Source organism: Sceloporus occidentalis, unplaced genomic scaffold (genome assembly GCF_023333645.1).
Source record: "Sceloporus occidentalis isolate IW3139 unplaced genomic scaffold, rSceOcc1.0.p SCAF_29, whole genome shotgun sequence".
Classification (NCBI taxonomy): domain Eukaryota; kingdom Metazoa; phylum Chordata; class Lepidosauria; order Squamata; family Phrynosomatidae; genus Sceloporus; species Sceloporus occidentalis.
This window is the reverse complement of record NW_028317009.1, coordinates 7,737,149-7,808,427: the sequence shown is the minus strand read 5'-3', so window position 1 is coordinate 7,808,427 and position 71,279 is coordinate 7,737,149. Positions and strand designations below refer to the sequence as shown.

The window sequence follows — 71,279 nt, the reverse complement described above, 5'->3', positions numbered from 1 at the left end:
AAAGAAAGCATCAGCATGCCAGGGGCAAATACATATAGCTGATGGCACACAGACTGCCCCCCCCCCCCTCGGCTTGATCTCAGGGGCAAAAGTGGGATACTTGGGGGTATTTCCATGACCTTGGGGATCTCAGGGTTGTTACTAAGGGGGGTTCCAACACCCTTTAACCCCTTCCACACTGGAGGTCACATAAAAACGGGTGCCAAATAGACTTCAAGGAACACAGGCCCAGCCGGTGCCCTTCCAGATGGCGACATTTGAAAGGCTTAAGATGGACCTACCTAGAGTCCTCCTCTGCTTGAAGGTCTTCTCTGACGGCATCGTGTCTGTGGACCGCGTCAATTCGAAACCAAAACCTATTTTTCAGCCCCGGGATCTGCCTCCTCGAGTCCTCTTCTCGCTGTCCCTGATGCTGCGCTGTCTGCAGAGCCTTCCCCAGCCATCCAAAACAAAACACAGGGGCTATGACGTCAGCCCTCACGTCATGGGGGCGGCTCCCGGAGCCATGTTGTGTGTGGCAGGCTCATCTCAGGGACACGTGAGATGCCTGCTAATTAGCATTCCTTTTTTCATGCGAGCTGTTACATGCTATGGGTTCAGTAATGTGATGCATAACAATAGCTTTCCTGTGACTTATCAGCTGTCCTTAGTAATCACTTTAATGTATTTTGATGAACCAGATCCTCCATCTGTATTTACATAACATAGAAAAACTTTCTTTTTTTCACCTGGAACAACTATTGAAAAAGCAAACAGAGGAATTTCCTTTTAACCGCTAGAAAATGATTAAACACAATTCCCCCAAATATTTGTCTTAAATTATTTCATCATCAGTTCATGAAAAATGATGAATCAGTTTACAAATAATTCTTAAAAGGTAAACGGTAAAAGAATAAGTAAAGAGGGCAAGACCGCTATTATCTCCAGAGACAAATCCGTTAATCTTCTGGAATATGTGATCGAGGCGGATTTATGCTTCTGTTCGTGTAGGATCGTGTGAAAGTTATTAATATTTGAATAGTGTCCCTGTTTTTCCTCCCCAGATGCCCCCTCATCTCTTGATGCTCAGAATGTGTGATGGGCATGAGGGCATCACAGGGTTCTACAGCCTTAAAACCCCCCAAAATGTATATAGAAACGTCATAGCGCGTCTAGAAATTGTGTAAATTTGGGACGATCCACCAAGAACGGACTTCATCCACCAAGAAGCGTCCTCGCTTGGGAGCAGCTCAAGTTTTAGCTTTCTTGTGCCATTACAGAGATCCTGCCCCAAAATGTGGCGATTTTCCCCTGTACGGGGGAACCTCGTCTAGATGTCCGCTCTCCCTGCGTCTCTAACTCATAAAGCAGCTGATAGGCCCATAATAATTCTGGTTCAGAAATAACGAGTGGAGAGAAACGCAATCAGTCGAGTTCCTCTTCCTGCGCCGGCCCCCGCAGCACAGAAATAACCATATATTTGCATAATAAAGCATCTGGCATTTGCAGGACAGGGGCCAGCGGGCCGGGGCTTCTCTGGAATGGCCACCAAGGAGATACGCTCCTTTTAAGTGAGTTTGGGCAGGAATTGCTAATATGCTCATTGTCATCAATATTATGTTCCTAGCAAAACAAGACCTCGGCAGAACCCATTGTGATGCAAAACAACCCAAAACAGGGCAGTTTAGGTAAATTTAATAATGGGAAAAAAAACCACTATTTGCATTCTCTGCTATATTTATATGTAGAATAGAACATTTACACCCTGCGTCCTCGTTAGTGTTAGAGATAAGCCCCTTATTCCCATTATTATTATTATTACTTTATATAGCACCATCATATTCCGTAGCGTTTAATACCGATGTTGTCTCGTTGTGTTTTGCTGTTATTGGGGACGGCCCTCTTGGCCCCTGCCCAGCGTGAGAATAATGTTAATGTATCGTATATGAATTGTTTAGGGCCTGAGTAACGCCGTTAAGTGAATTATTCCATAATTGCTCGAGTCGAGAACAGCGAGTTCGTTAGCATGTGATAGACCTGGAAAGGGTTAGCGTGAATGGTGGTGTGAAGTCTTTGCCTATGAAAACAATCCAGAACCCGATTAACTGTTTAATGAAATTAAAACGAGGTCCTTCCTCATCAAAGTTCACTATACTATATCATACGCCCCTCCCGAATTAACCGATTTACTGTATTTATGTCCCCAAAGAAATGGCCACCAAGACGGATTGTTGGCTTAAAATGTTTAAAAGGAATGTTTTCATGCAAATTGTGATAAAGGGCGTGCCTAACGTATATTACATGTATTGTGATTAAATATTCATGCTAAACGTCATCCAAGCTCTAAAGATGGTGAGTATTATTATTATTATTCATTTTATTTATAAAATAAATTTGACTGTGATGTCAAGCGACCAGTTTTACAGACTCGGCGATGAACTTGATGGAGACTGAGTGCCGCTCACTGTGAGACTCGCCATGTCCCACTCAACAAAACCCACCATAGCTAGACTTGGCTTAGTTTGGTTCTGAATCGGGTAAGTTGAGTTACCTCTGTTAAGGGGACGGACAACCGTAATCTTAGTGAATAGACCTGTCCAGCTAAGGCCCGTTTCTGTATGCCCTGCTGTCTGCTTAATGGTTTGTATTTATTTCTTTATAGGACCCCACTCGTTTTAAGGAAGGTAAATGAGAACTTAACACCGTGCAAGGAGGTTCCACAGCAGGTAAGTCTTCCACGGGTGAAGTGGGTTGTATAGATTTTATATTTCGGAGGGCATTTGTTGAGATGCCTGCCTTCCACGTACTATACACTTGTAGACACGGCTTTCGGCAGAGCCTCGTTAGCGCAGTAGGTAGCGCGTCAGTCTCATAATCTGAAGGTCGTGAGTTCGATCCTCACACGGGGCACGTATTTCTTTTTTTTTATATTTTAATTATTTGTTAATTCTGTTTAATTCGCTTATTTATTTATTTTAATTTCTGCTATGTTTTACCCTCCGTGTCCGCATTTTTGGCGTTTTTTGTTTAGCTCCCAGCGTCACATATATATTTATTTACAGGATAAAACGGTGGTTAATACTGCGTGTATAGTAATGCTGTGTATCTGACTGCAACATGTTACAGGGTTATTTGGGAGTATCCCATATTATTTAACAGAGAGGTGGAGGCCTGTTATGGGGAGGATCCCCGGGCTGTAGTAGGAGGGTTCCTGTCCAACGCTTGTGTGGGGAGGATCTCCCGGCTGTCACTCGCCGCTGTTCTCCGGCTGGGCCTAGCATGGGGTGGGGCCTCGGCCTGTGGTAGGCGTGTCCCCGATTGACAGAGGGTGGCTCCCCGTGCTGTCAGTGACACTTCCCCCCGGCCTAGCGCAGGGTGGCTCCCCGGCCTGTCCTGCCCTGTGTCCCCAGGATGGCAGTGTGTGCCCGGCTGTGCGGGGTCGGCCAGCCCGGGGGGTGCAGGCGGAAGGGAGCCGGGGCAGGTGAGCTGGAGGACGGGGATGAGGACGAGGTGCGGATCGAGGCTGGGGGTGTGACTGGACACTGTGGCCCCCGGGGGCCCCGCACTCTGCTCTCGCTGCCCCCCGAGATTCTGGTGGAGATCTTCTCTTCCCTGCCCGGCACGGAGCTGCCCCGCCTGGCCCAGGTCTGCAAGAAATTCCGCCAGATCCTCACCACTGATACCATCTGGAGGAGGCGCTGCCAGCGGGGTGAGGCCCGGGCACCTGCCCCAGGATAGAGGGGGATAGACCGCGGGCATGTACTGCGGCGGGGGGTGCTGATGATGGGACCCCGGGAGGGGGGCAGTTGCTGCAGCCGCGGGTATTACTGCTCCAGGGCTGGGGACAGAAGGGGCAGATTCTACAGCCCCATGAGAAGGAAGGGGCAGAGAAGGGCAGCAGCTGTGGGGTTATTGGGTGGCTGCAGAAGGCTTTGTGATGGAAGAACATTGTCCAGGAGGCAGTTTCTGCGGCATGCTGGGGGCACGAGGGGCATAACTCTGCCGTGACGATGCCCAGTAGGGGCAGACTGACGTTCCGGCATCTATGGAGGGGCAATATGAGGTTAGGGGTGGCATTTGGCCTCTAGGACCAGGCGACGGGAAACCTGACCTTTAAGGACCATGGAGAGCGCTATGGAACCATTGGAGTCCCAACCATCACAAGGGGGGACCATCATCGGCCCTGTGAGGGGCTGGAGGTGTATTTGAGCCCCACTCGGGGGGGGGGGGTAGGTTTATTGATGATAATGTGGCTGTTATTGTGGTGTCGGCTGTTACGTGAGATTTACCCGCACGTAAAACACGTGTCGTTCCGTGGTGTGACTACAGTTCCCATCATGTCTGGAGCTGGTGGCTGAGCTGTGTGCCGTCTCCGGTGCATGCGCAGCTTGTGCTGTTATGGAGACAAGGTCATTGTGTTTATGGAGGAGACCGTTACCGTCGCTCGCAGAGCCTTAGTGCTGAGCGGAGAGCAGCGGACGTTGTGTTTCTAGTGGGGACTTGTCCGGTAAGCAGCGCATCTCCCAGGGTAATAAACGCTCGAGGGGCCGGCCTGTCCTGTAACGACACACGTTGTCCTCTCGATACAAGTTGGCGAGATGTCCTATTAGAGCGCGTCTTCTGTTTACTTTACACTCCGGGGTTGGTTGTTTCTGGCGATCAGATAATCACATTCATAGAGTAAAACAGATCGATGCTAACAGCGGCAGTGGCGCAGAATGCGAATTGATGTCAGCGATGCATTGTGATGATGTCATCAAGGGGAACGGAACACCAGAGGCCTCTCCCAACCAGAAGGTTATACGTTTCGGCGATAAGTGGCTTTTTTTTTTTTGTTGAAAACTCCATGCTTGGTGAATGAATGCAGCTCTGTACGTCTGTCATGTCACTAAGTCTGTCTGTCTGTCTGTCCCGGCAGAGTACGGCGTCCGTGAAAACCTGCGGAAGTTGGAGGTCACCGGCGTGTCCTGCCGAGACGTCTACGTTAAGCGTGAGTAGCCGGGGGATGTTGTTATTCGCGGATATCGGGTTTTTGGCGTCTGTCACACGTTTGTTTTACCCCTCCGTCTCTGAAAGAGTTAAAGGGGGCGCAGCGAGTGACCCCGTGGCAGTAACGCTGCTGTATCTGTTCAGGTATAAACCCGCGGGTGAAGTCGGGGCGGTTTATGAAAATCCTTCCCGACTACGAGCACATGGAGTACAGAGACGTGTACACCGGTTGTACGTATCCGACCGCCGCGGGGTTTTGTGTGCCGTGCGGGGGTGCTGCATGCAACCTCTTTAACCCTTTCACTACCGCTAGACTCGCTAGATCCTCTGGCAGAGAAAAGGTTAACCAAGCCCCCTAATTAACGAGCGCTGGCGGATCATTTTAGTTTACGATTCCGGACCCTAAGCTATAAAGCGCCGTCGGTTCCTGCGCACACCCTTTTAACCCTTCCTGCCCCACGACGGGTAAACTTTGCCAGCGCGTCGCACTCTCCTTCTTCCGTCTCACATCGCGTCCCCATCACGCTGCATTATTAATTGGCGAGTGATCTCACACCAGCCAACTGTCCCGGAGTTCCCGGAACAATACTCGGTTTGGGATTTCTGCAATACTCTCAGAAAGGTTTGTTCCCGGAATACGGCTTTCATTTGTATAGATTATTGCCCGACTTATCCCCCTCTCCTTCTGGAAGCGCTGTTAGTACAGGATATGTTTCTGAAAGTCCCCGGGCGAGTCGGCATTTCTTAATTGCCCTGGTGGGGGGGGGGGGGGTAGACGTCGCATGGAAGGCTTTGCATTATCAGTCATACAGAGTGGGGACGCGGGGGCATCCAACATTGTTAATAAAAAACAGACAGCCCTTAAATACGGGGAATTAGAGCTTTGCGTATGTTTTTCTCGTATTGTTGTTTTTCCGTCGATCTTTAAAAGAAAAAAACCTTTTTTTTTTTTTTAAATCAACCCTGGTTACGACGGGGTTATTCACTCGATCGGCTAATCAATCAAGGTGACAAAAACCACAAGTAGTGATGCGGTTTGAAAAGTGGTCTTGTTGCCTTAGCGACCAATAAAATGGTCACTTTCTGGTAATAATCCGCCCTGTGGATACGGGCCCCTTTTTTTTTTTTTGCGTAGGGTCCTTATCAGATGTGTAATAAATGTATATTTACAGCGTGTTCTCCCCCCCCCCAGTGTTACACCAGTACCGGCATATCTTGGGATTATGGCAGCCCGATATCGGCCCTTATGGAGGACTGCTTAATGTCGTGGTAAGTGCTACACGCCATTCAGAGAGGACGCTTCTGCGTGTTCCTTTGGCGCGGGTCATAGTGACATCATTTTTAATAACGCGCCCTTAGATCTCATCGTGTGAGGGGGTATTTACTGCCACCACCCCTGGCGGAGAGTGCTGTCCGATGCAGCGTGTAAGATCTTTAAGGGAATTTATCAGCGATCGTTATGTAAGCCGATGATGAAACTGCAGCTGCGTCCACAGACGAGGAGCCGTCGCCGCCAAAAGCATTTAGTGGCCGTCAAAGCAGGACCAAGGAAGCCGGATTATTTCCGCAGGGCGATATATTTTACTTGGTAAAAGAATACATTTACCCCGCTGCTTCAGTCACTCGGCTGCGTGCCGGCAAACTTTGGTGGCCATTTCAGATGGACGATGCTGAAAGTTGTCGTGTTTTGCCCCGCGCTTAGGGGCTGATCAAAGTCATAATTTAGGGTCGTAGAGTTGCGTCTGCCGGGTAAGCCTGAGGGATGACGACAGGTGCAATTCTTCCTCACGCAGGTGGATGGCTTGTTTATCATTGGCTGGATGTATTTGACCCCGCATGATCCCCATGTCGATGAACCAATGAGGTTGAAGCCTGTGTTTAGGATCCACTTAATGGAGAGGAACTCTGCCACGGTGGAGTGCATGTATGGGCATAAAGGACCTCACAATGGCCAGATCCAGGTAGGATCTCAGTATCTCATACATTGTGCATGAGATGTCTCACTGATGTCCGTCGGCCATCGTTACCCTTCCGAGGACTGCGTGATGTCACTTTAGTTTAACCTCTCGGTAATGAATACAGGACGGCCTTTCAAACGCCTGCTCTTAACGTCCTTCCAGATCGTGAAGAAGGATGAGTTCTCCACAAAGTGCTTGCAGACCGATTACCATCGAATGTCTGGAGGGAGGCAGGAGGTAAGGAGCGCCGTGCGTTCCGGCGCGGACTCTTGTTGAGTACGGTACTGACGCGCGCGCTTCTGTTACGGCAGGAATTCCGGACGTGGCTGCGAGAGGATCTGGGCAGGACGCTGGAGGACATTTTCCATGAGCACATGCAGGAGCTGATCCTGATGAAGTTCATTTACATCTGCCAATACGAGTAAGTGAAGGTAACAGGAACACATTTCCATTGGAGAGTAATGATAATACATGGGAAGCAGTAGAACATATTATCTCTTGACTATGTGTGAAGGACACAGACTTTGAGAGCTCCAACGGTTCTAGACGCCTCCTGACCCCGGGGCGTTTATACCCGTTATCTCACTATACATCCTACCAAACATGACGTTGTTGCGCTTTTCTTCCTACTAGCAACTGCCTTACGTACAGACGGATATACCACCCGCCCAGCCGGCCTGATGACCTGTTGCGTCCGGGGTTCTTCAAAGGGACCTACGGAAGCCACGGACTGGAGATCGTCATGCTGAGCTTTCACGGGAAAATGGCCAAAGTAACAAAAATAACCGTGAGTCTTCCCAGCCTTCTTCATAAGAATGCGTGACCTCCATAAACACCATAGTCCGGGTGTTGAAAGAGCGTTGATGTTTTCTAATGTGTGTTAAAGAACCCGGCTTCGTTTTGTGTTCAGGGAGATCCAAACGTTCCTGCCGGCCAGCAGACCTTTGAAGTTGATCTGGCGCGACCGGTTCAGCTCCCCGATGTTGAGCATCTCCGGAATTTTGACGAGATGTCCCGCCTTATCTTGGATGTCCAAGCTCAGATACAAAGAGAGCAGCGGCTCACGGACAACGAGGAAGACGATGGGAGGGAGCCTGAACCTGCCCGGGCCCAACCATTGCCCGCGGTAATGCCGGAAGAGAGAGACGCAGACCACGGAAGTGCCGAAAAGAACAGGCAAGCACCCGCGGCCCAGTCCTTTGTGCTTCCAGACGGGGTAATGGCGCGGAATGAGGAATACCCTCGCAGCTGTAAAATCTGGTAAGGGGTCTCTTCTGTGTCTTGTTCAAAATGTCACCTATTTGAGAAAAAAGAAAGCAAAATGAGTAGCTGGTTGCGTTATATAGTTCTGCGATATTTGTGCTGGGAGCAGCCATGTTGCTCCTTCCATCAGCCTCGTAAGAGGTATCGCTTTTGATGTCGCGCGGTCGTTGGGTGGTCATCTGTGTTTTAAAGACTTTAACGGAAGGCGACGAGATTCTTATTTCATGTTTAGAAATGGAATAAAAAGAGCAAAATATATTCTTTAATTTTCAGATGCGTTACTATGTTATACAAAGTCTTATAGAGTCACACGCAGCCGGAGCACTGAATACACTCAATATAGAGGAGAGATGAGCCACATTACCGGCTGCTAGCCCTCACCATCCAGTGTAATGCCGTGTCTAGCATGTCCTACACACACATGTAATATATACCGCAGCCAAACAGGTCCACGGACCGAGCAGACGACAACCTGAAAGCTGTCGGGCGGCTCGAGTTCACCAGGTTGGAGTAAACAGCCACGTGTTATGGGTTTATAAATAGGCTAACAGCTGACCGAGTCACGCTGCTGACCGTAGATACCTTAAACGCGTCGGGAGGCCGGTCATTTCCCGGAGACGGAGTTCCCTGTTTGTCGTGGGTAAAGGGAGTGTTGTTAGTTCCCTCTAGAGGGTGGTAGATAAGCGGAACATCCTCCCAGCAGAGGTAGAGGGTAATACAGTGAGGGATTTAAACATGCATGGGATAGACACACGGCTCCTGAATCCAAGAGTCTTTACAGCAGGAATAAATCTTAATAAGTGTTTTATTGTTTTTATTCTAAATGTGTACTTGGTAAAAAATGTCTTCTCTTAATAAAATGCAGACAATTTGTGTTCACTTGCAATATAAGATTTAGGTTAACCGTTTGAGGGTTTGCGACATGCTGTCTGTCCGTTAACCCTTTCGCGTCTGAAGCCGTGTGTGCCGCCTCTGTACGTTGTTGGTCCGCTCTATCAGATAAAGGATTCACCTCTTCTTTTTTTTCTTTTTTTTTTTTCACCCCTTAAAAAAAAAAAAAAAAAAAAAAGCTTTTTTGGTACAGGTCTCATCGCTGGACACGGATTCAGCAATCCGGAACGGACTCCAGGCCTGTTCATTCTCTTCGACGAGGACCGCTTTGGGTTTATATGGCTGGAGCTGAAATCCTTCAGTCTGTACAGCCGGATCAGAGACGGCTTCCAGAATGGCGCAGCCCCGTCTCCAGAAGCCTTCGACGAAATGCTCCACAATATGCAATCATGGACAACATAGAGGGGACGAGAGCCGCCCGTAAGATCGGTCCACGGTCACGGAAAGATTATTCCAACCTCGGTACCTCGAAGATCAATGCATGCTCTTTCCATATGGCCCTTTGGAGCTCCCCGTTTACTGGCGAGGGGAGCTGGAAAGCAACAAAGGGGTTAAATGGGGGGTTGCTGCAGAAATCAGAAAATGCTCAGCCTAAAATGTATATACCAAGCCTCCCTTAATGTAATAATATATAAATATAACTGTATGGCTTCCTGACGATTCCAAGGTCCTGTTTTTGTAAAGCTCTTGAGCGAGTAGATGGCTGGCGATGTCCGCGGAGTCGGGATGATGGAAACGGGCCGGGCCGCGAGGTGGCGAGGTAGTCCGAGAAGGAGCGACCTATTATCACGCCGGAAAAAGGCATCACTACCCGCGAAGACCTTAAAAAGAGAGAAGGGGGGGGTCTTTGCGTTTGCTGTAAGTGCCCCCACAACACATAACGCCCCTTGGCAACCGAGTTGCCGGGTGCTTCACCTCCTTGCCCTCTTAGTCCCAGGGATAAGAAACCTTCAGGGAATTTTTATTTCATATATCGAGTGCCGCGTTTATGATCTTCTCTAGAGCGTCTCCGACGAGGCCTGTTTTCGCATCATCCAATGCTTTGAGAATTGTGAGGAAGTGTATAGTCCAAGAGTCAGACAGCTTCTAAATATGATGTTGATTTGGGGTGGTGGGTTTACTCTAAGTTCCGCCCTGTGCGGCACCATATGCAAATGTTCTGCTATCATGGGAAATTAATTTGCATATGGGTGCCACACGGTGATGTCACAAGGATTGCAGAACCAACAATTTATAGATATATATTATATGCGTACTATTAAGGTGCCAAATATGGTTCAAATGACATAAGAAATGCCCCAAGGTGGTAACAAATTGCTGGAGGGGGGGTGCACCTTTTTATTACCCATAATTCAGCCTCTCTTGGTAGGCGTAACATTTAATTTTGTCCTCCGGCAAGCCAATGAATATTCACCTAGAGCCTCAAATGTTTGCTTTCGTTAACACAGACAGATGAATGATATCACGATTTAGATGACGTTTTCCTAAAAAGCTAAAGAGAATGAGCTTTATTTATTATGAGGATTTCATGGCTCGGTGATATCCGGTCCGCCGAACCCCAGAACCGCCGCGCTGCCTCTTACTCCGCAGACCACCTGAAATACCTGCGGCCTGCTCTATCGCGTTTAAAAGGGTCCCGTAAAAAATTGGAAAATGTATCGCAACAGGTCAGGAGTTCTTAAGGTATTTTAGTTACCTGCCGTGGTGATGAGAGCGGTGAAGGCTCTCATCACACCCGTTCCTCTCTCCTGATTCCTGCACCAGTCCTGAAGGATTTATTAAATAACACAAGGTCAGATGCATGATGGGAATTGCAGCCTGGGCACGTATATTGGGAAGCATTGATTATAGATTATATAGATTATAAAATATTATAAAATGTTCCCGTGGTCACCGTACCAGTGGACTATAAATAAAATTAATGTATATTTTTGGAAGTAAGGATTGTGGAGGTAAACGCTTCTCCGAGCCGGCTTTGGCTCCATTATATATATATATATGTATATATATATATATATATATATAGAGAGAGAGAGAGAGAGAGAGAGATATTTAATGAATATTAAAACTGTCCTTTTAAATAAGGCATTTAAAAGTATTTTTTAATGAGCCCTTTAGGCTTGTATTTTTTTTTCTTCTGAGAGACAGATATTTTTTTCCCTTTTTTTTATTAATACGTATCAAATGACCCCTTTAAATGTCAACAGATATCGCAGCTCATGCATCTGACCTTTGGGGTGCAGAAATCGGAGTATTGGGGGGGATCTTTGGTTACGTTATGATCCGTGGAGTGCTCACAGTGCCCAAGACCTCACGCCGTTAATTTATTTCCTTTTAATTATTATTATTTATTATTATTATGACAATTACCTTCAAAACTGCCATGATCTGTGGATGCATTTTAACCGTTTTTGGTGCTGTATCAATATTGTGTGTTCTATGAGATAACCGGTTCTGTCTTTTTAAGAGTTCCGAAATATTAGAATATTTCCCATATTTAACACAAATTAAAAAAAAATTGGAAATATTTGAACGGAAACGACGATCTGCCTTAAACCCTCCGGCTTTTGGCTGAACGAATTGATCTTTGAAGCTTCTGTAGTTGTCCGTTTTTTGGGGTTTTTTTAAAATAAAATGTTTGTGTTTAAGGTTTGCGCATGGTTTATGCTACCGTTTCTCGTTACGGCTTCGGAGTGATTCCTAAAAGTCGTGGTAAGAATGGAAAAGTCGCCGCGTGGCGTCCCCGTTTATATGCGTCCCGGATAAAATGCTAACATAGCTTCTTTTAGATGATGCTCGCCATCCCCCTGACCCGTCGTTAAAGTGAGACCCTTTTAATGATCAGGAAATAAGGTCTCTGCAGAGTAAGCTGCGTTTAGCGGTCCTGTTCTCTGACTGCAACTCCCGCAATCCCTGCTTGTTCATCTGGCTTTGTAGGCTGGCTGAGCGTGATTAGACTTGAAGTCCGGTACCGGCGCCGGTATTAAACCATCACTGGAAAGTGCATTATTCTATCGTTTTGACTGCACTGTTTTTGTTACGTTATTGTTTGTTTTCACTGCTACTGTTTTTATGTATTTGTAACTTTTTATTTGTGTTTTTCCTGGTACGTATGCTGTAAGGGTAGTGAATGTATGTGGAGGTCTCCCTCGGGCCCCGGCCTGCGTGCCGTGATATTTGGTAAGGGTTCTCCGAGTACCGGGAGTAGGGGCCGCAGAGAGAACATTGAGGTCCCGTTGATCTATTCCGCAGAATTCTAACCGATGTGAACCTTGTTACCCTTCAGGGAAAGACGTTTTTCTGTTGATTAAATGTCTCCTGAAATTCAGGTCTCGTCTGCTTCCTTTACGTTTGTTGATCCCGACCGCTCGGGGTAATCGGCGTCGCAGGCCGCTAGAATAAAATCGTGCGGCATACAAGGAGTTAAACTGCAAATCAACGGAGTTTAAGGTCATGGCGTGAAGTAACGGTGTCTCGCCTTCTCTTATCTTTAGACGTGAGGTTCACCCGTGTCGGGCCCCCCCCCGTCCCCAAACACAATGCTTAAAGATGCTGTTCCACTTTCTTTGCTAAATGCAACATTAGAAACCTCATTCCTGATACCGGAAAGATCTGCCCTAGACCGGAAATGATAGAAATCCCCCTTTAGTACCACCCAGAGTTAATCATAATGATATAACTAATATCGTAATTGGCCATACGTGCCCCCGTGCAAATCAATACCAAAGTACCGGCGCAGACGCTTCACGAGGATGCTGGAAAGGTTATAAGGAGCTGCGTCATTTAAACTCCTGCCGCAGCGTGCAAACCACCCCGCTGAGTACCGTCAACAGGATTTTACATGGTAAACATGATTTGTTGATGCGACGCGGTGCCTACAGCAGTCCCCGATGTGCGTTCGTCCTTTCGGCGCGGAGGTCGCGGCTCACCAGCAGGTGGCGGTATTGGACACGGCAAACATCATTCACAGACCCCTGTAGGTTTGTAAAAGGGTTACCCCAAAACTTCCTAGCAACGGCATAAAAATGACACGTGGAATATATTATTTATATACATATCTGCGTATTTTCCTAGTAGCAAAATAATCTATAATATTGTATTTGGACCATTTAATGTGTAATAAATGTAATCGGATCCCAGCTTGCTAACTGAACCCGCTAAGTATTGCAGTAAATAAAGAATGGATGACTGCTTTAGTTTTAATCTTCAATCTGACCAATTTAGGGTAAAAGGGAACGCGTCTTGCTCTGTTGGGGAGAGCAATAACCTATCAAGGGCATGATACCCAAGAAGGTCTAAAATTAAAATGTTTAATAAACATTTTTACTGTGTCTGCCGTAAAGCAATCTCCTCTGCGTGCTTAGTGATGGGCGGTGGTACCCAGATCTCCCATGATCCTCCACAATGGAGAGCTGCAGGCCAGCAAAATAATTCTAATTAAATAAGGACCAATCTCACATTTGCTCAGTCCGGAGTAATATTTTTTTTTATATCGTGTGCTGTCTAACCTTCAAGAAATATTGGGGGGTTTTGCAAATGGCCTGATGTTTTATTATTAACTATTATTAAACTATGATAAAATGTAAATATTTTTCCACAATTGTCACTTAAAGAGAGAGTTATTTGTTTTATTTATCATTTAAAAAAACAGTGTTGTAAGACATTGGGTAAATGCAAAGATTGCAGATATAACATCCAGGAGACTCAGCAATGCCCAGGACTACACTTCCCAGAATCCTTTGCAACAAAACAATACACGTTGACACTGGGTGGAGCAAGATGGCGCAGGCGAGCTTCGGGTCCTGAGCGTGCAGCGGGGAAGCGAGTGCGCATGCGCGTGTGGTTGACAGCTGCTGGCAGTGTGTGAGTGTGAGTGGGCAGGGCGCAGAGCAGTCGGTGCAGGCTGGAGATCATTCACTGAGAGCGGGGATCGGAGCATGACCAGGGAGCAGTGCCGGAGTCTGTGATCAGCAGGTAAGGGGGTGCTGTGGGGCAGGAAGGTGATGCCACTTTGCCCTGGATGGGGCACGTTTGCCTCCAGATCCCGCTGGTAGATCAGAGAGGGCATGCAAACAGCTGTTACATGGCTGAGTGCTTTGCTAGTCCCTTTAAACCCCTCATTGTGGGCACAGGCATTGGCAAAATACCTGAACAGCTCTTACTGATAATAGCTTCCTCTAGTAGAGCCACCCCATAAGATCTAGGGGTATCTGTGTCTGCGTCACCCAGCAGCAGGAAGTGTGTGCATTATATGTTCTCATATGTGTGTTTACATACGGCATGGATGGGGTCTGATTGGATGTCACTTACCTGCCCTCAGGTGAACTTTTTTATATAGATTTCATTGAATAACCTCCTATTTAATTCATTCAGCACCGGAGCGAAAATAAATGACATCGCCGACCCGCCATATCTATAGTAAAATGATACATTTCCCTAAAAAAAGCTCGGAGTAGTTAGAAACCTAACTTTGATGTATATTATAACGTATAAAAATGAACACGTCCGTATTTAGAGGAATGTGGACTATATCAGGTATTATATCCCAATAAATAAAAATCTATATTTCTATATCTTCCATTAACGTTCACAAACGGTAATAAAAATCCATGATTGCGTATAACGAGAACAGGCAGATGTTCCAGGCACCGCGTATGATGTTACTGAGTATGTGTCACGCTGACATTTTGGGCACCAGATAGGTGGGTGTCTCGTCTCGCACTGGTGTGTTTATAGATTGTAAGCTCCTTTGCTAAGCAGAGTATACCCATTCTGATCTGTACTCCGTGTTTCTGTTATATCACGGGGATTGTAAGCTCCTTTGCTAAGGAGAGTATACCCATTCTTTCCTTACCTTTGTAAAGTCCAAATTGTTATGTTGTGCTCTACTTGTCCTGTGTACCCATTGAGCACCGCTGTGGAATATGCCGGCGCTATATAAATCCAGTTTGTAAAATCCGAATATTAAAGAGTTAATTGTGATTGTAATTCAGATTTCTTGGTTATTAAGAGAGTAAAATGAAGAGCCTAGAGTGGTAATGGTTGTAGCGCGTGGCACTGAAGGGGTTAATGGGCTCAGGGGTACCCTCGCCGAGGGTTGGGGTGCCTGCAGTGCGCGTTTGTTGTGTAAACGCAAGGAATTTGTTTTCGCTTTGATTTTTTTGTTACTTTGGGAAGTCAGCATCTGCAACAAGAAACATCAATAGGCCTTTAACCCTTTGGCTGGTTGGCTAGTGTTGATTGGATGCGTTTTAACCCTTTGAGAGAAGAGAAGAGGGTGTCAGACTTGGTGAAAGGGTTAAAACAGAGCCACATTTTATTTTATATTCATAACATTCATTTTTTTTATGTAATTTTTTTTTTACATTTCTTTGGGAGGGGAGGCATAGACTTCCATTTGGCTTTTTTCTTTTTCTTTTTTTTTTAACCAAATTTTGATGCATTCCACCCATTAATGAGATTTTTTTTTTCTCCTTCTCGGCAGCGTCTGTGCTTTAACCCTCTTTCTGCCGTGATCACGCTGTGAGGCTTGAGGCAAGCACCGCATGTGCAGCTGGGCATCGGCTAGCGTGACCTATTTATGTTGCATTACATTTTTCTTACGAATAGAAAATAGTTTAATAAAAAAAACCCCAATAAAATAAAAATAATGATAAAAAAAAAAAAGGGATTACGACCGATCACTGCGGGTAGGAGACGTCAGGCTTATATTCTAATGTTCTTTTGAGAATGTTAATCCCCTTTTTAATGTCTTTTAATCTTAAATGTCTTAGGGTATTGGAATAATATTCCGAGCAATGCAGAATAGAAAAAAGGAATGTATGTATGTATATATATATATATATGTTTATATATATAGAGAGAGGATATGTGTGTGTGTATATATATATATATATATATATATATATGTTTATATATATAGAGAGAGGATATGTGTATATATATATATATATATATATATATATATATGTTTATATATATAGAGAGAGGATATGTGTGTGTGTATATATATATATATATATATATATATGTTTATATATATAGAGAGAGGATATGTGTGTATATATATATATATATATGTTTATATATATAGAGAGAGGATATGTGTGTATATATATATATATATATATATATATGTTTATATATATATAGAGAGAGGATATGTGTGTATATATATATGTTTATATATATAGAGAGGATATGTATGTATATATAAATATATATATAATGTGTGTGTGTCTATACATATATATATATATATTTATATATAGTGTATCTGTGAATGGATAATAAGACGTTTGTTGTCATCTCCTGTACGGATATTTGAGATCTGTCACTTCTCTGTTGGTTCGCATGGGGTTAATAAGTGTGTATATTATATATTGCGTCACGGCTCGCTGCACCCTTTGCCAGGCAGGAGGCATTGTGATTGTCCGGGGCAGGACATGCTGTAATTCGCCGGTAACAATGCTGGGTCCGGGGTTCTCACCCAGCCTTTTCGTGGGATTGTTTGGATTTCTGTGCATTCCGTTCTTCCTGTAAGTTTAGCATCTTTTTACTTTACAGTCGTATAGTAGCCGGGTTTTGGGCGCTTCGTTTAAGAGCTAAACAGACACTCCTATTCTGCTCAGCCAGCAGATTATGGCTCGGAGAGGTGAGAAGTTGGCTGGCTTTCTGTGTTCTAGAATGACGAGGCCCCAAGCAGCCCATGGAGACCACTTCTGGATCATCTCTGACCCCGCAGACGTTATTTAAATGTCTCCGCCACAAACCCCATCATAAGAATCCCCGTGGGGTCTGTTGGACTCCGTTTTTTTCCTGTTGTGTTAGCGTGTGTGTCGGTTCTAGGATGCCAACGATTGCAATCTATCTCCCGCTCAACATATGTATTGATCAGCTCTGTATGTTGGGAAGGAATGACATACATGACGGGTCCAAAGGGGTGACATTATAGAGCTTTAAATTCCTCCCGGATTCTGGAGCGGCACGGGGTTCAGTTGATAGCCGTGGGCTGCCTCGGCCACGGGGTCGTTACGTTATTTGGCCACGTGTCTAACTTTCTCTTAAATCCAATAATTGGCAGAATGGTCCCAAACAAGCACAAGATTCCAATACTGTAGTCTCTTGTGAAGTGTCAGCTCTTGGGGTTCTTCTTTAACAGATCTCCAAAGCCCCAACTCCTCTGATTCTCAGAAGGCCAGCAGAAGTGGTTTTTTGGAGCGCCGACCGTGTTTCGACTCGAGATTGTGTGTTTGCAGGGGCCGGCGTGTCACAGGCCACAGGGGTCGATCTATACATGATGAAGCAAAGCTTTACATCATCCGGAAGGTGACACGCGGCACCCACGCCTCTCCGCATCTACTGTACAATTTGCTGAACCCTGCGGTAATCTCCAGGGCAGCCGTTCATTTGCATGTGAAATGAGAGTAATTATGTAACGCGGGAGAGGTTGGTAAGGATGACAATTAAGTTTAAATCCGGTAATTTCCTTGTCTTACAGTTCGGAGCATTTTTTTCACGACTCCTCTAGAAGAAGACCTGCGCAGCCTGCCGGACTCACCCGTTTGCCAAAACTCTCCACCACAGTTCTGTGCTGGCCAAGGCTTCGGTGGGGGTGCCAGGCTATGACATCATAACTCAAGACCTGGGTAAACGAGAGGGCAGGGGTTGCCAAATATTTTGTATCGGGGTTATACCCTGCGTAAGATGATGTATCCCCCACCTGGCCAGCTGAACATTTCCTCCTTGTACTTTCTCTAACCCCAGCCTATCGGGGTAAACTCCCCCCTATTCACATTCCTCTAGTTCCTTGAGTCATCTGTTCGTTTTATTACATCACACATTGCATCAGGTTCAGCTGCTTACTTCCTACCCTGTATACTATATAACTTTCTGAACGTTTCCTTCAACAGATGGGCAGCCGTCTTCCTTCGCTGCATTTAGTTCATCCAGCCCTGATAGGAATTATAGCCTGCGGCAGCCTGATACGCCGCCGGCTTCCCTTCTCGTGTCCTCCTTTCATATCCTGGCTTGTAACCGGCAGATAAGTTCTGTTTATAGCTCGGTGGTATATTTCGCGGCGTAATACAGATGGCATTTGCCGATTATGTTTTCTGTGCCAAGCGGGACTGCTCTTTTTTGCCTCTCTCCGCTCGCTCTCGTTTTCACACTCGTTTTCCCATCAAATCCCCCCCCCCTCCCACTCAGGCTTTGTCACTCCACACTCCATCGTGGGTTGAGTCTTTTTCTCACTTTTTGATACATTGTATGGAAGGGTTCTAGAGTCTCCCATAACATGTGGTCGGCGGCAAACGGGGGGGGGGGGCGGTGAATGACCCGCTTGCATTAGGCAGAAGGCTAAAGCCTTAAGGATTAACCTAATCTTTACAGGGAGACGCTCAAGTTTGTATTAAGATGTAAACAATCAGGAGTGGGGATAAAATGCAAGACGTCTGTGGATACTCTGGGGAGGAAAAAAAATAACTGATGGGAAATTCCCAAATGCTCTGCTCGGCTTCAGCTAATGTAAGCACTCCTCGGAAATGAAACCCCCCCGATGCCGGGGGGGGGGGGGGCTGCAGTCTGCTGCCGACCCTCAGAACGCAATGAAGGGATCTTTTACTTTTCTGTGTAAAAACCTATTTTTAAAGCAACGCACGGCGCCTAAAAAGTGAGAGTGGTGGTTTATCCTACAAATACACCATTGCCACCACTTTAGACCCTTTCGGCCCACCCTTCTAGTCCGCCCGTTTACCCTGCTTTAAAGACTCAAACCTTAATCAGTCCTTGGCCTCGTCTTCAGGAGCCATATGTCTATCCCACTCACTGTGTAAGCCTCTACCACTGCTGGGAAGCTGTTCCATGTATCTACCATCTCGGTCTCCTCTTCCGGCATATTATACCATGAAGGGACTACTGAGAACGGGAACCAATTCTAACACTCAAAGGCAAACCAGACACAAAGGAGCCATCGGTGCAGTATTGGCTGCTAAACTCCTCTGCAGTATTACTGTCGTACCGAACTACCAGCGTGCCTCCACATCCCGTGATCTTCACGTCGCAGTTTCTCCTCTGGCGCTGAGTCTTTGCAAACATCTGATCTAACCTGTCTTTACCTTTCCTCATTCTTTTAACTCTCGCATGAATCTCAGTTTATTCCTCAGGAGGATTGTGGTTTCATGCCTGGAACGGGGCCGTTTGGGTCGTTGCCATCGCCGGCTTTGTGACTCGTATCCATTTGGAGCCGACCCAAGGTTTGGCGGGATTCTGCATTTACCCTCTTACAGCGCAAACATGAGTTCCATTTATAATGCCCTGCACGGGGAGTTGGGTAAACCTCTGCATCTGGGTTACCCACCTCTTGTCTACACGACCCAATAACCTCCGTGGTGCCCCCCGATATAATGACCTGCAGGGAAGGACCCCAGACCCCCCCGTCTCTAATGCCCCCTCAAATGGAATGAATGATATAAAACAAGTAGGACCGAGTTCAGACCCCCACCTCATTAATGGGCCATTGGGCTTGATGGTCCCCCGTCTTGCTCCTCGCACGTGGACCACCCATTTATCCTGAGATATCGCACAATGGCTACGGCTTTAAATCCCAAATGCAATACCCAGTCTATATGATTTGTATTCCGCCCGTTCCCCGTTCCGTGCTGTGGCTCATCCTTCGCAGGCTGTGTTTGTATGTTTTGGAGCAGAGCGTCTGCTGTTCCATGCGCGCCGTGCCCCATCCCGCCATTCGCCTGCTGTCTGATTATATTTATAATTGTGTTATTCTGCTTCCGGCCTGGGCCCTGTTTATTCGCGGTGACTCATTCTTCTTATCTGCTAGTGCGTGTCTAAAACGAGACAGCTGCTGGCAGGGAGAGACCGCACATCCAGGCCCTGCCATCCATCCAATGTGATATTAGATCGTCACTCCGGGGGAGCGGGCATTCTCTCTCATCCCCTGATATCAGACCGTTATCAGCCCTCACACATTGCTATACGGGAACTAAGATATATATATATATGTGTGTGATATATGCATCCTATATGTGAGATATATATATATATGCATCCTATATGTGAGATATATATATATGTATCCTATATGTGATATATATATATATATATGTGATATATATATGTATCCTATATGTGATAGATATATGTATCCTATATGTGATATATATATGATATATATATATATATGTATCCTATATGTGATATATATGATATAGCATACATATATCATATATATATATATATATATATGCTATATGTGATATATATATTTGTGATATATGTATCCTATATGTGATATATCAAACCTCACGGCAAAACTTGTTACGTTTGATACATTGTATTCGCTTTCAAAGGCCATGGAAATTTCGACCATTTATTAAGGTTTTATGAAGACCCCTTCTAGCCCTGCTGAGACCTCCACGGTGTTCAGATAGAATGCCTTGAAATGGATCTGATGATAACGACGTCTGTGTATTCAGAACGTGATGAATGTTTATCGTTATTATTTTCCAGAAGATGTTACTTTGTTGCGATTAGATAGGCCACCCCTATAGCTTTCTGGCCGCACGCCGGATGTAGACTCAAAACTTTGGGGTTTGGCTTTTGTTGTATATTATGTCTTGAATTATTTTTTTGACGAACCTTTTTCTTTTTTAAATCCAACATTATCTCATCTGCATTATTAGCGTGATATTAGCGTGTTCTATGCCCCAAAAGAAAGCACGTTAAACAAACATCATACTCTGAAATGCCTCCAGAGAGGGCAAAGCCGTGCAAATTGTGAGTGGTCCTAGAGGCCGTGATGCCCCTTTCACTCGTACTAATATCTTTTAGTAGTTCTACTGGTGGTTCTGTTTCTGTAGTAGATTGGACCTCCTCATCCTTCCCTTCCCCGATGGTTGTGTTTTGGCCAAGCGAGTTGCATGATCTTCCAATCCTAAAGACTCTGGTTCATTGCTTCTGTCCAAAGTAGTATATTTTGGGAATTTCCGTGGGAATGGAGGCTAGTCATCCCCTTGTAAAGGGGGGTTTGTGGACATTATTAAGGGCAGTATTCTAAAATGATGTTATTGGTGAGGGTTTACTCGTTGGATTAAGTTGCTGCTCTTGGCCCCCCTGGTCCTAAAACTGATTCTTATGTTTAAGACAAAGTCGGACGTGGGTGGAAAATCCTCTTACACGCTGAAATCCGCCGGTGAAATGATGTGGCTGGAGTGTGCGGCCCGGTGACATGCGTGGGGGGATGAATCGGATTTGGCCTCGAGTCTTTAACACGTTCACAGAGAGGACTTGGTTAGATGTTTTTGTTGGTGGACCTGAGTGTAGCTAATTACTATGATTGACTAAATTCTACACTTCTCCAACTCTGTACATGATGAAGGAAGAATAATGGTGATGTAAACCCAAGATGATGTCATCTTCAATGTCCCAAACCTAGACGACCTGTCTTATTCTACTGAAGGTGTCTAGGGACTCCGTTTTGTTGCAGTTCGTGAAGTCATTTGTTTCTTGGATGATCTGGTGGAATGGTTACATGGATTTGTCTTCTCCAAGAGGAACTGGTCTGCCGGAGAATCCCATGGAGAGATGGTCCTACCAGAAAAACAAGTCCTCTCCTCTTCTGTCTATCATCGGTCTTCCACGATCGTCTAAAAAATGTTCTTTCTTGTCCTTTCTTGGTGAGCGTAGAATTAAACTGTCAGACGAGGCTGGGGGGGTTGAAACGCTGAATCTCACGACAGTAATGTGGAGAGGCAGATCTGAGCATGTGAAGGAAAGAGGTTTGATATCCAGGCTGCCTGCTCAGCCTCCGAAAAGTAACGTTCGGACCAATTTATTGTATTTACAGTGAAGGATTCTAGAGTTACTGGATCAGGGTGTAAGTCTGGGTCCAGACCTTGTTCTAAAGCTCTAGAACATGGGCGACTCTTCGCATTCTATCTGCGATTGTTCTAGGTAATGACTGCTGGACATCGTCTCTTTGTCCTTTGTCCACATGAATTGACGACGTATTTTTCTGCAGGTCTATATCTGATGCCGTTTAGCAGCGGTAGCCCCTGTAATAATCGCGACCTCACGCGGTGTAAGTCGTCAGGGCTGGCAGACGGCGAGGTCTCTGACGTACGGACGCCGGAGCAGCCGTTTAATCTGTCCGTGTGGGTGAAGGTTCCACGACGGATCCCGGGAATGCGATTGTTTTTGTGTATTTTAGAATGTGGTGGTTTTTTTTTTTTATATTACACAAAAGGTCTCAGGAAAACTATAATGCCAGGGTACACATTAGATAAAAGTACGCTTTACAACGGCTTTTACCCCGACGACACGGGAAGGAAAACACGTGAGACTACTTGATATGTTTAACCCCACCCTTCCTGGAAAGCGTTGTATATTATACATGTTTCCAAGGGTTTATAGAAAGCCCTCTCTAACAGCATATTAGTCAGAATAAAACAAATGCCAAGGGAGTATAACAATAACGCGTTCAGTTAGACAAACCAGGATGACTGTTATGAAAGAGGTTGCAGTAGACAAGGTGGGAAGTGATGAGTGTATGTGTGTGTGTGTAAATATACATGTGTGTATATTTAATTCTGTCTGTTTGGGGTGTGTGGGATGGCCAGTGACGTTGTGCAGTGTTGGTGCGTCTGTTGACGTTAAATGTGTCTTTTATGAATGGCGTTTACACCGGTCATCGCTCGTTGATTGAATTATTTTGGGACTCCTCTCTTTCAGATACCCTTAGCTGCCTCCGATACAACATGTGACCCAACTCACAGACGATCACAAACATCAACACACTTTTACAACCAACAAAACCACAATCTGCTTCTCCTTGTTACTGGCTATATTCGTGGGAGCGCCATGGAGAACCCAGACGTGCCGGTGGGGAACCTGATAGACCTTGATGCGGAACCGGTTGTGGTGGTACCCGAGCATCCCATCCCGCTGCACACGGATGGTCTTTTAGATTTGGATATCAAGCCCCCAGAGTGTGAAGCAGTGGAGGAAGAGGTGGAGAGCGACGCAACGGAGTCAGCAGACAGCGAGAATGACACGGCGGGGTCACCCAAACGCCACTTCTGGAACCATTCCCAAAGGTCTTCTTCCGAATCCTTCTCCTCCAATCAGAGCACAGAGTCTGCGCGGGACGAACTGATGTCAGAACAGAGAGAGTTCATGAGGAAATATGTAGAGAAGATCTTCATAGGAGGGTGAGCTGGGGTGGGTGCATGTAAGGTGCAGGGGCTAATACCCCTGATTTGGATGTGTCTCTTTAACCCCTTGCAGGACATCTTTGGCTTGGTGGGTTTAAGTAATTATTAATATTATTCTCCTCCTTCACCATGAAGAGTCAACCCTGCTCCCTATCTAAGGGTAGATCAGCCACCTTAACCTACCCTCCTGTGGGACTTACGGAGCTTGTCTTGAAGTCCTAAAGTTACCAGCAATTAAAATACAAAGTCTCTAGAATTAAATTGTGATTCCAGATCCCAACAGCTTCGCAATTATGAATTGTAACCGTCAGCATGAACTGCAAATATTTACTTACATTTTGGTTATAATCCGTATCTAAAAGAGGTCCGAAGACCCCTGGGGTCACCATGGGGCCCGTAACATGGCACTAGGGGTGCAGCCCGACCCGTGATCCATGATAATTGCCGCCCCTACTAACAGGGCTTGGGGTAGACCGGGGGGTTATTAAACGTCCCCCCAAGGTGTCAAATCCATCCTTGTGTGCCAGAGGCTTTTGTAAAATTTCAACAATTACTGACCGGTCACCTCTGCGTTAAGCAAAAGTTAATGAAACGGCCAAAAAAACTGCGGAACCTACATTTATTTGACTATATTTACCTGGAGAAGGCCTTTAATTTAATTTGAACGTACAGGTCTGGAACACTCGCTAGGGAAAGGAGCTTAATTATGTACCGCGTGACATGACAGAAAGATATTTGGCCCAAGGCACAGCACTCGCTCCGTAGGCTGGCTCCGTGCCCTCCTCCTGCCAAACTGCCCCATAGCCTAAGAGCGGCTCCGTCTTCTGTACTCGATGCACAAATGCTGCCGAGCTTGCACTCTTGGTTTCATGTACATATGTGGAATAGCTGGGGGGAGAGGAACCGTCTTTCGGTATATAGCAGAGCAAAGACACGGAACACCATATTCTCTTCTTCTTTTAGTAGCGAGCAGATCAGTTGGGATGCGGTAGATTAAATTATAGACACCCCTTTCCAGTTTTTAACATCTCGGATATGAGACAAGGGCAAGGGCCGGTCCTCTTGTTGGTTGAGTTACCATCAAAAAAAAGAGGACCGACGTCCGTCAGTGGCCTTCACTGTTCTGGGGTTCCTTAAACTATGGAAATTAAACCCAAGAAGCCCCTTTCTTATACCATTTTCAGCCAGCAACAAAAAACTAGACATTATACTATATTTGCTCATTTTATTGGGAGTGGGGAATAAAATACCCTGAAAATTACTTGAAATTTTATTCCAAATAGAGGGGTGGATGAAGGACTTACTGTCTAATACATTAGGATCTGTAGCTATTTAATATTGTGGGAATATATTGCCCCAAGATGCTTAGCTCAGAAGATCAGAATGGGGTTCACAAGCTGGGGTTCACAAGCTGGGGTCCACCACAGGGCCCTTAGGACCTTCCATGGAGACGTTCATGATGGTAGAAAGATAAAAACGTGTCTTGACCCCCCCCCCCCAAAAAAATGTGTATTCAAGAAACAGATTGTGATCCAGTTTAAGAGGAATTTACATTGTTTTTAAAAAGTTAACGGTTGTTTGTTTTGCTTTTCGTCGCTAGGTTTCTTTTTTTTCCTTTTTTTTTTCTTAAAGCCCAATGTTGCCTCCGTTCATCCGAAGCTAACTACTTCAAACGAAGCAGAATAACGCTCCGGAGGGGCCGATATCAGCAGCATGAGCCGCAGCCAGACGCTGGAACGGTATCGGCCAGAAATTGGGGGATCCACGTCCTTCCCTAAACTCATTCTCTGGCCGTTCTGTTAGCCCCTGAATTATTAATAAAAAAAAATAAAAAAATGCAAATCTGGAAATTTAGGACATCGACAAATTCTTTATCTGCTACAAACCGGTTTCTGTTAAAGTCTAAACGATGCAGAGAGAATTCACGATGAGACCGGGATCGGATGGTTTTCGGTCTCGGAGTGGTGGGATTCCAAAGCCTGATGACAAGGGGTCATGTTACAAAAAAATGGATACATTTTAAGATTGAGATCTTAAATTAGAAATTCCAGCTTGAATTTGGTTGTCGCTTATAGGGATGGCTTTCAAGGAATGGTAAATAAATGTTATTAAAGGCATTACTGGCTCTGATTCACCACGGTTGATATATAATCTGGTTTTCTGTGATCTGCCTCATCTCTCCAGTTAGTTACAGAAAAAAAAACATTTCCCATCGATATCCAGGGGGTCAGATCTGTTCCGGTTACTTATTGTATATAACCGTGCATAAAAATATACCCGTCTCCTACTTCCAAAGACCATCCAGGACCAACCTTCTGGCCGCAGCTAAAGTTTGGTCAAAGAAGTCCTCTGTTCTATTTGAGCCCATGAAAGACTTCATTACCTGCCTCAAGGAGGGGGTCGAGTTCGTATTAAGAGATGCAGAAACTCTCTATAACCTGGAGCTGTCTGTAGAGAAAATTAATGATATAGAAAGTGGCCTACAGCTCCATGAATGAAGGCTACTTTCCTGAAATATAACTAACAGCCTTATTTGTGACGTTTAGGGGCTTGCCGGTTTGAGTAGTGTTGTTAAATAGGTAAAATTCTTGTTTTTGGTTTTCACCCTCAGGGAAGACATTGACCAAGAAGAGAAAGCAAGGTTCGGGGAGCTTTGCAGCACGGAAAACGGGAAGGGAAGGGAATGGTTTGCCCGATTTGTCAGCGCTCAGGTGAGGCCATTCTAAGAAACGTCGTCTTTTGTAGAACGCTCGCTAGGTTCAGTTGTTTGAGTGACGGAGAGTTGGGTAATGCAATGGGATACATCCAGCGGAGCCCAAATAGTAACCGTATAATTAGTGGGATGCTGTTCCCCTACATGCAATTTGTGACTTTGTTAGTCTTCTGGTATTTTAAGAATAAGCCTTGGTGTTAAGAATAACCCGCAATGGGATATCTCTTCTGATTGTGGGCATAAATGTGTTACATACTGACTTTCTCTTTATTTTTTCCTCTTCTACTCAGCGCTGCAACTCCAAATGTGTCTCCGAGCAGACGTTCTACCGACTCGTCCAGTCCTTCGCTGTGGTTCTGTTTGAGTACGTTCCCGGTTTATTTTCGGGGTAGGAATTTACTATCGTTATGTCAGTTGGCAGCTTCTTCCTGAACGTCACTTTCTTCCCGTCGTTAGGTGCTACCAGATGGATGATTTTGGGCCGGCCAAGAATCTGATGACCATGTGCTTCACGTATTACTACACCGGTCAGTTTCTGTTTCGTTGGTTTGACAATATGCACAATATACGTGGGAATTAGGAATTGAAAACCGTGTACAACCAATGAGAGATGGAATCTGTAGCTTATTCATCTAAAACTAATTTGGAGCACATTGTATTGGCCTGTGGGTGGACAGGTCTGCTGTCTGCTGGTCCCCCACCAAAAAAAACAACCTCGTCCATGTTGTCTCATCACAGGTAAACCTCATGTAGCTCCCACCGACTCCAGAGAAAAGCCAGTCAGCACCGGGAGTATTGACGCTTACCTGAAGTCTGCCAATAGCTGGCTGGCGGAGAAAAAGGACAACGTTGGCCGCCTCCTGAGGAACTCTTCCACCGCAACCGAGAACTTTTTTGGTGGCCTGGAGACCAAATTGAAGAATCCTCTGTCCAGGAAGAATGAGTGAGTTTTATTTTGAAACAAAAGTTCATGCAAAACTAGAGACACCAGTATTGTTTCCAGTTTGTGATGACTTTTATTTACCAACGTATTCACTGGCGAGAGGAGAAGATGCGCAAACGTCAGTCCCAGAGGTCTAAAGGGAGGTTCTTCAGATGTTACGTTGGTTATGTTGGTCATTGGAGTGTACCAAGCTTATAATTGGAGTTGGAATCAAACCATTAATCCTAAAGACCGTTAAATGTTCCATTTTGGTCTCTGACGTGTACCCGGGTGATGTGTCCTCTGCTGATTGATGATTCTGACGTCTTTCCCTCTTTTTTTTTTTTCTTCTCCAAAAGTGAGGAGCAGGCAAAGGAGAAACCATCTGACAACAGTGAGTGCTTCTGTTTTAGATTGCCTTGCTTCTTTTTTCTTTGTTTTTTTTTATTGATTCTGTGTGCTTAGTCACTATTTCTTTTCCCGTTTTATTCCCAGTTGCAGCGCAAAGCCCAGACGAGAAGAAGGGGGAGAAGGTTTACCTGTACACGCACCTGAAGCAGCAGCCCATTTGGTAAGCTTTAGTATGGTTTTATCTCTGAGAAGTCTTACTTGTGTGAGCGGAGAGCCGTCCTCCTGCAATCCTCCTCCATGCAGACAATGCCTAGGATAAAGTGATTGCCAACCCGTGCCGTATTTTACTGTGTACCTCCACTTGGTATAGGTTGGCGATATCCGCACTCGCGTTCTAGAGACCGCTTGTTGAATTGTCTTTCTTCGTGTTCCAGGCACGCTCTTCGGTTCTGGAATGCAGCGTTTTTTGATGCTGTCCACTGTGAAAGGAGAAAGCGATCTCCCACCACCAGGTGAGAACATGCCTCGGTATCCTATCTGAACCTTGTAGAGACAATCAAAGCCATTTCACCTTTTGCCCAAAGACCCTTTTTTCCCTTTACGTACGCATGAAGAGGGTCGCTCGGACGCTGGAAACACCAAAGACCTAATTTAGATTAATTAGAGCCTTATTTTCCCTTGTTACGTTATACCTACACCTTACTTTGTGTCACCTGCAATGTCAAGGGTGTCCAACCTGCGGCCCTCCAGCTGCTGCAGGACTACATCTCCCATCCTCCTCTGCCAGCCCCTTAGCTGAAAGAGCATTATGGGAGATGTAGTCCTGCAGCAGCTGGAGGGCCGCAGGTTGGACACCCCTGTGGTTCGAATAACTCCATTCTCTTCTAAGATGTATACAGTGAAATGGTTACCGCACTAAACATTGCCGCGGTGTATCTCACAACGCATTAAACCCTTCCAAAACCTTCGCTATATCCTCAGCGACTCTTTAAGTCTCAATTACTTTTGTGATCCGTAACAGGTTCCCCCGAAGACATAATAACCATTAAATGGGTTTAGCCTGAAGGAAATGATCCGTGATGGAATTACGGAATTTTATTTGATTCTTGATTGCTGATGCTTCACAGAGCGCCAGAGCCTCCTCCTAAAAAAAAAAAATAGAGCAAAACAAAATTAAAAAATACAGAATAAATGACCAATTTGTGCGTTGAATTCCCCTCCTCCTCGGCTAATTAACAAAGGTGACCTTTTACCAGCGCCGCGAGATGGATAACGAGACTTAAATGAGTTCTATAAAGCAGGATTCATAAACATGTTGACATTCTCCCGCTAATTGCGGATGTCACCGTCCTGCGAGATTGTTTCTTTCAGCTGCTCGATGCCAGGCGTTTATTACCCGAAATCTCGCCGAGTTAAAAAAACCTCTGTGTAGGAAAATGTACGTGCAGAACGGAAGCCTCCGACGGCCAACATAGAAGGAGCCTATTCCAGGCTCGATGTCCCTTGGTGGGGATTGTAAACGTTCTCGAGTTTTCTGAAGCCCCATCTAGTGTGTCACGCGTTGAGTGGCTAGTGGAAATGTTAGGTGCCCCTAGGCAAAAAGAAAATAAGCCTGTCCTCTGGTCCCTCCATAGGGTTCTTCTGGCTTCTCTCCGTACCGTTAATGCTTTCTTCTTCTTCTTTATCAGATGTATCTTCTCCTTCTCAAAACTATCTAGGCGTTTATACGTTGAACTCTTGCTTCCGAAAGGCTTGTTGATCCAAAACCTGACCGCTCACATGGTTAAGCGGATCTTCGAGTGTCGAGAGTGGGCTTAAGCAGCATTATTTTGTCGAGTGCCGTTAGGAACCGGCGGTGTGATCGCGGGCCGGGCTTTAGAGACCCGTCGTGTCTTCACCTGCCAAGACAGCACCGTCTTGCAGAGTCCTCCAGAGCTTGGTGGACCTTCAGAGGTCCCTCAATTCAGAGACGACGCATAATGTCATTTGTGCTTAAGGGCGGCAAAATGATCCTGCTTAAGATGCCGGGACACGGGTCGGGGGGCTGCTGCCGGTTAGCGGATGCTTTCATGTTTGCTAACAATTTTGGTTTATTTCTTGTGACTTCTGGCGTGACCTCTAACCTTTGCTAACCTTGTTTCTGCTGCCGCACCAGAGGGAATGCTGGGGAGGAAGAGGAAGAGAGGTTGGTTGACCTATTTTAATGTCGTGTCGCCCGTCTTATACTCTGTGCTCTGTAATAAACACACCATTGGGTCCCATGAGAAATGCAACACCTGAGAATTTCCAATACACAGAGAACATGACATTGTCGGCGCTGTGTAGGTTAGAAGGAAAAAGTGCATGTTGTGTTATTTCTGTACGCAGGTCACTCTCTGTCTCCATGGGTGTTGTATGAAGTAGAAGGGTTATATAGAATGTTGAGTATCATACTGATAACTATGTATTCATGTGACGTAGACAATGTTCGCCAGCGTGCCGTGTCATCCAGTCAAATGTCACGCTGGCGACCCGTTTGCCGCACCGCGGTTACTGTTCTCCGGGCTGGCAGCTGAAAGGTTAACCTCGCCCGACAGCTGCAACAAGCCCGGAACATCCGCTTCTCCCCACGCGTTTTGCTGAAAAGATAAATGCCGCTTTCAGGCCCGACCGCCTCCTCCCAGCCGCCCCCCCCAACGTCCCCAAACCCCGAATCACCAGTGACATGAAGAAGTGAGCGTGACACGGCCCCGATCTGCAGCTGCACCGCCAACGAGGAGGGCGACGCCAACGACAAAGGAGAAACCGTCAGCAACCGATAATCACGGCTTCTTACCAGCTGCGGCTCAGCGATTACCGAACAATAGAGCCGGGAGAGCGCAGTCCTACTTTTATTATAACGCCAAACCGGCGCCCAATACAGCTTATAGAAACTCATACACGTTTAATACAACGATGGTAGATCCATAAAACATTATATATATATATATATACGGTGTATATATATAAAAAAACGCCACTCCACATAGCAGCGGCTTTCGTGTTTGAGTCCAACGAGCGCTTGCAGCGCTAGAAGCAGCCGACGCGTTTCGCCTCCAAAGCTTCTTGTAACGTCCCGGGGTTTGCGGTAATTCTAGAACCCAGAGCCGTTTCCGCTACAAGCCGCTTCTCCTTTGTATCCCCGCAGAGATAAATGGCATCACATGACGCAAGAGGAACGCGACGACAGCCTTCAGTTCAACGAGAACATCACCTTCGGACAGCTCGGGTAATGGTCCGTCGAGCAACAAGGGGGCGTTCGTCAATGTAAAGCTGTGTGATCGTGTAAAGCTGAACACACGCGTGTGCTTGTATGTTTTGGATAAATCTTTATTATAACGTAAGATAGCGATAGCTAGATTTAGAAACTGCCCGTTGGCATTAACCCTTAGCTGTCTGTCTGAAATACAGACAGGAAAAAAAAAAGGAGGAGAATGTTTATTTAGGCAACGAAGAATTAAGCGTGTAGAGCGTTTCCGTGTTACATATGTGTATATTTTGGCTTCATGCTTTGTCTGTGTTAGTCGCCGTGGCTGCCCTCTCTCCCGCTATCCGAGTTGAGAATGTCTCTTTCTGTCTCCGTAGCACGTTCACGCACAATATGGTGGCGTTTGGGCTGAGTAAGAAGTTGTGTTACGACTTTCTGAAGAAGCAGGCCGTCATCGGCAGCCTGGACGACGGTAAGAGGAGGATTCCTCGTCATATTAGCTTGTAGAGCCCCCAACGCGGTCCACAGCTTCGCCACATGGTCTCAAAATGCGTTGGTTGAGGACTTTTAGTTATGTTTTATTTTTTATGAACAGGGACTCATAATATTAAATGTATATTTTTTGTTAACTACAAAAACCTTAAAACTCATCATGCTTTGGTGAAACGCGTCAGAATCGTGTATAATGGGAATATTTTTTTTTTTAAATACATTTTCTTGGCTCCATGACAATCGAGGAGGCGATTTTTTAACTTTTGTTTTTCTTCTTTCTTTCCACAGAGAAGTTTAAGGAGCTCACAGACCACATCGATCGAATGGCTGTCGAATAGACGGAAGACGGGTCTCCGTTATTTGAGTATTAGAGGAAGAATAAAAAAAAAAAAGGTTAAACCGCGTGATGTCACAGAATCACTCGGACGCCTTAACAGAGCTGCCATGATGCGCGAGAGGGACCCGGAGAAATTACCTGTACAGTATATATTTTCCACAAGATAGATAAGGGTTTTTTTTGGGGGGGGGTCTATATACGAAAAGCAGAGTATTTAATATATATTTAAGTGTTATTTGTGGACTTTTGTCGGGAGGAAAAAAAACCCCAGCAGTGTTTGTTGAGCAGACGAAATGAATCTCTTTATTTTTTTATAGTGCGTCGGGTTTGATGCGTGTTAACTCTTTCCTCGCCACAGACGTCGTGCGGTACCATTAGCTTCAGACTAGACGGGAAAGACCCCTTTGTATTTTTGTGAAGCTATACGTGATATTATTCTTATTGGTAGATATTATAGGCGATAAGCATTCTGGTGATTTATCAGACTACAGAAGTGATATATATATATATATATATTTGTTTATAGAGCATAATATATATATATATAAAAAAAAAAAGACTTCTTCCTCTGGAACTAATAATTGCAACGTCGTATCACGTGGTGTAATGTTCCTGACATTATCGTGTACTCTTGGTGTACTATAGTTGCTCCGTGCTGTCTGTAAGTCCAGTGAACTAATTGAAGTGGGTCTGCCCCTTTATAATTAATATCCTATATGAGGACGGAGCAGATATATTAACCCTTTTGCTGCCTTCCCGTCTGCGGCTGAAATAATGCGAGGTGAGTAGTAATAGTGGAGAAGGCAAGGATAGCCTGTGCGGGTGTTACGGGGCTCCGACTCCCATGATGCTCAGCTAGCTACAGACCCGCTAATTTATGTATGTTGGCTCAGCATCATGGGAGTTGCACTTTCACAGGCGCCATAGCACTAACGGCAGATTACCCGTAGCTTATAGAGAGTGGACAGGTGTCCCTGGAGCAGCGCAGCCTCGTCTAAGCAAAGGGAGGGCTTTTGCTGTGTATGTCTTAAGGGGTTAGGTTTTAACTGCATACATGCTGGACTACACACCACTGAAGAGGAGACAACTGCCGGGGGGGGGGGAAAGTATTTGGTTCAGTTACTTAAATTAGTGAGGAAACTAAAACAAACTGTAAAGCGCGTTGGCAAATCCTATTCAAGGTGGTCCAGTCCTCACCAGCGCACTTCCAGAAAGTCCTGCCGCTGGGTTGTCCTGCACCCCCCGTCATTTAATTTATAGGGCAAAGTTATCAATAAACAAGCGCCGGGGCCGCTTGTGGTCCAGTTGTGTTGATCGAGTGTGGTGTCTGTATCGGTTCTCAGGTGTGCTGTCTGTATACCCGTTAGTGTAACGCTGGGGACCCACGTGGCATGCAGTACTAAAGTATTATTCTTGCCCCCTCTTTCGGAGTTGTGGTGTGACGAGACGTACATGTTGCTCTGTGTTTTTGTTCACATCACACTCGTAGTCATTCGTATGGATTTAGTTTTTTGAGGTTGGAGGTCACTGGGCTCGTGTGTTTGTACGGTGAGCGTGAAGGTCCATGTGCAGCCAGGTATAAAATGGGAGATCTCCACTGATTTTTGTTTGAAACACTCCTGATTCTCGATTATTTCCTGGAACGTTATCCTGGCCGCCCCTGAAACCAGCATTCTATGGAGACCAAGAGATGGAGGTCACCCTGGTGAAGCTGTGGTCGTCTTCCATTTTACAGGGAAGCGTTGCTGTGTTTGGACCTCACGGCTGATAACAAAGCTTTGGTCGTGTGTTTTGGGCCAGTGGAGTGGAGTGGAGTGGAGTGGAGTGGAGTGGAGTGGAGTGTGTGCATGCATGCGTGGGTGGATGGGAACGGCAGGTCTTAGTACCCCGATACCCCTACCATAGTGTCAGATGATGACGAGGTGTCCATGTTACGGAATGATATGTTACGCTTTCTATGTAATGCAACACTGAACATTAAATTATTTATGAAACCTGGCGTGCTGGTGCAGTTATTGGGTTCGTCTTACGGGGGTAACAGCTCAATCAGTGCCAAGTATCCTTCCTGATTAAACATGTTTGGCCCTTCGGGCCGCGCAGCCGCTGTTCATGTCTATTATTGCAATGGCTCGTTGCTGCGCCTCTTGGCGTCCCTTAGCACATCATTTCTCTAATAAAGTCCGTCGCAAAGACCCTGTGGCCGTGAAAACGAGTCTCGTCGCTCAGATAAAAGGTTGCCAGTTAGCTCAGGATTCTCACCTTTAATAAAGCGGCCGGGGAGAGGTTCAGATGGATCCACGCCCTGTAAATATCTCACATCGTGCCACGTTTCAGGTAAGCGACACTCCGAAAGAGATGGTATTTAAAGAAAAAAATACATATCTACGCTTCGTAGACGTCTCCCTGCAGAGCTCTAGCGGTAAACGTTTCTCTTATTAACTATGCCTTATGGAGGGCGATCTCCAGCAAGCGTTACAGATTCAAAGAGGACCTTTCACACGCACGTAGCAGATACTCCGAATAATACGGGTCATTATGTGCTCACCCCAGACTTTGTATCTCTTCTCAATACAGAACTATCTTAGTCTAGATTTTGGCTAATAGATGGAGGGACTCGGCCCCCCAATATCTGCTCTGGTCAAAGCGGTAGATCCGCCAACAGCCCCCCCGACAAGATGCAGACGTGGCATGATGGAGCGCCATCCTAGTTGCTGTTTAAGACCCCGGCATGTATTGGAAGTGGAGACATGTCTATTCAATACATTAAATCTATTTATTCCTCCCCGCATTTGTTTCCACTGATAATTTTAATTCTTCTTTGTTCCAGCTGTACAAGGAGACCAAGTAGGGTGGTCCATTCTCTCTCCAGGTCTGGTTACCTTGGTGCTCAAGCCCTTTTTTAAAGACTCTAGAAGCTCAGACATTAATGGCATAACGGTACATGGAGCGGAACACAAGAGGCCTTCGCAGATGACTTATTTATTGTTTTATATAGCGCCATCAAATTCCGTAGCGCTGTACAATCGACAGGACATAAGGCCCGGCTCAAACCAACTTACAGTCCTGACTTGGAGCCGTTTCCAAGACAACCGCAGACTTTTATTCCTCCCCTGATTAACCCCTGTAGTAATGTACCTCTGAGGACACCTCTAGAGCAGCAGGGACAACAGGAGACCCAATAGGATTCCAGGCTTTTATTACATCAAAGCAATCGAACAAACACACAAAGAACAGCCTACCCCTATTCAGAAGTCTTGATATACCGCAGTGTTCCCTGACGAACAAAGAACTGGCCAGCTAAACTGGTTCCCAGTATAAAACCAAACAGAATACACACCAAACAGATTCCCCAAAGTCCTCTCTCCTACCAGCCCACCTTGTAGCACACAGGTGCTCAGGGACACCTCCTGCGCCTTCCAACATGCAGCGATAATGCAGCAGCCTCTTCACCATCAGAAAGGAAGACCGGCTCCTCCACCCTGTATTTATACCACACGGCAGATTTACACCCGGGGCACCTGTGTTAATGGGACCAGCAATTAACCCATTAGTCACTGGGATAAACTGCTCTTCCCAATCTCCTGCTTACATAGTGTCACACCACCTACGGAATTATCGGGATCATTCAGGACCGCGGAGTAACTACTCAAAGCCAGAAGCGCTTTTTATGAATGGGATGAGATTGCCCGTATAGATGGCGCTCGCAGTCAGTCATGCATTTGGTGGGGCAGAGTGATCTTTACCCCAGTCATACAAATAAACACAACTTCCAAAACGGGAAGCCTTTCCCACTGGCAGGTAATACCCTCTCAACGGGAAGGATCTATGCGCATGGGGTAGGGGTTGCTCTAAGGCACAGGGAGACACCATTTTTAGATACATTGTATAAGTTTGGTAGACCCCTAAAATTGGTGTCTTACCTGACCTTGACCTTCTTTATAAATTGTTGCATAGGTGCCGTATCTCCACAATCATGGCCAAACATCTGGGCATCTGACGTTCTGGCTCACCGGAGGCTGATCTATCACAGTATATGGATTTGCCAGGCGTTCTGGCGGATCCTCAAGAATCATCTTATATTATATAATCGAGACTTCATTCTAGACCTCAACAATAACTCTGCGAGACACCTACTGCTGGACTTCATAGTCCTAGTGCCCCTAAACAAAGTGGGCAGCCCCTTCATTACTTGTTGACCGTTAGACAAGAGGGAACATGATGGGGACGAATCCTATAACACCTGGGAACTACTTTGGTCCCTACTTAATAAATTGTTCGCTTGGTGAGACACAATCTGTCATTTTGCTCCAGCTGGCCATTTAGTGAATAATGCCCTTTCCACCTCTTAATACTCCTGCCATGCGAGTGTACGCTAGTAATTGGATTGCACACTCTGCGCCGGGATCTTCTGTTTCGTCGGATATTCCGTACCACCATCCTTATTAAACCCACCACTCGCTGTTATCAATTCATTACTAATTGGCATTGCAGCATTTCAAGTAGAGTTAAAGGTTTTCATAACACCAGCTGCAGGATTTTTCCAGCGTTCATCTTAAGCATTGGCGTTAATAAGAGTCGCGGCAGGGCCCCCCGCCGGGACATGGTGCTTTAATTAGAGGACTTTATGGTGGGATGCATTTTACGTCTCATCCTCACAGCTGGCAATGGCTGCTTTTAAGTTACTCACCTGATCTCTCTGTATATTAACATCTGCAGGAAAAGCACAGGATTATCTCGGTCTATCGGAGCCCCGTCATACCTTCTAGGATAACGGATAAACCGCCAAGGGGCACCGAGCTAGCAATGGGCGTCACAGAGAGATTCACCCCATGCTGGCAAAGCAAAGTGCATGCAGAAGGGGGCACGAGAGAGAATTCTCCTACTAAGCCAACATTCCTAGGGTGGGCTTAGCTTGCTTTAAATAAATGGGCTGCGGGGTAAAAAGATAATAATAAAATATCCTGAATTAGTGACGTTGGCCTAAGCTTTCTAGGGAGCAAAAAGAACGCCCTCAGTGGCTCACATTTGCTCCACTAACTGCATCAGGTCTTGTGAGTCAGAAGATGCTGTGAAGTGAATTTATTAAACTTCTGGTTTTGGCACATGTAGAATTTTAACTCATTGCATTGGGGCGAGAGCTTGCATTCTGCTTTATATAGAGGGGCTTCCAGCAGAATTTACCTAGGGGTTGTTGGTGTTAGACACCCAGGGTTTTATATTAATTTTATATTTAATATACTTATATTTTTAATAGTAATTGTTGGAAGGGTCCTCCTTCACTTGGCAGGAGCTGGTTGGGTTGCTGTGTGATTACCTACCCCTCCTGACTCTCCTATTCTGTAAGTAAGACAGTTTTAAAACACTTCTTGGCTTGTGCTGCCACCTGGTGGTCATCTGAATTATAGCAGCCAGTAACCCTGAATATTGCTTTGGTCTGGAAGCCACTTTTCAGGAAGGTCTGTCAAGAGTACCATTCTTCAGACAGATGAAAGAGTCTTAATACATCAGCAGCTTATGGGTGCCACCAGAAATCTATTACTAGGCGTGTATACCAATGTAGAAATAGTAGAACAGCACTCCAATATTTGGGGTGCTCGAACAGGGCTCCACCGGCACCCCAAAGTATCACAAATAAAGTCGCTCAGCACTCCAGTAGTTAAGTGGGGTGCGTTAAATTACATTTCGGTCTTTGTCGAGTATATCTTGCTAAGGAACCTTAAATTTCCTAACCTTTTGAAAACTGTGTGTGTTAGATAAAAAAAAAAAAAGATGTGTGAGAAGTGGCCATGATTTCTTAAATCTGAATTCGTTACACTCAATATCTTATTCTTGGAAATGAGAGGGTCATGGATAAGCAGCTAGTTTACAAACCTTACAGAAGATATAGAGAAGAACTTGTGCAAAGTTCTATACGTGTAGCCGTGTTTGTTTATTTTCATGGAAGTGTTAATACATTTTTTATTTTCAGATTGCACTTTGGTGATTTCGATACAAAATGAAACATTGTAATTATTCCTTTACAACCCGCAGGATGCTGCATTGTTATCGCTTGTTTGTTTAATACAGTAATGTAACAATTACAAGAACTAATGCAAATGCCGTGTGTTTATCCCCACCCTGGGAGTGAAATAGTTAAATTTCTGGGCCCTGGCTGGTTTTGTGAATTGAATGGGTACTCAATGGGGGCCACCAGGGGGCCGAGTGCCCCAAGGAAACCTGCTTTTGTTTTTCCAGGTGACTTGGAATCATGTGACCAGGTATTTGGCAGTTGCTCTACCAGCAGCCAATAATCTTGCTGCTTGTTGCAATGTGACCCATGCATCATGGTTACCGTAACCACACGCTACAGATGCAGGATAGTTAGCACTATGCTGCCTTTCGGACTCTGCGTTTTACTTTCTTTCCCCGCTTTGTGTTTGTCGCAGGCTACGTCCATCCGGTTTGCTCAGCCTGGGAATTGTGCGGAAGAGCAGTTCTATAACGTCGCCACGTTTAGCTGTGACGCCTGTACGTCCGGTGCACGGAAAAGCTCGGATGGTAAGTGTATCTGCGGTGGGTGTGTGGGATTGCAGTCGGTACGTTGTATACTTGTGCAACAGCAGGGGGCAAAAATCCATGTTTTATCTCCCTTCTCGCGTGAAAAGGGCAGCTTTGTACTGCGCAGAGGTATATGTTGTCGATAATACGGCATAAACACATTCTTTGGGCTTATACCAATAGGTTGTCGATACGTAACTTGCCAGGGCGGGTAAAACAAAGATCCTCTGGTGGATAATGGGTTAAAACTGTCTGTTTAGCTTTGGCTCGTAGTGCACGGCTATGGGTTTGTGCTTAGCACTGTTTAGTAAACCTAGCCCTGTGTGTGTCCTAGGTCTGACGTGTAACTGTACCAGCGGGCATGCAGTGAGCGACCTCGGATCCCCGCTAGTGACCTGCACCAGGTGCATTGTGAGTATCGTCCATTGCGACAAAAGCAACTCGCTATTAACGCTGTCTGAAATGATTCACCCCAAAAATAATGCCGGCGGTTGGTTGCGGAGCATAAATGGAGAAATCTAGGGCCACAGGGACCCCACATTTACAAGATAAGACTAAGGAGTTCATTAACAATACTTCATAATACTAAGGAAAAAAATGTCTGGACATAAAAATACAGATTGTATCCATCTGCACATTAAAGGCGATGCTCCCCCGGGTGTGTTGTCCATGTTCTTCCACGCGTTTGGGGTGTAATGGCGTCTCCTCTTGTCTTGCAGAACGCGGTGGTGTCTTTTGACCACAGGGCCTGCCTGACCTGTTCCGGTGGGAACTGCTCCTGTGGGGCCAACCAAGTGAGAGGTAAAACTTTGCCCGTGGTCGGGAAAGGTTCTTGGTTACACAAAGAATGTTCCGCGTGCGGTAACCCCAAGTATCCGAGTCCTTTTTCTTTCTTTTCAGATGAAAACTTTTCAGACAAGACGTACACGTGTGTAACATGTAACGGCAGCACGTTGCCGAATGCTATCGGAGATGAGTAAGTAGGAACGTGGAACCCGACCGTGACCAGCGTACTGCTAATATACTGACACAAAACCCATCCCAAAGAGATGTTCTAGAGCAAGAGTCGGAGCAGAAGAGAAGCTCTGGCCTGCGATGGTAGATAACGTGATGTGACGTGTTCTGTGTATTGTCTGTATTTTTCAGATGTGTTCTATGTCAGCAAACCTTCGTGGACAGCAGCTGTAACTGCCCCAAAACCAACCAGGTAAGGCACGCATTTTACCATAAACTAAATGGCATCATACATTTCACTTCCGTGTCCTTCAGCTACTCACCTTTCTGCATGGATTGTCAGGAGGAAATTTACTCTTCTGTCTCCGTCTTTTTTGCAGAGCGGGGGTCTGTGTTTCCCAACGACAAACCAGGTATCGTGGGGTCTGATCTGTGTGTTATCAATTCTTGGGGTGTTCCAAATGATAGAAGTGCCGGCAAAATACATTTCTTCATGGTGCCCCTTTAAACCAATACATGCCCTTCTTTACTTAAATGTACTGAAATCTGTATGGGATAGTGATGGGGTTTCACCTATAGCTCCTATTACTGGGTTAAAGCAACCCATGCCCATGTCCCCCTGGTGTGTATTACCGGGCGATATGTCTCTTTGTCTTGCCTGTACTATAATAGCCAGACCAGCATGGCTCACCCCTACTGCAAGCTGACCTGTTATATCATGCATTGAACCTTCGCTCCACAGGACATCTCTTCCACGTCGATCTGGGAGTCGCTGTACCTGTATTCCAGCTTCCAAGCTTGCAAGGTAAGCCCCTGAGCAGGCATACGGCATACTCAGATGGTGTCCGATGTGGTTGAGGTCAGGGCCGGTCAAGTTCTTCGACCTCAAACTCATCGAACCATGTCTTTATAGCATTGTCCAAAGTCATGATATGTCCCCTTCAGCATACCAAGACATTGGATAGAAGTCCCTGCTGATGTAATAGTTAAGCGTCCCAATACTTTTGTCCATATAGTGTAACATAGCCTAGATCTAGGGACATAGGCCTCTCTGTAACCTCTACACCTTCCCTGTTCTTCTCACTCGCAGTCTTACAGCAACGTGACTGCTTGCCAGCTCCTCACTAACATGGTCACACTATACAACACCTTTACCTGGGACAGCGCTGCGTTCAGCCTTTACAACAGCTTCACGTAAGTACATTATTGCCCCTGGGGCATTGTATAGGATCATCTGTAGGTAAAGGAATAAGAGAGAGATTTACCATTTAGTCTGGAATCACATACTCAAAAACAAAAAGGCGCATGGCAATCAAATAGGGAGACTCTTTGTTCGGTGCCTGGACTGGAACTAGATAAAAGTTCTCTTACCCGTGTTCAGGAACCGGCACGGCTCTGTTATCATTTTACGTTGCTTGCATTTGCAGAAACAAATTCTTGCCTCAGCTCTTCTACAGTACGAGCGCGTCTCTGGGGACCACGGCACCTAGCGGCCTGACCTTCTCCAAAAACTCGCAGGTTAGTGTCTTGGGAACGGACGGTTACAGAAGGCAGGATCCATGTCATCCGAGATAACTCGCCACGTACTGTAACTGAATAGCTGTCACTGAGACTGCCAACCCATTTGTTCTCTAAAGAACATAGAATGTGACGTCTGTTGTTGACTTTGTTCCTGCCGAGCTTGGCTTGCCAGGCCTGGAGAACCACAGTTGACTTCTCACAGTTATCGACTTATAAAATAACAAATGGTTAATGAACAAATGTGTATTCCCTGCGTTAATATACAGTCCTGTTTTTCAGATCCAGTTTAAGGTTGTGAAGTTTGACGCTCGTGGGAAATTCTTAGGCTGGGAAAATGTAAAGGGAGGCACCTTACAGGTACTTTATGCCAATTTCTACTCAAATCTGATACGGTATCTAATTAAATATTCTTGGGTTTAAATAATCTCTCTCCTCCACAGATGTGCCCGAATACGCAGAGCGCTTTGGACGCGGCTTTTCTATTTGGGACAGTGTACAATTTATCAGTAAGTATTTAACCGAATCCTTCCTTCCAGATCCAACCGCAATAAAACCTGGATAGGAGTGAGACTCCGCTTCTTATCAGCAACTGCATGAGATATGATGTCATTCCAGCAATGATGATGTAACAAATAAATAAAATATGTATTTGTTTCTGTACGATGATACAATGTCATGCTTACAATTACTTTGGGTTTTTTTTGCAGTCTGAGGGGGCTCTTTGTCTAAAATGTTAATTGCTTGTTCTGGGATTATAAAAGGGAATGAAAGTTTTTTTCGGGTTTAACATATTGATATTTTGTACACTTAATAAACTTTTGCATAAGACGTATTTATAAGCAAACTTTGTTTATCCTGTGCGATCAGTGCACAGCGCAGGTATCTGAACTCCTGCTAAAAGTACCAGAACCCGTGTTCTATGAGCTCTTCCTATCTTATACCGATCCCAGCGGAGCCAGCATGCTGTGGCCTGTCCCCGTGTGGAACGCAGACCTTCAAGCCAGCCAGAGTAAGCCCACTATTGTGTCCCCTTGTCTGTAACGTTTGGAGCCAGACCGTACATTACCACCATTCCCGTCGTAACAACTTACAACCCTAGCCTTGCTGCGCATTGTAATAATAATAATAATATATTTAACGTGTCTCTGCAGCTTTAGGGCATGTTTAGTTATGAGATTTTATTTTGCATACCCTTTATTTCTTTTAAGAGCCTTTTACTTTTGATGTATAAGTAGGGGTTATGTGTAGGTCCCAACGTCTGGGTATTCATTTCATCGTTCTAATGGACATTGCCAATCGTTTTTACTGTACGGCTCGCATTGCAACATCTATTTTGTGAGTTTTACGGGGTTAAGGAGTGGTATTAATCTCTGTACGTGGTTGGGAGGGTTAATGTCATGGGGAGGGTCTCATTGATACATAATGTTATATGTAAAATGTACATGAAAACATAATACAAAGTCTTTCGCTACATATCCCCAAAATAACATGTTGCATGATGGGTAATGTGTTAAAAAGAAGTAAGCTGCTGTACCAGGGCTGAAACCAGCCCTGGAAATCATTGAATAGCAGCCCCATATTTCACGGTGCCGTTTTTGGCCACATGGCGCGTTCTGGTCCCAATGTTTTCTTTATTGAGAATCGGGGCAAACCATGTATATTTTAAAAGCACGTAAATTAGATATAAATGAAAGCACATTGTTCCTAATATCACTGTAGACCATGGCATCATGTAACGGGTCGGGACCAGCCGCCAGAGAACCAGTATACTTCCAATTAGCCCACAATGCATTTTAAGCCCGACATTCAACATTCTCAGATTTAAATAAATTACTGAAAACAAAGTGATTTAAAGCAAGAAGTTGTGTATTAGTGCAAATAAAGCCGTAGCGCTCCAAAAAAATAATTGTGCTAAAAATGTAAAAGGGAGGTGGGGGGGGGTCGTGCGTGAGCTACGTGGATTATCAGAGAGTGAATGTGTGTATGTATAGATGTGGAAGTGTATAGTGTTATGTGGTAGGCAGGCAACGGGGTCGGCGAAGCCGGCTGAAGGCAACGATCGTGGTCAGAGACGCGCCAACACTAAAGGAGTGGAGGAAGCAGGGTTGGTCAGTAACCACAATCAACATAGTAATCAGAATCCAAGGGATCAACAAACATGGCATGGCTGAGAGGTTTGGAGCGTGCCTGGGATTAATAGGCTGTTGATCGAGGGAAGGAAGAATAGGGGAGAGTCAGGGCAAAAAGCAGGCATCATAAGGCCAGGGAGAGGCCGATCATCTAGCTGTCGTGTGGCCTAACAGAGAAATGTTCTATTCACGATCTGGCGAATTTATGACGATATAGTTTTAGAGTGGGTGCGTATGAATATGTCAGATAGGAGGAGGCACGCATCATATATTCCTGGGGAGAAGTAAAATCTCAGTTGTCTTGTGGCCTAATGGTTAGGTGTAATGCCTGCCATGTTGAGCATTGCTGGTTTGATTCCCATTGATGCTGTTGTATATGCAACTCTAACTATAAAAATATATATATATATGTGTGTTGAATGTAATTTTTTACATAAAGCGGTCATAAATATATTTAGAAAAAGGTGAAAAGGCTAGGCACACTACCGACCGGTTCTTATCCCCATTCATCCTGACACCGCAATCACATACCACCAAGCATACCCATACATCACTCCGCTCAATCGCTCGCCAGGCCTCGCGGGAATTAGAACCAGTAACCTTCTGCATGGTGAGTAGGACACCTGACACGTGAGCCACCACTGTGGCGAGCCAGATGCGCTCGTCCATAATACTTATACTCAAATTCACCCACTTTTGAAAAAAAATAAAATAAATTACGCGGCTATATATTTAGGAAACCGAGCTATGGAGATTAAAACCAGCAACCTTTCGCTTGGTGGGTAACACACCTAACAGCTACGCCACCAGTGCAACTGGGAGCTTACTGCCAGGCTGTTCCAGAAATAGTCACAGGCACCCACTACACATATACATAATCCCACAATATATAATCGCATGGATCCAAATCAGCAATTCTTTATATTTTAGAGACCACAACTAACCCTTAAACCAACACACAGCTAGACAGGAAAGCTTGCCTGCTCCACAGACACTCTATGGCCATTGAGAGACACCTCATAATTACTAAATTCAGGTGTTCCAATCAGACTCATTGCCACAGGTTATAAAGCAACCACCTAGCCACGCAGCCCTCGTTTGCAGGCATTTGTGAAGAGAATGGGTCGTTCTGAGGAGCTCTGTGAGTCAGCCCTGCTAGATATTCTACGACAACTGTAAGTGGTGTTATTGGGAAGCGGAGGTGTTGGGGAACAGCAGTAACTTTGTTCTGTGGAACTTTGAATCTCACTTCTCTGTTTGGGAGTCTGCTGGGAGAGTCTGAGTTTGGTGGATGTCTGACTGCATTTTGCTAGCTTAGGTTTGGTGGGGAGGGATAATGGTCTGGGGCTGTTTTTCATGAGTTGTGCTTCAGTCTACCAATACACTTTGGTGGGAACAGTTTGGGGAACGCCATTTTGTATTCTAGCATGACTGTGACCCAGTACACATGCAAGGTCCATAAACACCGGGTTGGAGGAGTTAAGGGTGGATGACGTTGGCCCACACAGAGCTCTGACCTCAACCAAAAAAAACCCTGTTGGTGTAATGGTCTGGTGTCCCAGTACTCTTTTCCAAATAGTGTACACTCATATGCACCCATGGGGGGTGCGTTTGAGTATGTATGTGTAGGGCATGATATGTATATGGGGGCTGAGAGTCTAGCTGTCTGGAGTAAATGTGTGGAATACCTGTGATATGTAGGGTCCCTGGTTCACCCACAATCAGATCCTGTATGAGTGTGTACAGTGTGACTGTGTGAGCATGTTGTGTTGTATGTAAATGTAAGCTTGTACCTGCTCCACATAGGCATCCGCTCTGTGCACACATATAGACATATAAAACCACAGACGGTTTATTAAGATTCAGAAATCTCTGAATTTAAACATAACGGGATAAATGTCTTGCATCAATATAGCACTTACACGAAAAACAAAACATTTTCAAATAGTGTCTTCATCCCGATAAAATGAACATCTACACAAAACATTCTAAAAGACTTCCATACAGCAACCATCTAGGAGAGTAGGGTATCTGTGCTATCAGAATGCACCTTTCTGTGGAAACCTGTCCCGCACAACTTCACAAGTACTATATTCTGAAATACCTTGTTAATATCGTAACACGTCTCATACCTCTACAGACTCATTGAGCTCCAGAGCGCTGAAACGCTTTTACCTGGTGGACGCTCTTTCAGGCAGACAGGGAAGTGTCTCCAACCAGCCAACTTATATCACAGCTGCAACGAGAATTGATCTCAGGTGAGCCATGTCCAAAACCAGGTGGCTTGTAATCTAAACACTTCACTAAATCGGAATTACTGAGCCTTGTCTCTGCATCCAAACAGAGTATATCTGCCAACCAGCTCGCCGGGAAGCCAGCCCCCTTTCCAGTTGACGGTAAAATATGGGAGGACATCTGATCTGAGTGGGTCAATGCAGGTCAGTGGGACCTTCATGGAGAAGGCAACTGCAAAAGCTGGCATGCAGTTCCAAATACAACACTCCAATGACTAATGCCTCTCGTCGTCCTCTTAGGTCTCATTTAATGTGGCGTACACTCAAAGTCAAGGAACCTATAAGAGAGATACAGATGTAAGCCAAGAGATACATTGTAAGCTGTGAAATGATACACTTGTATTTACACTAGCCCTTTAATTACATACTATTTCCCCCCCCTTACAGATTGCTCTGGGTGTCCTCGGTTCACTAGCCACTCTCTATGCCCTTTTAGAGACCAGCAGCTGGCTACGGAGATCAGGACAACAGAATATTGGCCTGATGGTAAATATAATCTTATTGCTTACAGGGCAACCTAGGTGGCCAGGGCAGTTTAGGAGTATGTTCTTTAAGACTAGTTCTAGGTTGTTTGATCAGTAACCAAAGTGAATGGTCTGTCGTTGATCCCTTGCAGTAATTGCATCAGTACCGATAGTACACGCTATGGACAAAAGTATTGGGACACACATCTTGGCGAATTCAAGTGTTTCAATTAGACCCAGTGCAACAGGAGTACAAAATCAAGCACCTAGCCGTGCAGTCTGCATTTACAAACACTTGTGGAGAAAATTGGTGGTTCTGAAGAGCTCGGTATTGTATCGGTTCTGATGCAATACAGTAGTGGTATCACCATAGCAGCCAAAATGAATGCTTGTGCAAATTGCTCCAATTGTACCACTCTGCATCCGAATTATTCTTTATGCATAACCAGTGACAAACTTAGCATATATAGAAGATTTAATTATAGAAAATTCTTCAATAGACAAAACCTGCCCTCTTTGTTCCATGTCTTCATCAATATATCATTTATTTTGTTACTCAGGTGATTATTAAGTTTTTTGGCTTTGCATCTGGATCTCTGGCCAACGCTTTCTTCCTTGTTGCTTTTGGGACAGCAATATATTGGCTAATTGCATTTAAGGTAATACACCTAAGTCATAATGACACTCTAAACACTTTCTCAATGCACGTTTGATTTATATTATATTGCCTGTGACTTTTCTTTCTCAGTAAACATTGTGTGCTGTGATAGGAATGAAGCAATTCATGCGCCGTTTCATAATGGGTTTCACAAAGGTAAAATTATAACAGTCAGTGTTTGGCTTATTAATCTACAAGCATTCCATTGTTTTTCTTTTAACGTTAAGGGACAGAACTCTGCCGTCACCGTTACATTACCTCCTGCTGGTGGACAAGTCGAGATGGATTTTATCATCTATCTCTCGGTTGCTTTTGCGCTGAAGGTAATGTGCGGATCCCTGCAAATAACTTAGGAGTTACAACCCAGTTTTGATGTGAATCCCTCGCTGATGTCTTTGTTACAGACGCTGGAATTGATTCACCTTCTGATCACTCAACTAACTGTCACCATATTTCTGATTGACTGGGAAAAGTCTAAGGACAAATATCCTCAAGGTACGTTCCGGTCTTCCCCTTCTACTTTACATGAACTGCAGCATTACTATAACATTTAAAAACAAATATTTATCGAAAGATCCTCCTGCCTGGTAGTTCTTCTTTCTATATCCAATCTATCTTGGGGTTTGAAGAGTTTAGCCTTTAAAAACTATCAAGCGGAATCAATGTAGACATTCATGTACCTGCTTCAGTCTCTAAAGGGCTCTTCTGATGAGCAAAAGCACGGCGTACATTCCTTCATTTCCGTATTCTGTATTCCAGGAAAGCCAAGCGTCAGCTTCTGGAGGACCATTCTGGTGGCCAACGAGTGGAATGAGATCCAGGCTCATCGGAAACTGAGTCCTCTCTTCCAGCTGTTTTGTGTGTTGCTGCTTCTAGAGGTAAAAAAAAATAAAGAAAAGGTTTGGGCCATTCCTCGGTACAAGAACAGTGTTTCTAATGTTAGGCAGTTTAGGTGGAAGTTTTGACTAAATAGAATTGAGACAAATCCATGTGTTAATTGATATAAAGTGTTACAAAGTTAATTTTATTTAGTCTGGAAAAACCACTATTCTCATATGTATCAGAACATTCAATGTGTATTAAAAAACAATTGTGAAATTATACACTTTATAAGCAACATATGTCGCCTTTTGTTGTTGGTGCACAGTTGCAAATTAGCATAAAATGGAAACACTTACTGAATGATCAACAGACACTGTAGAAAAAAATCCTCCATAGCATGCGTTTTTTTTGCAAGGGAGTTGCACAGGAGCCCTGTTTAAGTATTCGCTACCAAGTAACATTTTGTGTATATTTCCAGGTTGTGGGCATTAAGAACATCACTGCCAAAGATTTAAATCTGGACCTGAGCCCCACGTCTGGTACCGGCCTCGCTCCATGGAGCATTATCCTCAGATTTGGCATGGCCGGCTCCATATGGTTGGCGGTGGGCATTGTACAGGTGAGAGTTGCATGTGTGTCACTGTATACATTTTGTTTTCTTTCAGAAGGTGTGCAGAGTTGTCTAATCATTGTGTACTTGCAGATCCTGTTCTTCCTTTGCATCTATGAAAGATTTTTCCAAGACCCAATTCGCCAGTTCACGGATTTGTGCTCTCTCACCAATGTGAGTGTGAAATGTTAGCCTTTTTTTCTATGAATATTAGGTCGGCTGAGGATTCTGAGAGGGTAAATCTGTTCATTAACACTACAGGCACGCATTAAAATAACAGCTTAGTGACTGACCGTAGGCAACACAGACCCAATCAAGCCCGTGCCTACAGTTATGCTACTGCTTAATCAAATACAAACTTGTAGCTAGCGGCTCCTTTTTAAGTCAGCGGAGGACTTGCTTGGCGGCCTGGATGATGAATGTTATATATATTGTGGGTCCACATTTGGCGCTTGAAGTCCTCTGTCTAGCATAATTTTTAAGCAATCTTAATGTCCCTTTTCAGGTCTCTGTCTTCGTACTGACGCATAAGTGCTACGGTTATTATATCCATGGTCGTTCTGTCCACGGCCAGGCTGACGTGAGCATGGAGACGATGTTGTCCAATCTGCAGAAGGAGGAAGTAAATAATCCAAAATTAGTATTTTAATTGTATGCTGGCTTTACAAAACAAGGTATTTTACATTTTTCTCTCCTCTCCAGGAAAATTTGTGTCCATTGAGAGGCCTAGAACCAAACTCTGAGATCCAGACTTTTGAGGTTCTGCTGAGCGAGCGTGTACGGGAGCAATATGAGAAGATAACTGAACCACTTTTAGAGGTATGTTGCATGGAAATATCATCTACCTGGGCCAAGTACAGTTAAATTTCAATTTTCCAATGCAACTCCTGAACATGAATGAACTGGAGGTATCTAGCACCGAGGACTCTTGACCTACGCAAAATCTTGGCATTAAATACATGGAACAATAATCTCGCAATGTAATTATCAAATGGATACCAAATATGCAAGTCTTGTGAGAACAGAAAAGGATCCCTGCAATAAACAAAATCTTACCCTCCCTTTTTTAAAGGTTTCCAGACAACAAAAGGCATCAAAGGAACAGAATACACATTTACAGCAACGGATTAAAACCTACTATACCATTAACCGCTTCCTCTCTTCCTTCTTGGATCATGTAAGTTCAAAGTAATACAAATTACGGTAATTTCAGAATGGAGTATTTTAAACCGAAAGATACTTGTATATCCTCATTCATGTTCAAAATCAAACACCGAATATAATATTTACCTGTTGCCAACTCCTGTAGTCTTTACCAAGGCTTTTCCCCATGGTGATCAAAATTCATCACGCTAGTATGCTATCCTTTTTGGAAGGTTTAGAAGTTATCCAGATTCACTTTTGGTGGTTCCAAAGGAGAAAAGAAAATTCCTCCTTTCTGCAGCACAGCAATGTTTGCTTAATTTATAAATCCCTGACAAAGACAACTTATGTTCAAATACTTTATCATTTGTTTTATATAGGCTATAATTTGTTCACTTTGAGTTTGGATGCATTTACCGTACATAGCCATACTATTACACACTTATATATACTTATATTTCATTTCTTCATTGCTTTCAGGTATATAAAGAAATGGACTATATTGTGAAGAATAAACTCTTTCTAGAAAACATCATAGACATGGAGTTTCAACAGCCAATTGACAAGTCTTTTTTCTATAACGGTGAGTACTTGTTTGTGAAAGCATAGGACAGGAGTTGACTCGGCACTCCATTAAATTCAATCCTACACAACACACAATCTCGCATGGCAGCAACTGAGGCTCAACCACTGACCAAAAAGACCAACTTGAGTGGTGTTGGCCAATGCTGAGTCAAATTAAGTAAACATTAACGCAACACTTGGTGAATAGACATGTTTAAGAATTCCAGACCAGCGAGGGCATATTTACTTTACATATTTACTAAAGCTCATTTGCTTCAAATCTGGCTCAGTGAGTCATGGGGTTGCTTTGCGGCTCTATAATTTTTGTGGTGGGTAGAAACACGTTTATACAACCCCAAACTTGGTGTACATAATGTAAAAAACTTGAAGCTAAAGCGTTACAACGTTCCAACTAATTCAGTCTCGCTTCTGTTGCAGACAACCGATCGCGGTTTAGCCAGACGCTGTTCTATGGAAATGAGCTGACGTTACTCCTGTTTGACACGCTGCTCTTCTGCATTGTTGATTTGGGGACACAGAATTTTGTACTGGCAACAATAATCACCTTCGTTGTGCAAATGGTAAGTCTTTGTTTTATATTTCTAACTTACATAAGAAAAAGTCTGGTTCTTAAACATTTGCCAAGTGACACTTTGGTAATTCAGGCTCCGAGTGCCACCAGAATGCATTTGAAATTAAACAATCAAGGTGAATTACAGCATTTGTAACCATGCTAAAGTAACTTATTTCAAGACTAAACTGTTTTATTAAAAAATTTGATGTATTTACCATTTTTTTTCTAGATTGTGAAACTCTTGCGCCTTTATATTGGGAGGAAGAACCTGTCATCGCAGACAATGGTGGAGGAGAACTTTCTCATCTAAAGCAACAGTACGTTGGAAACCGTTACCCAAGTATTGGTCGGAAACCGAAGTTACAGAACAGGATTAAAGCGTGAATGCCAGCAACCCCAGGACTACAAGTCTCCCATGACAAGAAGATAGAAAGGTGTATCTTGCATTTCAAACCTAGAACTCTGAACCGTAAGAAGAAACCATGTGAATTTCTGAGCATTGGACATTGTAGTCACCTGAAGGCTGCCAAGTATTCTCAAAGCTGTTGCTGTGCAAATGTAATCGTGTTTCAGACTAGTGCAATTACGTTTAACGTCGGCTCTTTCAGGCTGGATTTAAGTTGGACTGCATTACAAGTGACGGCTAAGTCTCCAAACGTTTTAACACTGGTGTTAGAATTGTAAATAATGTGCCTTTGCAACTGTTTGACAATTTATCGGTCTGTATTTATCATGTCTTAACTTGATGTATGTAAATATTTGAGTGAAAATAAACTTTCTTTTGGTCTAAGTTCTTGTCTGTTGCAGTATATCATGATATAAAAGGAAAGAAAAAACAAAACAGAAAAAAAAAAAAAACCCTAAACAAAAAAATTCCTATAAAAGCATAATCTATATTACATAGTATATGTTATATAGGGGCCTATACCTTACCCCTGGAGTGCTGGGATGTAACATAAGCCCTTTCCCCTCCTACCTCAGACTCTCTTAGGAGAAACGTACCTTAAGAAGATACCTGCCTCTTCTTGTTCGATTACATCCAGGTCCATGACATTACACCCTCTGTGCAGAGCCGATCTGTGGTCTATCATTACTGGAGACGTACCTCGAAATCAGGCCTACAAGAAATCGGGAGATGACAAAGCACCGCACAATGAAACAAAAATTCAAGTTAGACTGGGGTTGTTAACATGACTGATAACCTGATAAACCGCACGTTAAACCACCACGTCTTGCTCATTGAACGTACTGCTCACTTGTCCGAAACGTGCTAATTTAGGAGGCCACCAAAGAGCACTTGGCTTGTACATGTAATTGGCACAAGAAATACACATCACAATAAGAGACATGGTTAAGTCCACATTACTGCCACAAATTATAATGGTCTACAAGGTGTCACCAAGTGCGCTAGCTATACGAGTAGAAGGGTTTTAAGTAATGTCACAAGAAAATGCAGAGAACATAAGTAGCATTGGTTTAAATTCCAAAACATGCTCGTTTCAGCTACCCACAAAAGTATCTGCCTACTGCGCTGCTTTGGCAATAACAAAGATCGACAACCAGGTATTTGTTCTGAACTCTGCCTATCCACATCCCAGCTTGGATCCTCCGATTATAACATCCGGGTTTCAATTCTCTTACCTGGCAAAAGAAAAGACTCAGAATATCACAAAAACTATTACAACTACCAAAGAGAAAGGGGTTTTTTTTTTTTTGGAGCACCTAACTTAACACTATACTATAAGGCAAGAGCAATAGCCCAGATACTCTTGGCTTACTAAAACATTCAAGTGTCGCTTTAAGTAGAGTTAGAGTACACTTTCGGCCCCTTGCCACTTCCTAGAGCTGTTGTGGTTCCAACTCCCAAACACAGTCTGGTCACTGAGAATTTGGAGAAGTTCGATACCCAAAATACCAGCTCTCTCGTAAAGATCTATTCTTGTACATGAAAGCCAGGAATATCTTAGGGGCAATACCTACCCTAGACAAAACACTGCCCACATATGACATTAAATGTATTCTTAAATGGACCTCTGGCCGTAAAGGAACAATCTCTTGTTGCCAGGACTCCCTCATTACTCACAACGATCCCAGCAAACTCATACATAGGAATGTCTAGGTGTAGCAACTACCTGGAGACAGAGGTCCTTCTTCACTGGTGACCAATTCTTTATATACTGATACTCGCTAAACGCCTCATATTCCCAGGCTCTGGAAATCCACTACTACTCGTACTTCACATTTGTTAAAGGAAGCAGTGTTGTATCTTGGTCTAGGTCGACAAGAATACTTACAAGTTATTGGTTTCAACCCCATGATGAGGAGTTGCATTTCAAATAACAAAACTACAACAACATAAAAATGCCTTAACATTTAAGACGTTATTTCGGCTCAACCTTACAGTGCCTTTAATATTCTAGTAGTGAGTGGTGATTGGAGAAGTAGAACTGGAAAGCTGCGTGGATACTACAAAGATAGCACTGGAAACCTGCGTGGATACAACAAAGATGCCACTGGAAAGCTGCGCAGGGACAAAGATGCCACTGGAAAGCTGCGTAGGGACAAACATGGCACTGGGGAACTGCGTGGGGACAAACATGGCACTGGGAAGCTGCTTGGATACTACAAAGATAACACTGGGAAGCCGCGTAGGGACAAAATCGCAATGAGAAGCTATACTGGGACAAAGATGGTACTAGGAAGCTGAGTAGGGACAAAGATGGCACTGGGAAGCTGCATGGATACTACAAAGATTGCACTGGGAAGCTGCATTGGGACAGAATGGCATTGGTAAGTTGCGAGAGCACACAGACGGCACTGGAAAGCAAGAATTCTACAAACACGGCACTGGGAGGCACTTATGTCTCATTGGGGGCACAGGGTGACCGGGAAAACCCACATCATCAGCCGTAACTGGACTTTCATGAACTAGCTGGCTATGGGGGCTCTGCATGGTGGGAAACGCTCTCAATGCGACTGACAGGGACCTAGGCGCAAATCCCATCTCCTCAGCGGCAGCAGGAGCATCATGGGGGAGATGCAGGCAGCACGACTAACCAACGGCTGAGTGAGTACCCTAGAGATGGCGCAACTGGCCCATGTCCCCAGCGGAATGCAGGAGCACCAGGGAGGGGATGCAGGCGGCATCGCTCCCCACTGGCTGAGTGAGTGCCTGGGAGAAAGCACAGCTGACCCATTTCCCCAGCAACAGAAGGAGCACCATGGAGGGAATAAAGGCATCACTCCCTAGTGCATGGGAAATTGCGCAGCTGGCACACCTCCCGAGCAGAAGAGGGGAGGGATTTAGGTGGCACCAGGAAAAGGACGCAGGTGGCATCACTCCTCAATGGCTGTGTGACTGCCCAGTAGATGACGCAGCCGGCCCACCTCCCCAGTGGCAGAAGGAACACCAGGGAAGGGATGCCGGCGGTATCACTCCCCGGCAGCTGAGTAAATGCCTGGGTGATGGAGCAGCTAGCCATCTCCCCAGCGGCAGCCGTAGTAGAAAACAGGGAGGAGATGCAGGTGGCATTATTCCACAGCGCCTGAGAGATTGCCTGGGACATGGAACAGTTGGCACATGTCCTCAACGGCAGCCTGAGCACCAGGGAGAGGATGTAGACCGCATCACTCCCCACTGGCTAAGTGCCTGGGCAATGGTGGAGCCAGCATATCTACCCAGCAGCTAAGTGAGCAGCCATTCCATCTCCCCAGCGGAAGCAGGAGCATCCAGGAGGAGATACCTGTAGCATCACCCTACAGAGGCTGAGTGAGTACCCGGGAGATAGCACAACTGGCCCATCTCCCTAGTGGAAGCCGGAGCATCTGGGGGGAGATGCCAGCAGTATCACCCCCCAGTACCTGGGAGATAGCACAACCAGCCCATGTCCTTATAGGCAGTAGGAGCACCAGAGAGTGGATGCAGGAAGCATCACTCCCCAGCGGCTGAGTGAGTGCCTGGGAAATGGCGCAGCTGGCATAACTCCCCAGCAGCAGGGAGGGGATGCAGGCAGCATCACTTGCCAGCGGCTGCGTGAGGGCCAGGAGAATTGCACGGCTGACTAATCTCCACAACGGTAGCAGATGCACCAGGGAGGGGTTGCAGATGGCATCACTCCCCACCAAGCGAGTGAGTACCTGGTATCTGGCGCACCCGGCCCATCTCCCCAGAGACAGAAGGAGCACTAGGAAGGGGATGCAGGCTGCATCGCTCCCCAGCGGCTGAATGAGTGCATCACCCAGACACTCAGCCCCTGCCGCCTTCATCCCTTACCTGATGCTCCTTCTGCCGCTGAGGAGATGGGCAAGCTGCACCATCTTAATGAACGATGTGGCCTTAATCACCTCCCGGATGCTCCTGCTTCCACTGGAGCATCCCGTCTGCATGCCATTTTCTCGTCTGATTATATAAGTAGTTCTAAGAGTCCGAGCCTCGTCCTGTTGGAAAAGGTGGGTTTTGCAAGGTTTTTATTTGAACTAAAAGCCCAGATTTAATAGGTTAAAGAAAAGGGAGCAGATTTTGGAGACACCTGGTTGCTGACAGGTTACAGGCATCATTTATATATTATTCTCAAAGTGGATTTGTGGCCCACCAGGGATAGGACCCTAACGGTGGCCCATCATTCAATTCAGCATGTACGACTTAATAGAAAAAGGGGAAATGTGCGCGTCAACACACACATAATCTCTTTAAATTATCCTGTTTTAAACCTTTGTGAATTTACTGTCGGGGCTGCAAATAACTAATTATCCAAAGGCTTTGCCAAAAATCTAACAACTTTGGAGTCTTTTGTTATTTGGCCTGCAGTCAGATGAGGGAATGGAGAATCACCTCTATTAAAGTAAAGCAAGTAAAGCGATGTACAAGCGGATAATAGCATTTGATCTCCTGCAAATGAAAGGCAAATCTTTCTGTAGAAAGCTGCCATTTGCAATTTAACAGAGGTCATTCGTTAAAAGCCATAAAATAGATGGGTGACAATAACAGTCAGACACGCTGAGGGTGACAGCCAGATAGAAACCCCCCAGGCACGTAGTAGAAGTTTGTAGATCGCTATAAGCCTTTTCGTTAATCCCGGGAGCAGAGCCTGTTCACATTAGCTGAGCCACAAGAGGAGAGCACAAGGGATGAAATAAGGTTCATAAACTGGCTGTCAAAGGACCATGAACATGCGTCGACTATTATATAATCTCCGGAAGTAGGCCATGGACATTAAAGAAACACACACAGCGGTATAGCGACTGCAGGCCCAATGAATACGCACTCACAAACTGAGCCAAGAGCGCTCACATGTTGCCCCCGGAGGGAGATGTTTGCATCGCCTGGCGTGTCCATATGTTTTAAGAAACATTCTGGGTGCAAGAAATGGACCAATCACAGAGGATCCATCCTGCGTGGTTCACTTTTACCAGATCTGTCCGTTACATCAATATGTCCATGCCATCTAGAATTCAGTAATACAGCATTATTACTACACTGTTTTTATTTTATAGAACGCCAGCACATCCCTCAGTATAGTTACAAGGGAGAAACATCTGCAAGACAATTAAGATTATTGCCGCAACCCTTTAAAGACATCAAGTCTCTTCATCTAATCACGAGTGTCTTCTCTAGGACGAACGTAGGCGCGCTCATCTGTGTGTAGAGTAGGAAAGGAACACGGGACAATCTTCTCGGGACGTTACAGTAACAGAAGATGAGACACAGTGTAGCTTTCTTGTCTTCTCGCTGCGTGTGCGGAGGCAAATTGCAGATCGCCTGCATTTTCTGCAGTGCTGCAGAATAGGTTGCTACACCATTATGATAATTGCTGCTACCCATCAATCTAGGAAGGGCTATATAAGGCCGTTTCCAAACGATTAAAATTCTACAGTGAGAAAGATTATTCAAAAGTGGAAAACATTCAGGAGTGGAAGTTCCAGCAAATTCACCCCAAGGCACTGCTCAGAGAAATTGCAAAAAAACCTCAATAGGCCTCAGTCAGCAGGTTAGATCGTAATGTTCATGAAAGAACACTTAGAAGTATGGTTTGTTTGGAAGGTTTGCCAGGAGAAAGCCTCTTCTCTCTAAAAAGAACGTGGCAGGACGGCTTAAGTATGCAAAATTGTGGAGATGTTTGGCCATAATGCACAGCGCCACATTTGGTGAAAACCAATCACAAACACCTCGTATCCCTACCTAGGAAATTTTGGGCCTACCCTTGCGGGACGTGGCTAGGGATGCCCACTGACATCAGCAGGCGGTCCTGCTGATGTGGGTGGGAGGTCCCACTGACATCGTGGGAAACACCCCAGTTTTTAAAGGGAAATGGGTGGGTCAAACCCGGAGAGTTCCCGGTTATGCTCGTACCAACTGTAAAGCACGGTGGGGTGGGGTGATGATTTGGTTTGTTTTGCAGCCACAGGACCTGGGAAGCTTGCAGTCATTGAGGTTGACAATGAGGAGCCTGAGGTGGAATTGCCCCGGCAGAAATGCTGGAGTCACCGTGTGTGGTATTGCACGCCACTGCACACGGTGAGCGCACATTCTCACTGGCGGCCTACCAGCACTACCTTTTCCCCAGGTACCTTCTGGTCTTGGGGTTAAGATTTTATTTTTGAATCCGGCAGGCCAACAATGGCCTGTCCCTAAATTATTTTTCTTAATTTATTTAATTCACTTCGTTTTACACGAGTGCCGATTAATTTGCCCCCCTTTTGATTCAGGCTTGAAATTCACGGCTTGGCCCTCACAATTCTACGGCACACGCATTTGTACCACGTTTTGGACACTGTTTTCTTTTTAAGAGGCAGTGAAGCCTGGACTTTGCTGGAGGAGGATTGGGAGCCTTCTGGCCCCTTCCTCTCTTCACAAAAACCAGCAAGGAGTCTCACTCTTCGGGGTGAGACTCAAGATCCGACCCTCCCATGGGGGGGGGTGGGAATTTGTCCGAGTTCTCCGTGAGGGAACTCGGTATCGTAGTCTGGCTTCTGCTGCCTTGTGCACAGAATGCGGCACCAAAGGAGCACGCACCTCGGGCTTCCAAAAAAAAATAAAAAAATGGGTCATGCAACAGGACATTGATCCTAATCACACCGGCAAATTTACAACACAAACAAATATCCGCAAACCTCATTCAACTGAAGCAGCATTGTAAAGAAGAGGGGCTAAAATTCCTCCAAAACAATGCGAGAGACTGATAGTCATACCGGAAACGACTACTTCACGTCATTGCTGCTTATTGGCACATCAAAGATGGGACCCAATTCTTGGGGATGGTGTCATATAATTGGTCATGTGATCAGAGGGGTGTGTTCTTGAAACAGAGTCTGATTTAGGGGCAATGCAGGGACCTCAAAAGCAGAACTCCATGATATACTCTGATCGGAACAACATCATAAGAAACCGTCTGGACTTAAGGACTTAAGGCGAGAGGGGATGCAGAGTGTGGAGATGCAGAGTGATGGCGAGAGGGGATGCAGAGTGTGGAGATGCAGAGTACAGGCGAGAGAGGATGCAGAGTGTGGAGATGCAGAGTGTGTGTGTGCGCGAGAGGGAAGAAACAGATTGAGCGCAGTGTGTGAGGTGGCGTAAAATGTGAGGGGGCACAGAGTGTGGGCAAGAGTAGACAGAGTTTGAAGATGCACACTGCGGGCAAGAGTGTGAGCAAGAAGGAATGTTGAGTGTGAGCTTGAGGGGCCGAAGAGTGCTGGCGAGAGGGGATGCAGAGTGTGAGGACGCAGAACGTGGGCGAGAGAGGATGCAGAGTGTGAGCAGGGAGACGCAGAGTATGGAGACTCAGAGTGTTTGCGCCGAGGGGACGCGGAGAGTGCGAGGAGGGTTGCCGAGTGTGAGAGCTCTTGAGGAGGGACGCAGAGTGTGAGAGCACCTGAGGAGGGAATCAGAGTGTGAGAGCTCCTGAGGCGGGACGCCAAGTGCACCCAGAGAAGCTTCTGGTAAAAGAAATAGTGAGTGTGTTCTTCATGCAGCATACAGATTATGGAAACTATAACATCACAGGGTAAATCAGACTCCATTAAATATATATGTATTCATAGGTTGTCATGCAGTATATGGTGTAATACAGTACATGATGATGCCAAAGGATAACAAATCCTAACTTCACACCATTTAACCTGTCATGTAATTACATAGTATGTCCACACGACGGCGCCAAAGTATAACAAATTCCAATTTAATATTGGTAATGGAACCGGCATGCACACCAGTGACCAGGAGGGGTCAGCATTTTCATGACACACAATTAAATATGATATATTTGGGCAGTGCTGCCCTCTGGTGGGGATTGATGATCATTGCACCGAGAGAAGCAGCTGGTAAATGAAATAGTGAGTGTGTTCTTCATGCAGCATACAGATTATGGAAACAATAACATCACAGGGTAAATCAGACTCCATTAAATATATATGTATTCATAGGTTGTCATGCAGTATATGGTGTAATACAGTACATGATGATGCCAAAGGATAACAAATCCTAACTTCACACCATTTAACCTGACATGTAATTACATAGTATGTCCACACGACGGCGCCAAAGTATTACAAATTCCAGTTTAATATTGTTAATGGAACCGGCATGCACACCAGTGACCAGCAGGGGTCAGCATTTTCATGACATGCAATTATATATGATATATTTGGGCCTTGCTGCCCTCTGGTGGGGATGGATGATCATTGCACCGAGAGAAGCAGCTGGTAAATGAAATAGTGAGTGTGTTCTTCATGCAGCATACTGAATATGGAAACAATAACATCACGGGGTAAATCAGACTCCATATATGTATATAGGCTCATATGTATATATGTATATGTATACATATCATAGGTTCATTGCTGCCCTGTGGTGGTGATGGATAATCATTGCACAGAGAGAAGCTGCTGATTAATGAAATGCATCTGCAACAAATGCAATAAACGCCACTGCAGGTGACATGAAGGGTCCTGATGTCGGTTTATATTATTATTATCATCTTGTATTTATATAGCGCAAACACTGTATGCAGCGTTTCTTACAATGCATATATTCAAGGGGTCTGACAAGACTAGAAATGACAGACTGAGACAAACCCATACATTTGGTGGAGAGCCCTGCCCATATTACCTGCCATGGAGAAAGGTCACTTCTCTAGCGAGGTTTCCTGCAGCTGGATGCAGAGGTAGCAGAGTTAAGCTCAGGATCGCCCCTGCCTTTACTCAGATTCTCAGAGTACCTCTTTATTAAGGAGTCCCACGTGAACATGCACTCAGTAACACAGAAGACACCGTGACATTGCATGATTTTTATTTTACATGAATGATTTTCTACAACATACAATACTTAGAATGTTAGCACTGAGCCCGAACAGCGACGGCGGTACAGATTTTAACAGAGGGAGCCGGGTTAGAGCGGGGATGGGGCTGATTTTTGCAATGTCCCAATAGGAGGGATGGATTCGGCTCAATGTATCCGTCACATTTCTAGAGACGCGTGTAATCTGGTGTAAACCAGTGGAAGTAGTCACACTCCATGTATTGAAAGAAACTGGTCTGCCAAAGCAGCATTTGACTACCATGCGTGAAACAAGAGATCCACGGAATCAACCCCTTCACTGCTGGACGGAACTCCTGCTGTATATTACTGGAGGTGGTGAGTGGGGTTGATGTGGAGATGAGTATCTGACATTCAGTTCTTCATAGACAGTTAAAGTTTAGCAAAGTCTTCAGCCAGCCTCAGCACCTCAGAGAGACAGCCTACATTCTTTCCCGTGGCCTGAGCAGACGTGTCCTTCGCTCCTCCTTTTCCATCCATCAATTCACATACCTGCTGCACCCATTCGCTGGCCTTTAGACCCTTATCTGCCGCTCCCTGCAAATCGACACAACGCACGTTAAAGAAGCCCCAGAAAGCTCACTGCCTGGCAAGCCCATAAGTCTAATAAATGCCTAATAGTAGAACTCAGAAAAGAGATGAGAATTCAAAGAGATGAGCCTATTACCTGAGGCACCTGACACAAACACGTAATCTTCCCGGCATCGTTATCTACAGTAAAGATAATGGCTGCAGTGTTTGGCGACTGAGACTTCAGGAGTTTCAGGGATTCGTTCACAGCCTGTTTAAAAAAAACAAAAAGAAGAGCGATCGATCAGAAGACGTCTTGGAGATGAAACCCGACATGCAAAGTGCTGCGAGGCAGCTCTGGAGACTGGTGCTGCAGCCACGCTCGGGGTGACCCTTCCAATCAGGCAGCCCCGCGGTGGCTCGTGTCTGCGCAGTACCTTGGCAGAAGCTCCACTCTCCATCTCTAGGACAAGCAGAGGCTGGTTGGGGTTGTTTTCAATCAGCTGTTTGGTCTTTTCCAAAACCTGACAAAATCAAACACAAGCATAAAAATATTATTATTATTAGGTCTGTGAATTTACCGCGTATGTGTACTAAAAACAAAAGCCGCAGCGTAAAAACCTATATATATATATATATATATATATATATATATATAACCAGAAAATTCCGAGACATCACGGCCCCCCCCACTTAACCGTTTCTGAATATCGGCTTTGCTGGCACGGTCCAGATCGTCCATGGCTTTCTTCAAGGTTTTTAGCTGCTCTCTGAGCTCATCCTTTTGCCACTGAGAGATGACGGCTGTGGCCAGAGTCTGAAAGAAGAGCAGCAGTGAAGAAGCCCCCCGTTAATCAGAGCACACACCGGCCCATCACCGGTACATCCCCCGCGCCCGTACCTCGCTGAGATCTGCTATTTCTATCTGGGGGAAGTCTGCTGCTTCACTTTGCCCTCCAATGTGGAGAGCGCAGCCTTCAGAGCCTCCTGTTTGCGCACAGCCTGCGATACAGGATCGGGGTTAGCGGGTAGCCATTCCCAGAGCGATCGTAGCGGGGCTCCTGTAGCGTGTGCGTCTTACCGTCACGCTCCCGAAATACTCACCTTTACCGCCTCGGCCCCGGTGACAGCCACAATCCTACGGATCCCTTTGGCAATGGCCTCTTCTGTGACGATGACAAACGTACCGGCGTGGCCGGAATTCTGCAGGTGTCTGGAGATTGACAGCACCACAAAAGGTTTAAGGGCAGCGGTAGCCGAGAGGTACCGGCTCGCTACGCTCGGTATAGGAGTAATATAAATATATATCGGGGGCTCAGGGCCGTTACTCACGTTCCTCCGCAGAACTCCACCGATGTCACAGAACCGGCAGGACCAGAAGGGTCGGCAATCAGAGTCTCCACAGGGATTCCCACCAACACGACGCGTACAGGGTCAGGATACGTCTCGTCAAACACGGCACGCAGGCCCTGGATAGCTTTGGCCTCGGCAAGCGGGCAGTCCAAGGAGTACACAACCTGCACGCAAACACACCGATCAGCGACCGCAAAGGGTAGATGGGCTCGCAGGCCAGGGCCGGAGAGGGCCGTGTGCTCACCTTGTTCTCTTGAATTAACTGGTTTGCTATCTCCTCCGTTTTGCGGATCTCCTGGGTGCTCATCGCACCCTTAGCTGTGAAGTCAAATCTTAGTCTGTCGGTGGCAACTAAGGAGCCCCTCTGATCGGCCTCCCCGAGGACGGAGCGCGGAGCAAAGTTCAGAATGTGGGTGGCTGTGTGATTGCTCATCACAGGACGGCGCCTCGATTAGAAGAAGGACAGAGGGCTGTCAGCGTTAACCCGACACTTAAAACACAGAAACAAAAAGCATTCAGCAACGTGCGGACTCCTGCAAAACCCACTGCATTCAATGGAATTTCTCCGTTTCTGACAAATATAATTATTTTTCCCACATTCTCCAAACTGTAGAATAAAGCTATCTGGAATACGGGTTTAGACGGTTCACAGTCTCACTGCTTGCATGGTCGGGGCGCTCTTTGTTCATAAGAAACCCGCTGGGGCTTTTGTAAAATAAATATTTGTAATATCAATATTTTTCCACATAAACAAAGCAGCCCCCAAAAGAACCGTCTCCTTTCCACTTTGTATATTGCAGAAATGTTTAACATTGATACATATGTACATATGTTTTATTTATGACAAAACCTTCACTTATCGGCCCCTCTAAAATAATCCGGTAATATTTAGAAAGTTTGGTGCATTTTTAGAGGTTGTATGACTGGTGTTGGACTCCGAAGAGAGAGAGATCCCTTAAGAGATTTAAATCAGATCTATACCATTATAATTAACCCCATAAACAATGTACACGCATGCAAATATAAAAAAAATCAGGTTAATAATTCCATTAAAATGTTTAAGGTTTCCCTGGTCAAGAAAAAATGTGTATTACCCAATGTCATCCACTATATGCCACTATATTCCGCTGCAGCGGAAGTTGTCTACGCAAATCGCATAGAGCTCTACACGCTGCCCGGACTAAGCACCGGGGACTCAGAAGCACCGGTAAGTTGGGGGGGCATAACACAGGAGGATCCAGGTTCCCTGCATCGCTGCGGGGGTTCTGGATCTTAGTCTCATAGTCAGACCTATTTGAGGTCTGATTATAAGACGACCCCGATTTTAAGATGAGGGGTGTTTTTCAGAGCATTTGCTCTGGAAAAAACCTTGTCTCATAATCGAGAAAATACGGGTATTTTTTTTAAAAAAAAATACAAACTGGGCCGAAAGGGTTAAACCCTGTGTTTTATGCTGTTGTGATGTAGCATCTGAGATGTTGCCGCTCGCTTATATGTCTTCAACAATAGCGCTGTTTACTGTTTGTGCAGAGTTTATGTCCATGTTCTGGGGTTTGATTCGCTCGCTGGGCCACGGCGTGCCGGTTACCCTCTCATGCGTGTAAAGCTGATCGTTCCAAGTTCTTGGTGCTGATACGTTGTATATATTGTGTATATAAGTAATAATAATAATAGTAATAATGCTGTCTGCCATTTTTGTTTGCTATGTGTTATTTAAAGCCTCCCGCACGCCCCTAGATGCCCCTCGGTTCTCTGCCGTGTTCTGGACGTTCCGTGTTTAATTGCCCGGATAATTCTGACTTCGTGCAACAAATGTGATAAGGATTTGGCTCTTTATATTATAACTTTATATCTGCATATCTGGGTCTTTATATTATAACTTTATATCTGCATATCTGGGTCTTTATATTATACCTTTATATTTGCGTCTTTATATTATAACTTTTGCATCTTTATGTTGCATCATTGAATATGTTGGTTGACAATGAACCCCATTAATTTTCCGGTGCCCCCTGAGGCTGGGGTGAGGATGAACAGACATCATGTCTGAAACCTTATATAGCACATGCTATAATCCAATCTTATAGCATAAAGTGCAGATATTGCCCCGTTATACATCGTTCATATAATAATGATTATTATTGCCCCTCTCCATGCTGTAGGTGCCCTGTTACAGCTCCTGTAGCTGTCCTCCGATGAATATCACGGTTTATTCACGTATTGTTACTGCGAGGTCTGCCCCCCGCAGGCTGTCAGGATCTCCTGGTAGGAATGGAGGTGGATCTTGCAGGTAGAGGGCGGCTCTGATTGATCCACCTGGGTCAGGACTGCTGGGCTGTTCAGTGATTTTCAAAGAGCTGCTTTGATGTTGCCTCTTAATCCACTCTTTCTATTAAGAAATGGAAACCCAAAAAGACCCCACAAGTTTGCGTGGGGGGCTGCTGTCAACTTTCTGCCCCCCTGAGAAGCCTGTTTGGGGTGAATTGGGGAATTATCTGCTCAAACAAGCAGCAGGCCAAGGCCCTGGAATATAATATTGGTTGCAGATCGGAGGAGCTCTGGGGTCTGGATTATTACACCAAAATCTACCCCATGGAGGGATTGTTTGGACTCCGGCTGAACTGTTACAGTAAGGACACGGAGGGCCGGTGAGTGGCTTGTTTATAAGACAAGCATGTGGTTTTATTTATCAATAAATTGTTTTGTTTTTTTTAAATACAAACTGGGCTGAAAGGGTTAAACCCTGTGTTTTATGCTGTTGTGATGTAGCATCTGAGATGTTTGCCGCTCGCTTCTATGTCTTTAACGATACGATTGTGTTTGCCTTGCGATGGGCCGCACGCCGCTGTGGCACACAGAGGGTTAATATTGTAGCGCTGTTTACTCTTTGTGCAGAGTTTATGTCCATGTTCTGGGGTTTGATTCGCTCGCTGGGCCGCGGCGTGCCGGTTACCCTCTCGTGTGTGTAAAGCTCTTGGTGCTGATACGTTGTATATATTGTGTATATAAATAATAATAATAATAATGCCGTCTGCCATTTTTGTTTGCTATGTGTTATTTAAAGCCTCCCGCACGCCCCTAGATGCCCCTCGGTTCTCTGCCGTGTTCTGGACGTTCCGTGTTTAATCGCCCGGATAATTCTGACTTCGAGCAACAAATGTGATATTAATGGCTGTGGGGAGTTGGCTCGGCCACGCGTTACTTTCACTGGATTTGGCTCTTTATATTATAACTTTGTATCTGCAGATCTGTTTCTTTATATTATAACTTTGTATCTGCAGATTTGTATAATAATGCGCCGATACTGGATGCAAGAAATCCGCTTTGATTGAGTAATTGGAGGGAAAGGGACCGGGGAGGAAAAACTGGGAGCGTACAAAGGGCCACAGGTAAAGTGTTGGAAAGGGCCGGCCCATGACTGAGTAATGAGGGTCCTGGTTCAAGACATTTTAGGGAGCGGGTGGGAGGTTTACCTACTTGTATTTGTCTTGTAACCCAAGGCATTAAGTCCTTTTGAGGGCTATTATAAGCAGAGGATCACATGCCCATGCGCAGACTTATAGACACGCTGGCCTTGGTGCCTTCTCGCCCCCGCCGTAAAGAGAAGGGATGCGTACCCCGTGGCGTGTATTCCCCGTGGGAATCCTACTGCGTGGAACGTGCGTGCATCCGGTGACATGAAACGAACGCATACCCTGTGTATACTTGGTGGGCCCATGCGTGTACCCGGTGCCGTGTGCCCATGGACCCGCTGCCATTGCGCGCCTGCCCATGTAACCACTGCCCCTGTGCGCCTACCCGCGGACCCGCTGCCCCTGCGCGCCTGCGCGCGGACCCGCTGCCCCTGCGCGCCTACCCGCGTACCCGCTGCCCTCAGACCCGCTGCCCCTGCGCGCCTACCCCGCTGCCCCTGCGCGCCTACCCCGCTGCCCCTGCGCGCCTACCCCGCTGCCCCTGCGCGCCTACCCCGCAGCCCCTGCGCGCCTACCCCGCTGCCCCTACGCGCCTACCCGCGGACCCGCTGCCCGCAGACCCGCTGCCATGGGGCGCCGACCCGCTGCCCCTGCCCGCGGACCCGCTGCCATGTTGCGCCGACCCGCTGCCCCTGCCCGCAGACCCGCTGCCATGGGGCGCCGACCCGCTGCCCATACACCCGCTGCCCCTGCCCGCGGACCCGCTGCCCCTGCGCGCCTGCCCGCGGACCCGCTGCCCCTGCGTGCCTGCCCGCGGACCCGCTGCCCCTGCCCGCGGACCCGCTGCCCCTGCGCGCCTGCCCACGGACCCGCTGCGCCTGCCCGCGGACCCGCTGCGCCTGCCCGCCTACCCGCTGCCCCTGCGCGCCTACCCGCTGCCCCTGCGCGCCTACTCGCTGCCCCTGCGCGCCAACTCGCGGGCCCGCTGCCCGCTGCCCCTGCCCGCGGACCCGCTGCCCGCAGACCCGCTGCCCATACACCCACTGCCCCTGCCCGCGGACCCGCTGCCCCTGCGCGCCTGCCCGCAGACCCGCTGCCCGCAGACCCGCTGCCCATACACCCACTGCCCCTGCCCGCGGACCCGCTGCCCCTGCGCGCCTGCCCGCGGACCCGCTGCCCCTGCGCGCCTGCCCGCGGACCCGCTGCCCCTGCGCGCCTGCCCGCGGACCCGCTGCCCCTGCGCGCGGACCCGCTGCCCGCAGACCCGCTGCCCATACACCCACTGCCCCTGCCCGCGGACCCGCTGCCCCTGCGCGCCTGCCCGCGGACCCGCTGCCCCTGCGCGCCTGCCCGCGGACCCGCTGCCCCTGCGCGCCTGCCCGCGGACCCGCTGCCCCTGCGCGCCTGCCCGCGGACCCGCTGCCCCTGCCCGCGGACCCGCTGCCCCTGCCCGCGGACCCGCTGCCCCTGCCCGCGGACCCGCTGCCCCTGCCCGCGGACCCGCTGCCCCTGCCCGCGGACCCGCTGCCCCTGCCCGCGGACCCGCTGCCCCTGCGCGCCTGCCCGCGGACCCGCTGCCCCTGCGCGCCTACCTGCTGCCCATCTACCTATTGACCCGTTGCCCATGGACCCGCTGCCCCTGCGCGCGTACCCCGCTGCCCCTGCGCGCGTACCCCGCTGCCCCTGCGCGCGTACCCCGCTGCCCCTGCGCGCGTACCCCGCTGCCCCTGCGCGCGTACCCCGCTGCCCCTGCGCGCGTACCCCGCTGCCCCTGCGCGCGTACCCCGCTGCCCCTGCGCGCGTACCCCGCTGCCCCTGCGCGCGTACCCCGCTGCCCCTGCGCGCGTACCCCGCTGCCCCTGCGCGCGTACCCCGCACGCTGTGTTCTCTGTCAGAGTGATTTCCGACACTAGGACTGGAAATGACCTGAAAGTCCTTGGAATGAGTTCCGGGGAATCACCGCAGCGCAGAGTTTTCCAGAATGCGTTCTGCTCTGATTTCAAATCATGGGCTGAAGATCAAATTCCAAGAAGCGTGGCTGAGGGGCCGTAGAATAGGTACATTATAAAGGATTTATAGCCGATAGAGGACAGAGCACGGACAGACAGCGACAATCAACACCCCGGAGAAAGCCTGCGCAGAAAACTGAAGAAATGGGACACGTTTAGAAGCTGCTCCAAACGTTTGGGAGAACCTCGTGGCTTCAGACAGAAAAACACAATGTAGACGGCAATTTGTGACATAAAAAGCATCAGCTGCCCAAGATGTGCCTTCACTCGATGGGTGGGGCGCGGTGGGTGCCCTACCTTCCTCGTGGATCAGGTCAGATGGTGAGTTTGTCACTCAGTAGGTTACCGACAAGGACGTCATCCAGCAACAAGAGTAGTTTAGCCAACGATAAAACTACAGCCATGCAGAGCAGTCCTGGATCTCTAAAGAGCACCTGGGGGCGAGAGAGCTCAGCCTGGGACTGGATGGTGTTTGAGAACTGATAGGTCGCTCTGGGAAAGGAGGTTCAGGTGTTGGGTGGCATTCCCTTCGGCTTTTCCTCCCATCTGAAGCAGAGTGGAATAGAATGGGTGCCTGGTTAGCTCAGCACCCAGTGCCCCTCTCTTCCGTACCCCGTGGTGTTCCGCATGGTCTGGAATCTGGGATGGATTCAAAGAGTTGTGAACGTTCTGTGGTGCCCATTGCCGGTGGATCCATATGTGGCCGGTCGATCCTGGCTCATGTAACTAGTAATATCTCATTCCTGTGCTTATCAGTAATGCGAATCATTTATTTGACTCGACATACAAGTCGTTCCGTTTAAAGGGAAGCTGTTTGGTTTGGAAGAAGCTCTCGGAATCTCTGTTTATGTTACAGGGATAAATGCAAAGATCCGCTATCAGATCACAGCTGGGAATAACGGGGGAGCCCTGGATGTAGACCCAGAAACCGGCACTGTCTTCATTTTCCAGCCACTGAATTACGAGGAGGTGCCGGTCTATGAACTCACTGTGCTGGCGTCGGAGGGGAAGTGGGAAGATTATACCACGGTCATGATCAACGTGTTGAACAAAAATGATGAGGCTCCAGTTTTCTCGCAGAACGAGTACCAAGGTCGCATAATGGAAGAACTGTCACACTTACCGGTTCTGGTACTGCAGGTATCCCTGTCTACACCAGTCTCTTGTACTTTGAACATGTTTCCAGAATTTTTGACCTCATCTTCCTTATAACTCTCAGAACAAGGGGGTTAGGGGTATTTGTGACAGAATGACCTGTCATACAGGGGCCCAAGGTACTCAGAGATGGCTCCAGCCTGGCTGCCAAACAGGCAGGAACTCCATTGTTAAACTAATCCCATTAACAGGATGGCTACCAGCGGGATATTCAGTAGCTAAAGGGGATTAAAGGTTGGGTTGTCTACCTGTTTATCATTATTAATTTATGTTAATGAAGTTCTGTGGCTATATCAGTCAATGTTTTACAACAATAAACTGTTAATTCCTGCTGTACTCAGTTCAAGGTAGTTGTGTCTACTTATTGCGTACACATAGCAGGGTTCCAAGGTGCGCATGCTGGCTGGTGCTGGAAGTGTTTCCGCGGACAACAGGAGGATACATGTGGGTGATCTCTGTGAGTTACTACAGCTCTTTTGGTGAACCCGTTACAGTATTCTTCAAATGTTCTTGGCCAATAATAACAATACTACTGTGTTTACTCTTTGACTTATGTCAAGGTTTCTGCTGTAGACCCAGATGACCGAGAACAAGGAACCATGAAGTTTTTACTATAGATGAAAGGACAGGAGGAATATTTGCCCAAAAGCCTCTGGATCGCGAGGAACACGATCTCTGGAGGTTTGTGGTTCTTGCCACAGATGAAGAAGGAGATGGCCTCACAGGATTTGCCGATGTGATCATTTATGTAGATGATGTGAATGACCACGTGCCGCATTTCATCTGCGAGAGAAACACCTGCAGTGGAGATGTGCTGGAAAATGCTCCTGCCAATGCGTCCGTCATGGAGATGAGTGCAGTTGATCGAGATGAGAAAACCAAGGGTTCCAATGCTATTCTGACTTACTCCATCGTTAACAATCCCCTGGATTTGCTTAACCGAAGCATCTTCGCATAGACTCAACCACCGGTGTTATTTTTACAGCCCTCGGGAACCTAGACCGTGAAGAGACAGATACTTACTTTCTTCTTATTGAAGTTGAAGATGGCGGAGGAATGAGTTCCACCGGTACGGCAACTATTCATGTTCTAGATATCAACGATCACGCTCCGGTGTCCACCCAGGATACGTGGCATGCTACCGTCTGGGAGACAAGTGAAATCAACTCTAACGTCCTTCAGGTGGTGGCAGTAGATGAAGATGACGGAGAAAACGCTTTATTGTCATTTAGCATCGTTGGAGGAGACCCAGGCCACGCATTCACTATTGGGCTCCACCGTTATGCATGTCACAGCTTCTGACGCCGACTCCGAATTAAATGGTCAGTTTGCTTATGGCATTCACGTGGAGTCTGATGTCTTCGGTCAGTTTTATGTTGACCAAAGTGGGGCTGTCAAAGTGCGGAAAGCCCTAGACCGGGAGGTGACTTCCCAATACCACCTGGTCATTGTAGCCTCAGACCGGGGTATCCCAGTTCAAACAGGAAGCGCAACTGTCATTCTAGACCTTCTGGATGTTAACGACAACGGGCCAGCATTGGCTGCTCCGTACAAACCTATTGTTTGGGAAAACGCAGTCAACGAGACATCGGATTTTTTGTATGCTGTGGATCTTGATACTGCAGAGAACGGAGCCCCGTTTACTTTTACTTTGCCAAATGACCATCAGAATTCTTCAACTATTATTATTATTATTCATGCTAATTGACCATGGAAACAGCACGGCCTCTATTGAGACTCTGAGGCCCTTCGATCGAGAGATAGAGAGGACTTTTTATCTTCCAGGTATAATTACGGATAGCGGAAACCCGCCTTGGGCCACCACAAGCACGTTAACCATAACTATTGGTGATCAAAATGATAACCCGCACCGAGGAGCTCACAAAGACATCAGCGTTTACATCCTGGAAAGTGAGTAGCCTCAATAGTCTCTTCTCTGCTGTTGTGACCAGTGTTGTAGCTATTAATTATATCTTTACGTTCTCTGTCCCAGATGCATTATTTTACAAGTTTTGGCTCAGAAATCTAATTTTCTTCTTGTCACCAAGTCTTTAATAACCCTTCCTATCCCCCCCCCCGAACATCAGTTTGGTTATGCGTACGTTCTCTTGATAAAGAGGCAGGAATAATGTTTGTTTTTAAATTGATTATAGAGACCCACGGCGAATGGTGGCTGTAAGATAAAGGTCGTTCTAGACATGTCATGAATAATTTAAGCATACGAGAGATCGAAACAAAGGAAAAAATAATTAATCTCCTTGCCAAGGACAGACGCGCATGCACACTCTTATTTTTTATTTATTTTTTTTACATTTTTTAAGTAGGCTAATGACATGTAAAATATAAGAGTTGATATTTATTAGATCGCTTTAAATCTGCACAGTGAGTTTACATCCAAAAATCCCTCCTGGGAAACGCCGCCAAGTGAAAGTGAGCAGCAACAACGAATGAATAATCTTTAGCCAACGTTAATGGCTGTCAGTTATTTTCATTCCGCGCTTAACTGAGCTAAACAGGAGGGACGTATTGGAAATTAGTCCTAGTTAATTCTCCGGCAGGGCATGCTGATCGTATATTGTACAGTTCCTGACAGCAGAATGTAGGACAAATGATTAAAAATACAGATGGGCACGAATGCAGACGTACTTATGAATGTCTTACCATTTTCTCTTGTTTAAAACAGCCGGGTGGTCATCAGCAGAGATTGGGAAGGTCGTTGTGCTGGATGAAGATGAATGGGATACAAAACACTATTCCGCCGTCTCTCAAATACCCAGGTGAGTTCCATGGCTCGAATAACACACGCATTTCATGGTCATTAATGCACTTCACTATTGACACGCAATGGGTTATAGGTTGACCATGTCGGCCGGTGGCTGACCAGTTGCTTAAAGAGGTCTCAGAGAAGTTGATGGATATTTATTCATCAATCCAGAGGTAAATTGGAATACTCTATGTCACGACAAGTGTTTGAGATATCAGACTTTGATTATTCACGTGGATCACTGCTAAGGTAGGACGATCTTTAGTGTCGCCCTTATGAAAAATGACTGCAGTTTTTTCTGAAGTAATACTGCAGTTTTTTGGACATGAAAAAACTGCAATACTGCACTTTTACTGCAGTATTACTGCACATTTACTGCACTTTTACTGCAGTATTACTGCACATTTACTGCACTTTATTTTTTATATTCCAAACCTACAGTTCAAAGTACTGTAGCTTTATTGCATTTGTACTTCCATACAAAAATAACTGCAGTACAGTGAAGTACAAATGCAGTACAAATGCAGTACAAATGCAGTAAAACTGCAGTAATACTGCAGTAAAAGTGCAGTATTGCAGTTTTTTCATGTCCAAAAAACTGCAGTATTACTTCAGAAAAACTGCAGAATTTTTTTTGTAAGGGTGGTCTATAAGGTGTATGAAGGAACTGAATGACACGTCTGGTGTATGAAGGATTGAGAAGACGTGTATGAGGGAGATAGATGTGTCTGATAAATGACGGAGTGAGAGGACATGTTGTATAAGAGAGGAAGTAGACATGTCTGGTGTATAAGAGAGGGAGAAGACATGTGTCGGGTGTATGAGGGAGAGAAAAGATGTGTATGAGGGAGAGAGAAAACGTGTCTGGTGTATAAGAGAGGGAGTAGACGTGTCTGGTGTATGAGGGAGAGAAAAGATGTGTCTGGTATATGAGGGAGAGAGAAGACGTGTCTGGTGTATGAGGGAGCAAGAAGACATGTCTGGTGGATGAGGGTGAGAGAAGACGTGTCTTTTGTATGATGAAGAGAGAAGATGTGCCTGGTATATGAGAGAAGATGTGTCTGGTGTATGAGGGAACAAACAGACGTGTCTGGTGTATGAGGGAGAGAGACGACATGTCAGGTGTATGAGGGAGTGAGCAGACGT

The 71,279-nt window shown here is 46.0% G+C and overlaps 3 protein-coding genes, 1 non-coding gene and 2 pseudogenes across 5 annotated transcripts in view; 4 read left to right on the top strand and 2 right to left on the bottom strand.

Annotated features, from left to right (window-relative positions):
* LOC149299258 (microtubule-associated protein 1 light chain 3 beta-like) overlaps window positions 1–321 on the bottom strand; it is a 6,902-nt gene extending 6,581 nt beyond the window's left edge. Inside the window, exon 1 of the mRNA XM_089486399.1 lies at window positions 282–321. Within this exon, the coding sequence (XP_089342525.1) occupies window positions 282–321 (40 nt within the window). The remainder of the gene's footprint in view (window positions 1–281) is intronic.
* A 2,495-nt stretch (window positions 322–2,816) lies between these two features.
* Window positions 2,817–2,889, top strand: TRNAM-CAU (transfer RNA methionine (anticodon CAU)). Its single transcript has one exon. It is a non-coding gene; the product is annotated as a tRNA-Met (tRNA).
* Window positions 2,890–3,390: 501 nt separating this feature from the next.
* LOC149299256 (F-box only protein 31-like) lies at window positions 3,391–9,482 on the top strand. 2 transcript variants are annotated; one of them, XM_089486513.1, is made up of 10 exons: window positions 3,391–3,688; window positions 4,898–4,969; window positions 5,113–5,199; window positions 6,161–6,237; window positions 6,762–6,929; window positions 7,089–7,163; window positions 7,238–7,347; window positions 7,560–7,713; window positions 7,837–8,186; window positions 9,260–9,482. In XM_089486513.1, the coding sequence occupies exons 1-10, from the start codon at window positions 3,391–3,393 to the stop codon at window positions 9,480–9,482; spliced, it is 1,614 nt and encodes a 537-aa protein (XP_089342639.1). The 2 variants fall into 2 exon arrangements, with proteins under 2 accessions (XP_089342639.1, XP_089342640.1); XM_089486514.1 differs by lacking the exon at window positions 5,113–5,199.
* Window positions 9,483–22,955: 13,473 nt separating this feature from the next.
* Window positions 22,956–31,350, top strand: LOC149299255 (uncharacterized protein KIAA0513-like; annotated as a pseudogene).
* Window positions 31,351–35,043: 3,693 nt separating this feature from the next.
* On the top strand, window positions 35,044–49,929 carry LOC149299254 (meckelin-like). The gene is made up of 25 exons (XM_089486684.1): window positions 35,044–35,055; window positions 37,775–37,886; window positions 38,221–38,297; window positions 38,606–38,687; window positions 38,787–38,862; window positions 39,033–39,093; window positions 39,583–39,645; window positions 39,931–40,034; window positions 40,268–40,358; window positions 41,229–41,370; window positions 44,631–44,748; window positions 44,835–44,886; window positions 45,172–45,270; window positions 45,809–45,907; window positions 46,134–46,229; window positions 46,311–46,401; window positions 46,666–46,784; window positions 47,207–47,347; window positions 47,432–47,512; window positions 47,844–47,960; window positions 48,041–48,157; window positions 48,438–48,515; window positions 48,962–49,064; window positions 49,484–49,626; window positions 49,849–49,929. Exons 1-25 carry the CDS (start codon window positions 35,044–35,046, stop codon window positions 49,927–49,929), a joined length of 2,355 nt encoding a protein of 784 aa, XP_089342810.1.
* Window positions 49,930–59,283: 9,354 nt separating this feature from the next.
* Window positions 59,284–64,919, bottom strand: LOC149299253 (alanine--tRNA ligase, cytoplasmic-like; annotated as a pseudogene).
* Window positions 64,920–71,279: the final 6,360 nt, after the last annotated feature.

Bases quoted from the DNA above. Each gene is read 5' to 3' on its own strand.
- LOC149299256 (XM_089486513.1), top strand. From the start codon at position 3,391: ATGGCAGTGTGTGCCCGGCTGTGCGGGGTCGGCCAGCCCGGGGGGTGC. The intron at 4,970-5,112 runs GTGAGTAGCCGG...GTATCTGTTCAG, and splicing joins CCGAGACGTCTACGTTAAGC to GTATAAACCCGCGGGTGAAG. The intron at 7,164-7,237 runs GTAAGGAGCGCC...CTGTTACGGCAG, and splicing joins TGTCTGGAGGGAGGCAGGAG to GAATTCCGGACGTGGCTGCG.
- LOC149299254 (XM_089486684.1), top strand. The intron at 46,402-46,665 runs GTACGTTCCGGT...TCTGTATTCCAG, and splicing joins TAAGGACAAATATCCTCAAG to GAAAGCCAAGCGTCAGCTTC. The intron at 49,627-49,848 runs GTAAGTCTTTGT...TTTTTTTTCTAG, and splicing joins TCACCTTCGTTGTGCAAATG to ATTGTGAAACTCTTGCGCCT.